The following is a 72089-nucleotide window of genomic DNA, read 5'->3' as shown; positions in this document are numbered from 1 at the left end:
CCAAACGCGCCCCAGCCCATTCTAATTCTTCTGATTATTTCAGTCTCATGATCCGGATCCGCAGTCACTACCTGTCCTAAGTAGATGTATTCCCTTACCACTTCCGGTGCCTCACTACCTATCGTAAACTGCTGTTCTCTTCCGAGACTGATAAACATTACTTTAGTTTTCTGCAAATTAATATTTAGACCCACCCTTCGGCTTTGCCTCTCCAGGTCAGTGAGCATGCATTGCAGCTGGTCCCCTGAGTTAGTAAGCAAGGCAATATCATCAGCGAATCGCAAGTTACTAAGGTATTCTCCATTAACTCTTATCCCCAATTGTTCCCAATCAAGGTCTCTGAATACCTCCTGTAAACATGCTGTGAATAAAATTGGAGAGATCGTATCTCCCTGCCTGACACCTTTCTTTATTGGGATTTTGTTGCTTTCTTTATGGAGGACTACGGTGGCTGTGGAGCCGCTATAGATATCTTTCAATATTTTTACATACGGCTAGTCTACACCCCGATTCCGCAATGCCACCATGACTGGTGAGGTTTCGACTGAATCAAACGCTTTCTCGTAATCAATGAACGCTATATATAAAGGTTGGTTATATTCCGCACATTTTCCTATCACCTGATTGATAGTGTGAATGTGGTCTATTGTTGAGCAGCCTGGTCCTTGGGTTGACGGAAGTCTAAGGTGTTCCTGATTCTATTTGCAATTACCTTCGTAAATACTTTGTAGGCAACGGACAGTAAGCTGATCGGTCTATAATTTTTGAAGTCTTTGGCGTCCCCTTTCTTATGGATTAGAATTATGTTAGCGTTTTTCCAAGGTTCCGGTACTCTTGAAGTCATGAGGCATTGCGTATACAGGGTGGCCAGTTTCTCTAGAACAATCTGCCCACCATCCTTCAACAAATCCGCTGTTACCTGATCCTCCCCAGTTGCCTTCCCCCTTTGCATAGCTCCCTAGGCTTTCTTTACTTCTTCCGGCGTTACCTGTGGGATTTCGAATTCCTCTAGGCTATTCTCTCTTCCATTATCGTCGTGGGTGCCACTGGTACTGTATAAATCTCTATAGAACTCCTCAGCCACTTGAACTATCTCATCCATATTAGTAATGATATTGCCGGCTTTGTCTCTTAACGCATACATCTGATTCTTGCCAATTCCTTGTTTTTTCTTCACTGCTTTTAGGCTTCCTCCTTTCCTGAGAGCATGTTCAATTCTATCCATATTATACTTCCTTATGTCAGCTGTCTTACGCTTGTAGATTATCTTCGAAAGTTCAGCCAGTTCTATTCTAGCTGTAGGGTTAGAGGCTTTCATACATTGGCGTTTCTTGATCAGATCTTTCGTCTCCTGCGATAGCTTACTGGTATCCTGTCTAACGCAGTTACCACCGACTTCTATTGCACACTCCTTAATGATGCCCACAAGATTGACGTTCATTGCTTCAACACCAAGGTCCTCTTCCTGAGTTAAAGCCGAATACCTGTTCTGTAGCTTGATCTCGAATTCCTCTATTTTCCCTCTTACCGCTAACTCATTGATCGGCTTCTTATGTACCAGTTTCTCCCGTTCCCTCCTCAGGTCTAGGCTAATTCGAGTTCTTACCATCGATGGTCACTGCAGCGCACCTTGCTGAGCACGTCCACATCTTGTATGATGTCAGGGTTAGCGCAGAGTATGAAGTCTATTTCATTTCTAGTCTCGCCGTTCGGGCTCCTCCACGTCCACTTTCGGCTATCCCGCTTGCGGAAGAATGTATTGATTGTCCGCATATTATTCTGTTCCGCAAACTCTACTAATAACTCTCCCCTGTTATTCCTAGTGCCTATGCTATATTCCCCCACTGCCTTGCCTCTAGCCTGCTTCTTGTCTACCTTGGCATTGAAGTCGCCCATCAGTATAGTGTATTTTGTTTTTACTTTACCCATCGCCCATTCCAAGTCTTCATAGAAGCTTTCGACTTCCTGGTCATGATGATTGGATGTAGGGGCGTAGATCTGTACAACCTTCATTTTGTACCTCTTATTAAGTTTCACAACAAGACCTGCCACCCTCTCGGTAATGCTATAAAATTCCTGTATGTTACCAGCTATATTCTTATTAATCAGGAATCCGACTCCTAGTTCTCGCCTCTCCGCTAAGCCCCGGTAGCAAAGGACGTGCCCGTCTTTTAACTCTGCATATGCTTCTTTTGGCCTCCTAACTTCACTGAGCCCTATTATATCCCATTTACTGCTCTCTAATTCCTCCAATAGCACTGCTAGACTCGCCTCACTAGATAACGTTCTAGCGTTAAACGTTGCCAGGTTCATGTACCAATGGCGGCCTGTCCGGAGCCAGGGATTCTTAGCACCCTCTGCTGTGTCGCAGGTCTGACCGCCGCCATGGTCAGTTGCTTCGCAGCTGCTGGGGACTGAGGGCCCGGGTTTGATTGTTGTGTTCATATAGGAGGTTCTCATATATATGCTTCTCGGCATGGCCAAGCACAACGTCGTCGAAAAGTTAATAGAAGCTCATCTACCTAATCAAAGAGTTCGACTCAGTCATACGTCAGCGGGACGTCGCGTTCATGCCAAGTTGGGCTGGCAAGAGGCAGAGAGAGTGGAAACGGGCCGTTACCCAGGTTGTGGGCGCCTAAAATCCACAATAAGCCACTGCCTTGAAACATGAGGCCGCGTCGTAACGACGGCCGCAGAGCGGCTCGTACAGCGGCCTTGACGGAGACTTTGGGTCAAATAGTAGAAGAGGAAGAGGGGGTCACTCTCTTCACAGACGCTTCGTTACCCAATTTTTCATTGAAAGCCACGCTGGCAGTTATGACGCGGGATGTGCTCGAAACCTGCGCCTCTATCAAGACGTCTTTTCCGTAGGTGGCAGAAGAGGCCGCGACAGCGATAGCACTCGCGCAGCCCAAGGTGGGAAGAATTGTCACTGACTCGCAAAAGGCGTATAACAATTACAGAAAGGGGTGGGTGTCTCTTGCGGCACTAGATATTCTGAAAAGTAAACGCGACGTACCTAAAAGGAAAGTTGAGTTGATATGGACACCGGCTCACTCTGGGCTGGAGGGCAACGAACTTGCCCACCAGTTCGCCCGAGAGATGGAACACCGGGTTGAGGAAGGTGAGCCACAGTCCATAATTAGTTACAGAGACATTACGAACCATTATAAGACGGAGAGGCGCCGTTACCTCGATCCTCACAAATCGCTTAGCAGAGAACAGCAATCGATCTACTGGCAGGTACAGGCAGGATCCTTCCCGCACCCTTACCTTCAAAACAAGATGTACCCGGAAAGGTACGAGAAGGATTGTAATTTCTGGAAAACTCAGTCAGGCACGCTCCAACACGTCATTGGAGTGTGCGATTTCATCAAGGCAATCCCCCCACCTCTTACCTGCCCCACTACCCCTACCCAAGCCGGTAATAAAAAAAACTCATGGCTGAGTGGTAGCGTCTCCGTCTCACACTCCGGAGACCCTGGTTCAATTCGCCCCCAGCCCATCTTGGAAGTTGTTTTTATTTATGAATTGCCTACCGAAATTTTTCGCTCACGGCCGACGCCGACGACTCCGGCTTTTTTTGTGACACGAGCTCCTGAACGCTATCGCGTTAAAAACACCCATTGATTAATTTTAGAAAGCGAAAGGAATGTATATAACTTATTTGTCCAGGAAATATTGTACGTGCGCTTGTAACGCGCTACCGGTTCATTTTATGCAGTGGAAAATAAAGCGCCGTCTTGGAGAACGCCATGTGATAGCCAGGGAGCTTGCTTTCTGCATCCAATCCAATCCTTTCTGACGCCAACGCGCTGCGCAGCACGCTCCGCTCAGGTAGCTTGTGAGCGGACTGTGTTTGTCGCTCCGGTAGTCCTCTTGCGGATAAGCGGACGGCGCATGCGCATTCGCGCTTCTGCCCGCTCAGCTGCTGAGTGGAGCGTAAAAACGCCGAACTAAAACACTCTAATATGTTTGTGCATAAAAAGAAGCGCCTTAGCCCAATGCACTTTTTAATAGATTTCACTGCTAGTAGTCTAAAACAAAAAGGAAATATAGCGCGTTTAGCATATGTGTTCTATCCCGCAGATCTTAGTTCTTGAAGCCATTAATCGAAAGAGAGTTCATTCTTTATAAGTCATTCTGCCTTCCTCTTGCGTAGATTGTTCCGTGACATAAACTGATCTCATGCGAGAAGTCGATACTTCTTTTTCATTTTGTTGCAAATTCGAAGGAAAAGAGACCAAATACAAGAGCAACTTATCGGCACTATGCCGTAAAACTATTCCAAACTTTTCCATTCCAATTATGTAATCAGCCCTCCGAGATTGGCCAAAATCTTTTTTTTGGACCCCCCCCCCCCACTTTATCTGTGTCGTGCGGTGTCATGAAAACTGCGATAGCTCCCCATCTATGACGTGTACACATTGATTATGCATGATTTGACCAAAGAAAGGGAAATAGTTATATCTGATTCAACGCCTTTACGCCATTAGCCACAGGCTACTGGTCGTAAGTTTACGGGCTGCACCCACTTCACCTGCCTGTCACGCGACATCACAAAACCGCAAAAACTCACTGCGTCAAAGTGACGCGTACGCATTAAAGATGCATTAATTATCCGAACAAAACTGAATTTTCTTCTGAATAACTGCAGGCCGCCCCGTTCCGAAAGGAATAAAAGATGGCTGCCGCCGATCGCTCAGGCGCTGGCTGCTCGCACCTGCCGGAGAGCATGGGTTTATTTGCGTATAATAAAACTTGCGTGGCCGTTTAACGCGTTCGAGCACTTTCGGCACGTTTACGACCTCGTTCTGCCAAATCTTCTTTGCTGAGGATCCGTTTCAGCGTCATTCTTAAGCTTGCGTTGCATGCCGCCGCGATTTTCGACCAGCCACCGCAAGCTAAGTAAGGGAAAGCGGACCAGTCGCAGACGCCAGCACCACCCTCTTCATCCGGTTATCGACTTTCAGTGCAGTGGCTCGGCCCTATCGAGCGTGCTCCTCGCCTCTTGTTAGACAATTAGATAAGACAAGCCGTTTAGTATAGGCAATGTTTTCCGCTTTGCAAGCAAGCGAAAGTGACCTCCTACGAACGAGGAAAGCCTTTGATTGGTGTGTTCAGACAACCCTGCGGGTGACTGCCGTTTGCTTGCTTCGGCGGTTACGCAAATTTTACATCAGGAGATGGGAATAAAAACATATTGGAATAGTTTTACGTTACAGGGCCCATGAGCAAAGAAAGATGCTCATTAATGTTCAGCAAACACGTACACCATGGGGCTTTTCTCACAGCTAGGTTTCACACCAGCCATTGCTGTCATTCTCAAATTTGCTGTTCTCGACGTGCTGACTAGAGAAACATACTTGTGATTGGCCTGCAGGCTTATGCCTCAGGAGCGAGGAGCTGACGCGAATCGACGCCAGAATAGAACCGCGAGCCGTGGCCTAGCGTGCGACGGCCAGGCGCCGTGTTTACTTTCTCCTATATATGCGGGCTCGTGCTATCCGGATTCTAGGCGCCGCCCAAGGCAGGACACTACAGGGCCCCCTGCCTATACTGGAGGTCTAAACCACACTGAGGGCCGACTATGGAACTGTAGCACGAGGTCAAGTGGCGATGCGAGGCTTTGCATCGCGGTCTCCTCGTAAGCCGGCTGAAGGCGGTCTAAGTTGACTGTCTCTTCAGGGTCGTTCTGTAGGAAGGTGGCGGTTTTCGGGGTGCGGTGTAGGACGCGGAATGGTCCGTCGTAGGCTGGGGTTGGCGGGGGTCGGACAGCGTCGCGGAGGAGGTAAACGAGTGTTGAAGTGGCTAAGTAGGGGGGTGCACGAAGATTGTATTGTGGCGGGAAGGACGGGGTGGAGTGGGCTGAGGTCTTTAACACAGTACAGGAGGCATTGTAGAATTTCCTGTGGCTGGGCAAGTAGCTGCGTTGACGTAAAGAAGTCGCCGGGGAAACGCAGAGAATTGCCATTCAGCGGCTTTGCTTCTGAGCACTGTAGGTTTGCCGGGAGCACTGCCCGTACACCCAGGAGCACAACGGGCAAGGCGTCAGCCCAGGTGACGCAGTTGAAACGGGTAGCAAGGGCGGCCTTCAGTGGTCGGCGAAGCTGTTCCACAGGCAGTGTCTGGCACCAAGAATGCGATTAAGGCAAGCAAACAGGGAGGATCCAAGCGGGCGTCCATGGTCTGTTGTCACTGTGCCAGCACAACCGAAGCGAGATACCCACGCAGAAATGAAAGTGCGGGAAGCGGTCTCAGCGGTGATGTCGTGAATGGGAACAGCTTCTCGGCAGCATGTGAAACGGTCCACCGTGGTGAGTATATAAGGATAACTTAGAGACGCGGGCAGAGGGCTCACGATATCGAGATGAACATAGTTGAAATGAGGGCCCGGTGGAAGGAATTCCTGATGAGGCGTCTTGGTATGACGGGATACCTTTGTCGTCTGGCAGGGAAGACACGTGCGCGTCCAAGCGCGCACATCACCGTTAATTCCGGGCCAGACATAGCGCTGGGTGAGAAGGCGCTGAGTAGCCCGAATACCTGGGTGACATATATCGTGTAGAGAGTGGGAAATGGCGCAATGTAATGAAGCCGGAACAAAACGGTGGGGAAGATCTGCTGAGACATCGCACCACAAGGGCTCAGACGAGCATGGATGGGGCGCAGGCCGTAGTCGGAGAAGACGCGGGTTCTCCCAAAAAGCGGCGATCTCTCTGCAATCTGCTGTGAGGAAGAGAATGCGGCCCAGTCGACGGTTGGAGATGGAGAGTCAACCTCGGCTATACGAGAAAGGGCATCAGCGGCGGTGTTGTCGGCACCTTTTCTGTGGTGAATGTCGGTTGTAAATACCGAAATATAAGCTAGATGGCGGAGTTCGCGTGACACGTACGTCGATGTGTTGGTGCGGAAAATATGCGCCAGTCGATTATGATCGATCAGCACGTAAAACAGGCGTGCTTCCAGAAAATGCCGAAAGTGCTGTACCGCAGTACAGATGGCTAGTAGTGGCTAGTAGCAAGAAGTAGCTTCCGTGCGTATAAAGACAAAGGTCTCCACTCGGAGTTAATGCAATGTTGCAAGACGGCTCCGACAGTCAGGCTGGAGGCATCTACCATCAAACGAGTAGGCGTGTTGCTGCGCTGATGAATAATAAACATGGCGTACGCGACTGCCTGTTTGGCAGCAGTATAGGTGGCCGGGGCTTCTGATGACCAAGAAATGGTAGAGGACGGGCCGGCGGTTAACCGATGGATGTCGGTGAGCGCCCGAAGCAGCTCTGCACAGTGCGGTATAGAGCGCCTGGAAATATTTCCAAGGCCCAGGAATTGTGTTGTAGGCGGGGGGTAATCCTGGGTGGTCTTAACATGGGACGGAAGAGGGCGTATACACTCAGCTGATATGTCATAGCCCAAAAACTTGAACTCAGATGCACCGAAAATACACTTGGAGGCGTTCACAACCATGCCCTACTGCTGTAGACGCTGGAACAAAGCACGTATATGGTGCTCATGATCTTGAGGCGTAGGGCAGGCGATGAGGACATCATCAAGGAGGTGTCAATTTGGCGAGGTGCGTGTCGAGGTCAGTGAGCCGCGCCCAACACAGATGGGGCCATCTTCAGAGAATGCCACCCATTGCTGGCGCGAACACAGTAGGGAGGCCCCGCATGACCACAGCGATGAACCGCTGGAAGGTCTCAGCCGAATTGCGCATTCCAAAAGGCATCCGCACGTACTCAAACAAAAGGGCGTCGAGATGGCGATCTTATGTATGTCGGCGGGTTTGACGGTAATTTGGTGGTACACCTCAACCAGGTCTACTTTGTTAAAGATTGCACAGCCATCGATGGGCGACGTAAAGTCTTGGATATGAGGCAGCGGATCGCTGTCGTGGATAGTCTTCGCATTCACGCTCGATAATCTCCACAGGCACGCCAGTCGCTGGTATCATGCTTGGGCACTAGACGCAGCGGAGCAGCCCACGCGCTAGATGACGGGCGTATAATGCCGAGCCGCAGCATGTGGTCGAACTCCCGTTTGGCGGTAGCTAGACGGTCCCCAATCAAGCGGCGTGGTCGAGCGGCTGCTGGTGGACCACGGGTGACGATGTGGTGCGTCGCCGTATGTTTAGGCGGATGAGTGCGGTTGCATGGCTTTGTTAACTCCAGAAAATCCGCGAAGATATTTTCGAACGGAGAGCAAGGTATCACCTTGCGGATGCCCATGGAAGCAAGGTCGGACAGGACTCCAGAGATGAGGAGACGAGTCAGACCGTCTGTGAGGCGACGCCGCCGCACGCTGACGCCCAAGTCGAAGTATGAGAGCAAGTACGAGCCTATGATAGGCTGAACCACGTCTGGATGACGAAGATCCATCGAAAAGTGCGGCGAAGGCCGAAGTCGAGAGTAAGAGATCGGAGTCCGTACGTCGCTATAGACGAGGCGTTGGCGGCAGGAAGCGACTGCCCTGACGACCTGCAACGAACTGACTTAGTTGGTAACCGCTCTGATTTCAATGCCCCTGTGCCGGAGAACTTGTCGGTTACCATAAAAGGGTGGGTGTTTTCCGGCCACGAACAGGGAGGTATGCACTTCGTGGCGCGGCGTCGGAAACGCCGGTGGTACCAGCAGATAGGCGGAGGGCAGGGACTTCGGGCTTGAGGTGTGCGCGAAAGAGCGTGAGGGCCGAGACGAGGCGAATCGGTCCCTTGGTGGGGGGGGGGGGGGGGAGGAGGGGCTTCGGAGTGCCGCGATTGAGGCGGTGATCTCATCGATGCGGGCCTCAAGGTGCGAAATCACCGGGTCTGTAGGCGGTATGACAGCACTGACGGACTGCGAGCACGCCTCAGGAACCTGATCGACGAGCTCCGCCAGACGGTCGAGGGTGACGTCACCACCGCCGCGAGGACGAAGTGGATGGGCTGGGAAAGACGTTGGAGGAAAAGCTCTCGAAGCAAAGCTGAGTGGGTGAGGACGTCTCGCTCCCCGAGAAGCCGTCGCATTCGGCGCCGCAGTTGGGAGGGTCGCCGGTCGCCAAGGTCCTCCTCGGTAAGGAGCTGCTGGAGGCGGGTAAATTCCGACAGCATGAATCTCTCCCATACCTTGAACTTGGGGTGCTGATATGGTGTAGCACTCGTGGGGCTGGATAGAATGTCCGACAGCTCGCTGGCAACATCAGGAGAAAGGACTGAGGCGAGCTGGTAGTAAAGCCCCGTTTCCGAGGAGATGCGGTAGAGGCAGAATTGTACCTCCATCTGGTGAAACCAAACTTGCTGGTTCTGGGGCCAGATAGGTGGGAAGCGAAGCTGCAGCGACGAGACATCCTGCGGACGTCAGTCTTGTTCCGTTGAGGGTTTGGGCGGATCAGCCATTGTGTTTATCCTAGCTAGGTCACCACTTGTAGGCTTATGCCTCAGGAGCGAAGGAAAGAGACAGCTGACCCGAATCGACGCCTGAATAGAACTGCGAGCTGTGGCTTCGCGTGCCACGGCCAGACGCCGTCTTTATTTTCTTCCTATGTGGGCGCGCGCTGTCCGGGTTCTAGGCGCCGCCCAAAGCAAGGCGCTACAGGCCGTTCACATTGTTGTCGTGCACGGGGAGTCAAAGTGCTTCTCTCACGCGTAGTCTTGTGTTCGTAACGCACTCGGCCTTTACGCTTTAGGACATCCTGATAGCTTACAGCTAACTTCTCTCTTTTGGAAGGCTGAACACAGTCTTTGCACAAGTCCTATCTACTGTTGCAATTTGGAGCGAAACAGTTTTAGCCGCCAATCCGTCTCAGTTCGCCAGGCAACGTGGCAGTTCGGGTGACCGCGCTCATTCGATCCCTTCGGATACAGCCCATTCATCGTTTTCAGTTATTTATACCAAATAGACAGGTTATTGATAATATTATTATATTTTGGCGCAAACGCCAAGTATGGCCAAAGAATGCCAGAAAAATGCTAGTAAATGCTTACCAATAGTGAGGATGACAGTTTCCGGAATTATCAAGCAAACATCACGAAATGAAGAGCTTGCCGTCTGCCCGCTCCACTTGTCGGTAAACGCTTTCAGCCATCGCCACATTCCGTCTGCTAGAGAAAACGACGCAACCGCTCAAGCGCCCCAGTGGCTTTAATGATTGAAGTACAGGACTGCTACAGTAAATAATCTAGTTCTTATTTTCTATCAGTAATACATGAAGCTATAGTTGCACGTTCAAATTTCCCGTTTTTTCAGCCTCCTTATGTGGGCTGCCGGGCAGCGGTGCTGACATGAAATACCATTACAGGTGAGACGCGTTTCGTCCCAGTGGCCTTCGAGTCGTCGGTGCACCCGTTCTTACACTGTGTCATACAGGGGTCTGTTTTGCTACTACCCGAAATCTGCCCGAGACTTTGCAAGCGCTTCACTCTATCCGGTGCAATTGTTTCGTTACATCGGAGCCTTTCGAAGAAACGCTTCAATATATATAGGTTTAGTGGTTCCGTAATTTCCGCCATACTGGACTACGGAGTGCAGTGGACACATGTTCCTACCTGTCCCGGCTTCTCTATCGACGCCTACTTCTGGATTCGCGTTCGTGCAGCCTGGTTGGGCTTCACTGCTGGCGTCCTTGGAAAACGCGCTCCGGTGACGTCCACCACTAGGAGTGCAACACCCCGAGCCGCTGGAGGGACAAAATTGGAGGACGCAAATGCTCTGCGCAGGTGCGCGCTGCAAGCGCCGCCTGGCGTAGCGCGTGTGCTTCGGACTTGCGCGCCCTTGGCCTCCTAAAGCAGCACCCAGACCAGCGTGTTGTAAACGGCTCGTTCACTCCCGTGTTCGTGGCTTGCCCCGTAGTGCCAAAGCACTGTAAGTCAAGTTAATAGCTGCCTCTGTGTTGGTGCGCGAACGTTTGTATCGTCAAGGACGTGTGGGCAGTCCGTCGTGTACGTCCTGTGGCTCCTGTGAGATACTTCTTTCCTATTTCTTTGTTACCTATCTTCTCTTTTCATTCCCTCCTCTCGAAAGAGTAAGCAGGCGTGTGCTCCTGTCGGTGGCAGGAAAGTGAGTGTCTCACCTATGTGAGGCACTCATTGCCTTTTGTCACGGCATCATCTTGATACTTTATTTAGTTGCATGAAATAAATGCAAATTCAAATAATTTTTTGGTTCTCAATGATTCACCCTGTGTGACTGATAAACAGGTGCATGTCTGCTGAATATAAATTTACCTGACAGAAGCATTTCCAGCCTCTTTAAATTATTATTGTGGTAGGGATTATATGTGCACTCCAGGCGCATTTTTGCCGTCGTCGTTGCCGTCGTCATGATGTTCCCTAAAAAAGTGCAAGGGCGATAACACCGTCGCCGCGTGCCGTGTGCTGTATGTGCGAGTGAAAGTGCGAGGATGAGCTGATAATCGCGGCCCAATCTCGTGTGCGCAAGGGAGGAAACCGGGGAGGAAGCGCGCCGTCTTCCTTCGCGCGCAAAGCTCCGTGGGGAGAGTAGGAAGGGGGTGACGATGAACTTCGGCAGCTGCGCGCCGCAGCGCAGGCTTCTTCTTGAAAGCCGCCTGCTTTCAGGTCCACCTGGACCGACGGCGCGCAGCTCTGCGTGAATGTGTGAAATACAACTTTACTAATGTTTCGGGCAGATGTCCACATGGTGTTTCTTTAGACGAAAACAAGAACCACCCGCCGAAGCATTTGTAGAGTTTCAATTCTGATGCTTGTCTTCTTCAACTGTGTTTGTGTGTGTGATCATTTCTTTAATAAAGATGGAAGTGGGCTCGGTGGTTATTTAAAAGAGCCATGGATAGGGCTTTTTTTGTGTTCGCTACCCTACTTGCTCCAAGCCGACGCAATGAATCGTTGTGTCCATTTAAATATGGGACCTGACGTGACAATAAACAGGTTAGTAATTTGCTCTTCTTCGCGCCAATTTCTGTCTTCATTCTCGTTCAGCGTCCATCTTGTCCGCATTGTTATGTATTGTACTAGGTGGATATTTATATTTTGTGAATAACGGCGATGATATCAAACAGGACGCCGCAAGATCCATGCATTATTCGGCGTTCGTCCTACGTGAATCTTGCCGTGTATTGTTTAATTTTGTCGTTGGAGGTCGTACGTAAATTGGGTGGAGCCGTTCAGTTCCACACCACAACACTTTTGGGATCAAATACACGAATAACTGCATTGCTATTGCCAAAGATGCTGCCAACGAATTCTTGAACGATACGCGCTGTCAAAACAAGTAAAATGTGTATTTTTTCATACAAGAATACACTAGAATATCCCAAAAATTGTGCCCGAAATAACTGATACCAATGGTTCCATTTTTTTACCTATTTAATGTGTAACGAAAATATCGCACGAATTTTAGAACTATATCAGCTTGAAACCAGCAAAGCAGTGCATGCTGCTGATATAAAAATTTAAAGACCATGAAATAAACACGTTGAGGACACATAATTTAATAAAACTTTCTCATTCAATAACCTTGTTTACATTTTTGTGCATATGCAATGGCCAGAAAAACATCTCAATGATGATGCCTTTTGTTCGAATGTATTGCGCAGAAGCAGCTGTCACGGGTCGTGTATTGTGAGTAATTGCACCGCAGTTATAGTCGCACCAGAGAGCACATATAAAAACCAGGAGTTAAGCAAAATATACGAGGGCGAGTCAAATTAAAGTGTGTCAACGCGAATATATGACAAACGGGGTACTTTATTTAAAAGTAGTCTCAATGAGCATTTAGACATTTGTACATAAGGTGCCTGGTGGTGGTCTCGTGCTGACGATGCCCTCTCGGTGAGCGCATATTTCCCCCCTCATCGTTTAAGAGATTCAATACATACAAGCATTTGTCTCGCAAACCGGATTTATTTCAAGGGAATTTTCCACGTCTCAATAATTTCTCTCGTCGTATTCGAGTGCTGATTGCCGTGTTGTAGTTTGTTAACGAAGCTTCCCCTCAAGCCTAAATATTGTAAGGCAGTTTGTCGTGTGCGTATCATGGACACGCATGCTTATATCGCCTTCCGTTTCTCTACCACGGTTGCCCTTTAAAACCACGGCGCTGCAAGTTTGCTTCACAGACTTTCCTTTCCTTCCCTCTTAAACTGGCTCTCTTAACTACTACACGCACAGACAAAGGAACAGCGCGCGCTTTAGATCCTATAGATGAGATGAATATTTACAATTATTATTAGGGTTATAATTATATTCGAGTGCTGATTGCCGTGTTATAGTTTGTTAACGAAGCTTCCCCTCAAGTCTAAATATTGTAAGGCAGTTTGTCGCGTGCGTATCATGGACACGCATGCTTATATCGCCTTCCGTTTCTCTACCACGGTTCCGCTTTAAAACCACGGCGCTGCAAGTTGGCTTCACAGACTTTCCTTTCCTTCCCTCTTAAACTGGCTCTCTTAACTACTACACGCACAGACAAAGGAACAGCGCGCGCTTTAGATCCTATAGATGAGATGAATATTTACAATTATTATTAGGGTTATAATTATATTCGAGTGCTGATTGCCGTGTTATAGTTTGTTAACGAAGCTTCCCCTCAAGCCTAAATATTGTAAGGCAGTTTGTCGTGTGCGTATCATGGACACGCATGCTTATATCGCCTTCCGTTTCTCTACCACGGTTGCCCTTTAAAACCACGGCGCTGCAAGTTTGCTTCACAGACTTTCCTTTCCTTCCCTCTTAAACTGGCTCTCTTAACTACTACACGCACAGACAAAGGAACAGCGCGCGCTTTAGATCCTATAGATGAGATGAATATTTACAATTATTATTAGGGTTATAATTATATTCGAGTGCTGATTGCCGTGTTATAGTTTGTTAACGAAGCTTCCCCTCAAGTCTAAATATTGTAAGGCAGTTTGTCGCGTGCGTATCATGGACACGCATGCTTATATCGCCTTCCGTTTCTCTACCACGGTTCCGCTTTAAAACCACGGCGCTGCAAGTTGGCTTCACAGACTTTCCTTTCCTTCCCTCTTAAACTGGCTCTCTTAACTACTACACGCACAGACAAAGGAACAGCGCGCGCTTTAGATCCTATAGATGAGATGAATATTTACAATTATTATTAGGGTTATAATTATATTCGAGTGCTGATTGCAGTGTTATAGTTTATTAACGAAGCTTCCCCTCAAGTCTAAATATTGTAAGGCAGTTTGTCGTGTGCGTATCATGGACACGCATGCTTTTATCGCCTTCCGTTTCCCTACCACGGCTGCGCTTTAAAACCACGGCGCTGCAATATTGCTTTCCTCTCCTTCCTTCTTCTCCGCCCTTAAACTGGCTCTCTTAACTACTACAGGCAAAGACAAAGCAACAGCGCGCGCATGCGATCCCATAGATGAGATGAATACATATATATAGAAAAGTATCAGTCATAGCTCTCGTAGTATAGCCTTCTGAGCCGTTTCCTTTTTTTTTTTCTTTCTTTTTTCTTTGAAAGAAGTCCTATTAGGGTTATTATAATTACACGAAGGTATTTCGCCCTCGCCAGCAGCAGTACTTGAGATAGCTATTCCGGCGGCTAGCTTCCCACGCTATGCCTGCCGCCCTCGCACCTGTTTAAGCTTTTTCCTAGACGCTAGAGCTATACAATGTCCGCTCAACCTTGAGCGATCGGAAAGCGCGTCTTCCACTCTTGGTCGGCGGAGAGGGGAGACTTCGTTCCGGCCGCGAAGCTCTCTACATCTCAGTAAGGTGCCTGGTGGTGGTCTCGTGCTGACGATGCCCTCTCGGTGAGCGCATATTTCCCCCCTCATCTTTTAAGAGATTCAATACATATAAGCATTTGTCTCGCAAACCGGATTTATTTCAAGGGAATTTTCCACGTCTCAATAATTTCTCTCGTCGTATTCGAGTGCTGATTGCCGTGTTATAGTTTGTTAACGAAGCTTCCCCTCAAGCCTAAATATTGTAAGGCAGTTTTCCTAGTCTCTAAAGCCGCTCGAGTTCACGCTGCTCCTCTGGCGGCGATTTTTCCAAGAAATTATGCCTTCCAACCAATCGACTGTCGCGGACATCATCAGTAACTTTCCACATAAGTATGAGGCTCGGAGCAGGAGCTATGGCGCTTGAAAGTAACCGTTGGCTTGACGAACCAACCGACTGAGCTACCTTTCCGGGCAACATTGAAGGATCACGAGTTCAAATCACATGTTATGTTCCTTTTTTTCCCGCTTTTTTTTCTTTCTTTTTAATGTATTTTCCTTCATTTTATCACTGTACCGAAACCCTCCTAAAAAAAATTATACATACTCAATTATGTGTGGCCACACATGTGCAGGTCATAAATACCAGGTTCTCTAGCCGAGTGCCATCCATGCGGTATAACCGAGCTCAGATTGGTCCAGCTTGACTGATCAAATAGGGCACTACTGTAGGTTAAATGAGGCGTACAACTCCTGCGGGACCCGCCGTGGTTGCTCAGTGGTTATGGTGTTAGACTGCTGAGCACGAGGTCGCGGGATCGGACCCCGGCCACGGCGGCCGCATTTCGATGGGGGCGAAATGCGAAAACACCCGTGTACTTAGAATTAGGTGCACGTTAAAGAACCCCAGGTGGTAGAAATTTTCGGAGTCCTCCACAATCAGAAAGTGGTTTTGTCACGCAAAACCCCATAATTCAATTCTTAATTTAACTCCTGCGGGGACGGTAGAGTATCCGTCTCCAGTCCAAGAGGACCGTGATTCAAATTCCGGTGCCGCGCAATTCTCCACCGGAAAACACAAAAAAAACCGTGTGTTGAGAAAATTGCACAATCAGGCCTGGAGTGCGGCCTGATCCCGGTGACCAGAACCGGTAACGCACTCTCTCACCAGAGCAGGATTGGCCACCCTGGTGCAGTACTTGGCCACAACCTCCTATATGAATACAACAATCAAACCCCGGCCCTCAGTCCCCAGCAGCCGCGAAGCAACTGACCACGGCGGCGGTCAGACCTGTGACGCTGCAGAGGGTGCTAAGAATACCTGGCTCCGGACAGGCCGCCATTGGAATCTGAATCTGGCAACGTTTAACGTTAGAACGCTATCTAGTGAGGCGAGTCTAGCAGTGTTATTGGAGGAATTAGAGGGTAGTAAATGGGATATAATAGGACTCAGTGAGGTTAGGAGGACAAAAGAAGCATATACAGTGCTAAAAAGCGGGCATGTACTGTGTTACCGGGGCTTAGCGGAGAGACGAGAACTAGGAGTCGGATTCCTGATTAATAAGGAAATAGCTGGTAACATACAGGAATTCTATAGCATTAACGAGAGGGTGGCAGGTCTTGTTGTGAAACTTAATAAGAGGTACAAAATGAAGGTTGTACAGATCTACGCCCCTACATCCAATCATGATGACCAGGAAGTCGAAAGCTTCTATGAAGACGTGGAATGGGCGATGGGTAAAGTAAAAACAAAATACACTATACTGATGGGCGACTTCAATGCCAAGGTAGACAAGAAGCAGGCTAGAGGCAAGGCAGTGGGGGAATATAGCATAGGCACTAGGAATAACAGGGGAGAGTTATTAGTAGAGTTTGCGGAACAGAATAATATGCGGACAATCAATACCTTCTTCCGCAAGCGGGATAGCCGAAAGTGGACGTGGAGGAGCCCGAATGGTGAGACTAGAAATGAAATCGACTTCATACTCTGCGCGAACCCTGGTATCATACAAGATGTAGACGTGCTCGGCAAGGTACGCTGCAGTGACCATAGGATGGTAAGAACTCGAATTAGCCTAGACTTGAGGAGGGAACGGAAGAAACTGGTACACAAGAAGCCAATCAATGAGTTAGCGGTAAGAGGGAAACTAGAGGAATTCCGGATCAAGGTACAGAACAGGTATTCGGCTTTAACTCAGGAAGAGGACCTTAGTGTTGAAGCAATGACCGACTATCTCATGGGCATCATTAAGGAGTGCGCAATAGAAGTCGGTGGTAATGACGTTAGACAGGAAACCAGTAAGCTATCGCAGGAGACGAAAGATCTGATCAAGAAACGCCATTGTATGAAAGCCTCTAACCCTACAGCTAGAATAGAACTGGCAGAACTTTCTAAGTTAATCAACAAGCGTAAGACAGCGGACATCAGGAACTATAATATGGATAGAATTGAACAGGCTCTCAGGAACGGAGGAAGCCTAAAAACAGTGAAGAAGAAACTAGGAATAGGCAAGAATCAGATGTGTGCATTAAGAGACAAAGCCGGCAATATCGTTACTAATATGGATGAGATAGTTCAAGTGGCTGCGGAGTTCTTCAGAGATTTATACTGTACCAGTGGCACCCACGACGATAGTGGAAGAGAGAATAGCCTAGAGGAATTCGAAATCCCACAGGTAACGCCAGAAGAAGTAAAGAAAGCCTTAGGAGCTATGCAAAGGGGGAAGGCAGCTGGGGAGGATCAGGTAACAGCAGATTTGTTGAAGGATGGTGGTCAGATTGTTCTAGAGAAACTGGCCACCCTGTATACGCAATGCCTCATAACCTCGAGCGTACCGGAATCTTGGAAGAACGCTAACATAATACTAATCCATAAGAAAGGGGACGCCAAAGACTTGAAAAATTATAGACCGATCAGCTTACTGTCCGTTGCCTACAAAGTATTTACTAAGGTAATCGCAAATAGAATCAGGAACACCTTAGACTTCTGTCAACCAAAGGACCAGGCTGGATTCCGTAAAGGCTACTCAACAATAGACCATATTCACACTATCAATCAAGTGATAGAGAAGTGTGCAGAATATAAACAACCCTTATATATAGCTTTCATTGATTACGAGAAAGCGTTTGATTCAGTCGAAACCTCAGCAGTCATGGAGGCATTACGGAATCAGGGTGTAGATGAGCCATATGTAAAGATACTGGAAGATATCTATAACGGCTCCACAGCCACCGTAGTCCTCCACAAAGAAAGCAACAATATCCCTATAAAGAAAGGCGTCAGACAGGGAGATACGATATCTCCAATGCTATTCACAGCATGTTTACAGGAGGTATTCAGAGGCCTGGAGTGGGAAGAATTAGGGATAAAAGTTGATGGAGAATACCTTAGCAACTTGCGATTCGCTGATGATATTGCCTTGCTTAGTAACTCAGGAGACCAATTGCAATGCATGCTCACTGACCTGGAGAGGCAAAGCAGAAGGGTGGGTCTGAAAATTAATCTGCAGAAAACTAAAGTATTGTTTAACAGTCTCAGAAGAGAACAGCAGTTTACGATAGGTAGCGAAGCACTGGAAGTGGTAAGGGAATACATCTACTTAGGGCAGGTAGTGACCACGGATCCGGATCACGAGACTGAAATAACCAGAAGAATAAGAATGGGCTGGGGTGCGTTTGGCAGGCATTCTCAAATCATGAACAGCAGGTTGCCACTATCCCTCAAAAGGAAAGTGTATAACAGCTGTGTGTTACCAGTACTCACATATGGGGCAGAAACCTGGAGGCTTACGAAAAGGGTTCTGCTGAAATTGAGGACGACGCAACGAGCTATGGAAAGAAGAATGATGGGTGTGACGTTAAGGGATAAGAAAAGAGCAGATTGGGTGAGGCAACAAACGCGGGTAAACGACATCTTAGTTGAAATCAAGAAAAAGAAATGGGCATCGGCCGGACATGTAATGAGGAGGGAAGATAACCGATGGTCACTAAGGGTTACGGACTGGATTCCAAGGGAAGGGATGCGTAGCAGGGGGCGGCAGAAAGTTAGGTGGGCGGATGACATTAAGACGTTGGCAGGGACAACATGGCCACAATTAGTACATGACCGGGGTAGTTGGAGAAGTATGGGAGAGGCCTTTGCCCTGCAGTGGGCGTAACTAGGCTGATGATGATGATGATGACGACTGACTCAGCAGTCGCGTGCTTTCCGTCTCATAAAGCTTCTGCGGTTGCTGCTTCAAAAAGTCGGTAACTAACTCTTTCACGTCATCGTCCGACACGAATCTGGTTCCGTTGAGCCGATTTCTTAATTGCCCAGAAATGTGGAAATCGCAAGGCGACAAGTCTGGGCTTTATGGCGGATATTGCAGCGTTTCCCTCTTGAAGTTTGCCAGTTTTGTATTAACCACATCAGCGACACGGGGACGGGCACTGTCGTGGAACAAGATGACCCCATTCGTCGATTTTCCACGTCGTTTGTTCTTGATTGTGACACGTAGCCGATCCGTCATTTCGCAATATCGGAAACGATTAATAGTCTATTCAGGTTTAGCAAATTCAATCAGTAATCCCCCGTGACAATCTAAAAAAAAAAAAAAAAGCCAACACCTTTCCGGCAGAAATGACGGCCTTTGCTTTCTTTGGGGGTGGTGAATTCGAATGTTGGCACTGTAAGCTTTGCCGTCGTGTTTCAGGCTCGTAGTAGTGGCACCGTGATTCGTTTCCGGTCGCATTTGCAGACAAGAAGTCGTCACCTTCATTGTAATACCGGATCAGATAAGTCAAGGCAGCGCCGAACCTCTCCGTCATCTGGCGGTGGTTCCTAATCTTGGACATCCATTGCGCACACAAGAGCCGATAACCGAGATGTTCATGACTTATAGTGTGAACTGAACCGTGAGTGATGTTCACACGCTCGGCCAGTTCATCGATGCTCATCCTCCGTTCTTGTATAATCGGCTCATCAACCTTTGCAGTTGTATTGGGGGTGATTGCACGGTAGCTTTGGACCGGTCTTCTATCGACTTTGCAACTTTCACGTCCTTCTTTTAACCGTTTGCTCCAACGCTTCACAGAGGCCAATGAAATGCAATGTTCAACGCACACGGCAGCCATACGACGACTAAATTATGTTTGGGAAGCATCTTTAGTTGTGAAAAACTTCACGGCACCACGCTGTTCAACTTTTGAAGTGTCCATTAGGTCACGCAACGGTGTTCAACCCAGTGTATCAGAGCATTAAAGAACCTTGATCCTCAAACCTGCGTGTCACCTTTGTAAGTAAGGGATGCCTTTGTGCCACATGAATACATGCCTCGCAAATAATGAACGGAACCATTATTGCGCAGGGTGGGTTGGCTCACTTTCATTTGACTCGTCTTCGTACATTAGAAATGCGAAGATACAATAGAATATGCAAATGCGAAGATACAGCTTGACAAAAGGCAGAAAAGTGTCTCTGGAAACAAAGTTCACTGCACGTATACAAAATAACCCACAACAAGATATTTAAATATACGTATAAGTAATAAATCTAAGTAAAAGGTCTCTATATATGACGCGTCAAACAAGGCAAATAAACGTGTTGTGCAACCACATATTCATAGATCACAGAACCCTAAGTCACCCCTCCCCTCCCTCCACTCCCCCAATGTATGGCGCGCAACGGAAGGCGGCGCGCTTGCTCCCCGCTTTTCTCTCTTGCGCACACAAGACTTAGCCACCAACGTCGGTTCACCCATGCTCCTCCCCCTCCCCCCCTTACGCTTTCACTCCCACATACAGCATGCGGCACGCCGTCACGATGCTACCGCCCCTGGACTTTGTACGGAACATGAGGGCGACGGCGACGGCAGGAATGCGCCTGGAGTGTTTATACAACTGCTATCGCAATAATATAATCAAAGTATCCGGCAACTGAGGCATCTCGCGGCCCATTACTTTCCGCAAAAGAAGTAATAAAATTGAACTTTCACCGTGTGACATTGCGCTGTGCCGCGACAGTCTTTCTTTTTTTGTGGGGCGGGGGGCGCCTGAATGAAATAACGCAAAGGAAAGCACGTTGGCTACAATTGAATGCCTACTTTGGGCACCTAGTGTGGCTACCGAAGGAATATCGAAGAAAACGTGAGACGCATAGCCTACAGAGAACCATAGGCATACTCGGTATCCTACACCGGCGAGACAAAATTTTCCGGAGAGGTTACGCTCAAGTGAGCACGTTGCAATCCGTCGAGTCCTTGCAGTGATGGGGGAGAGCGACCATGCATTGTTTATTTTTTCTTTTCTGCTATCCAGAAAGCGTCCAAAACTCTGCCAGACGAAAATTCACTCGGCCAGAGAAAAATGAACGCGCATTGAAGTTCACCGCGTGGTGGTCGGTGAAGCCCGAGAAAACGCATGCGCTCTGGGTGATTCGGCAGCTTGTGTGTAGCAAGAACAAAAAAGAAAAAGTGGAGGCTAAGTGTGTCTTCGCGAACAGAAGTCCAAGCAGAAAAATAAATGAGAATATACTTACCTTTGCTGGCTTTAGTGTCTTGACATGAAGGCTTTGGCGCAGGTGAAAACAAAAGTTGATATTCTTTTCTGTGACATGACGGCACAAATGAACCATCACAACGCTTCGTCTCATCGGACCTCGCTGCGTGCTTTGTCAACGTGTCTGATAAAGCGTAAATTTGGCTTCTCTCGTTGCCCTGCGTTACGGGATACGTCCCTCACCAGCGAACGGGACTGGGACGAAGCCATATCTAGTACGCAACTCAAGCTCCAGTCCATGGCCGTCCAGAGGGCCCGTGAAAGAGAGGCTTGGCCTCCCGATTCCGACATGGGAGCAGCCAGCGGCGAGCCGGGGGCCCCTACGGGTCTCCGCCGGCTAGTCCCTCAGGACCTGAATAAAAGTTCATTGTCTGTCTGTCTGTCTGTCTCGTTGTATGGTCCGATGTATGACTTTATAAAAGTCAATGCACTTTCGCGTCAAATGTTTATAACAGCATTAAACCCACGTAGTTTGGGCATCGAAAATCTAAAGCCCGACTTTGGAAATGTCAATGCACCTTTGACATCAAAAGTTTGAGAACTTTATACCCATGAAGTTTCAGAATTGACATCCAAGCGCTCCCTAGAAACCGCGGCCTCCGTGAGATGCCACGACGAGCCCGCTCACCATTCAAAAGCCTTTGAAACTTTGTGCTCGCATGGAAGTGCTTGTGGGCGTTACTATAGTGACTCCCGGTGCATATGCGTTGCCGCGAAATCCAGCCCCATTTCGCATTGTTCGCACTAAAATGTCTTTTCGAACGTGAAAAGGGCATTCTACACAAAATCAAGCAGGATTTCCGGCGCCGGGGGTGGTTTTGGTCGGTGGCGCATGACAGCACGAAAAAATTGCATGGGAGAGGCTGAAGCCCCATAAGCCCCCCTTCCACCCCCCCCCCCCCCCGCCTACGCCCCTGGCGCTCGTTGCCGAGTCACAGATAGTCGAAACTATTCCGCAACTACGGCGTCGCTCATAATTCTCTACGTAGTGTCGGAACCTTAAACCCTACAGTTACATTGCAGCAGGTCACAAATTGCGAAGGCTATCCACAGGTTTGTCCGGCGGTATGCGGGCGCCCGCGAGAGTGGCTACTACGAAGCCATAGTGCGCGGCGCTATGGCGCACACTCAGATGCGTTTCGGTCGATCAGGCGTACGTAAACGTCGTTAAGTTTTCAGTGTGTAGCCCTAGGTAAATGAACAAGACGCCAATTTCGGGCACCTCCCGTAAGGTCTACAGAACGATACGGTTGACAAAGAGCGCTGATAATCTGCAGAGAACTCGGAAACGCAGTGGTGCTTTGTGTGTGTGGGTGAACGATGAGCTGGAAGTTTAAATTGGCAACATCCTCTCGAATGTTATAGAAAATCTTCTTAAGCACTCTGTGCATTTTAACTCTAGGTTTCTGTATAATAAAGATGACACAACGAATTCAGAGATATACATCCAAAAGCATAGCCACTATACAAACGGCCAAGAAAGAAACCATTGATGAATAAATAAAACCTCCCTTTTTAATGTCTGATTATTAACATGGCAAATAAATAGGACACGAAAAACGAGAATTTCCGAATAAAAGAAGATGACACATTAGAATACGCGAGAAGCTAGTTGGAGCGCTATAACGGTGCAATACGCGCGACAATGGCACGAGACATACCAACACTTCACGCACCTTGGACAGCGCCGGTACTTTGTTTACAGAGAATGGTGCTTCCTTAAATGCGTTTTAGGTGTGTGCGTGCGTGCGCAAATGCAAGGAAATTTACTACTGGCCCTATTTATCACTTCTACTGTCCGAACGGGCACACACTGGCACGTCTTCGTTTTCGGGTGGTATACCCATTCTGCGTTAAAACCCAAATTCCCATTGGCTGCGTGATACCAAGTCCGCCTTAGACTCATCTGGAGGCTTTTTAATTCGCCAATGTAGGCGACGCAACAGTCTTTGCGCTGGGATCTGTTTATGACACACGTGTAGTTGAAGCACTTTCTCAGCATGAGCTCTTGAGATCCAGGATGTGTACAGTCCTATAAAGCGAGACTTGAACTTCTTCAAATCAACCTCTTCAAATCAAACTGTTCAACTTCTTATCTGTCTAATGTTCAAGTGCAGAAGCACTCATTCACTGCATATGAAATAGCCAAAGCAGAGCATTACGTTCACCAGAGCGTCTATATCGTTCTAACTGGGGACGGCACACTCAATCTCTAGAACACGTCCTTCACGACTTTGCAAGCGGAGCTCTTCGGCAACGAAAAACGGTATTTCGTCGTGAGTGGTGCAGAAGAGAACCGCCTTCCCACGAGAAATGTCCTTTTCCGATGTAGGGTGGTCTGGAGGAGGAATGCATCGTCTGGCAAATGTCTGAAGAGTAGCAATTCACTGTCGGTTATGGCTCGCGGTTTTTTTTTTCCTTCGGTGGGCTGGCGAGCTGCACTCTACACGGAGCCCATCGTTAGGCCAACTGGTTGTCGTAGACGAAGCACTGCTTGGTGCCCTCGCGTTGCGCTTCAGCCAGCAAGTCCTCGCATGACTCGCCCACGGGGCTCGCAGGGCTGTTTCCGGAATGGGCGCCCAGCAGGGCCTTGGCGCCGCTGCACAGCTGGGAGCTCCGCCTGCTGCTGCGACGCTCGGAGCCACCTGGATGAGCGAGACGCACCGGAGGACATCGCATCAGAGCTTTCGCGATTCCTTCGCACAGACCTGTACACGAGTGCGTTACAGATTTCGACACAATGCAGGAATGCTTGTGGCACACTGTGAAGGCTAAAGGCAGTTAGTGTACGTTTTCACGATTCGAGCGAATCATGGTGAATGACTTTTTTTTTGTGATACATTATGAATAACTAATATACAGGAACTTTCACATGCTAGTTTAAATATGCGAGACGGAAAGGAAACAAAGCAGTCACTGCGATCTTTATAAATTGAAGCACCTGCTCGGCAGATGATTTTTATAAACGGTCAAAGTAAAACATACTTCAATTACCTGGTGACGGTACCAGCCTGAGAACTACGTGCGAATGGCCAAGGACAGTTTTGCAAGCGTACGAAAACATTAACGAAGACGGGTGGCACACTGTGCACAGAGCGTGCATCCAGAAGCCCACAACTCCGTGTGGAAATATCTGTGAAGCGAGCCGAAGCGGCGCTCATATCGATGGTGCCATGGCTGTCTTCATACGAAACCTGCATTCGGCCTTCTTGCCTAATGTAGGTTGGAGACTCCACAAACCGTATACAACTTGTACATTTCTTTCTAGCAATATCCTGTGAAGGAGGGCGGCTGAACGAATTGTGACCGGCAGTTGGCCGATATCCGTTTCCTTGTTCTCTCTGAACTCGCCTTAGGACAAAGCGTCATTTTTTACAAGAAATTGTTTTAACTTAAGAGGAAGCTATGGCTCGCAAGCTCCTGTCTAAATACACGAGGAAGGGGACATTATTTTTCCGAGATAAAAATGGACCGATTTTCATGAGGGTCGCTGCATTAAAAGAGTCAAAATATAGTGATTGTAAGAAACAGGTTTCTTACTTTTTGCAGTTCGTTGTTTAGAGAAATCCTTAAATATTTAATTATTTAGAAAACGAGTACCATGTTTAGTGTTGTAACTAAACAATGAAAAGGGAGGTCACGACTCTTTAAACTGCGCCTAATAATAAAGCTAAAGGGGATACAATTGATGTATTATACACCACTCTCAAATGTACCCCTGATTTTTGAGTACGAGTTTTGCAATACTCTCGTAAACATTCTAGCAATTTTAGTTGGAGTGCAAAATGATATAAGGGATTTCTGCGCTTGAAATGCTCAAATATGGAAAGTTAACAGAGCTTCCGTATATCTTTTGAACGCAGAGTTCTGGATTTGTATACTACATGCTTTTATTACACATACTTACCAATTTTCGGGAATTTTCAAAAGAAATTCCAACTGTATGTCAATACCGTGCATGATAGATCCATTAGACTTTGACCTAAAGTTCTGTGGCCACCGGCAAGGTGGACAGAAATAATTAATAAAGGCAAAATGAGACATCCACCCAAACGTAACTAAGTGCTACTGAAAGAAACCCACAAGGATTCCTCGCAAGAAAAGCCTCGCAGTTGAAGAAAAATTCATCCTCGACCGGGACGAATTTTTCTTTCGTTTTTTTTTGTTTTGGCCGATGTCTAATTTCCCCTTTATTATTTCATTAGATTTGAAGGCTATCTCTCAAATGTAACAAATGTTATTAACATCAGTCCAGTGGTTCACTCAAAAAAGCATTTCTACATTTTAATAAGTAAAAATTTCTATTTAAATTTCTATTTAAACTCGCTCTGAAGTATTCAAATGCGCTGAGTAAAAAAATTGTCAAGTTACTAGGCAGAAAAAACAAAACTGATGAACTATGACACTCTTCATTTTTAGCGGGAACAGAATATAACGATGACCACATCGATTGAAATTTACTCTCACGTGCGCTTTACAGCGAAGCATTTTCTCATGACAGACCAGCCGGCAGAAAGAAAATGACTACCTGAAGACCCCTTACTGATGCCTAGAATACATGCGTTGGTCAAAAAAAGCAGGCTGCTCTTGCGCCACACCTGCCTTTTTGAAACGCTTCGAGGAAATAGCCTGCACCGCCCCGAGCTAAGCGTTGGTGGAGTCTGGGATGTTTGCTGTTTGGGCATAGGCGATCGCGAAATCCTTGGGGAAATGCGACATGTTTATTCGTTATTTCTTTTTGCTGTGTATTCTATTAAAGCATTCGATGCGTGAGTCATGATTCTGCGTGTTATCTTCAGTTTAAGAGGCTACAGTCATTCGAAAAGCTCGGAGTCTAAAAAATATTGAATAAATCCTTTATGGCGCTGATGGACTCACCTGCCTAAATATCTGATCGCCTACCTTGAAGAAGACTGTAACAAGAGAAACGCAGATATGACACACTGTCCCATTTTTGCGCGGATAACACGACATAGTTAACAAATATGTGCATTTCTGACTTACTCAGGTCAAGGTGTGAACCAATGTCGAACACCAATTCTGTCGGATAATATAGATAGTACAGAAGCACATCTTCGGTTACACGAAGCTTACTGAGGCTTCACCTTCGTTTCTGCTGCAAGTATGAAATGAACTATCAGTAAATGAACGCAGTATAAAATTGTCCGTACTTGGGGTGGTAAATCTAAATGGTGCAAAAGAAAGGGCTTTCCTTTTCACCTTCATACTCCTTACAGAAGTTCATAAGCCGGTAAACTTTTGTCTCTCAAAACTCTGAAAGCTTGACTATAATGTATTTGCGCAACATTGTGCCGTGGCTATACAAAGGAATCCTTTGAGGCATTTGTGAAATGCCTGGCACGAGTCAACCGCGTGTGTTGGCGCGTGTGTTGCGATACTTTCCGTAGAAGGCAGAGGAAAACGGCTACCTTTAGTGTTGTTTGAAGTGTGACAGAGCGGGCACAGACGACCACTCCGTGATGAAAAAAAAAAATGAAGTCATATGGAGATGCAGACTACTTTGCTGTTCAAGCAAGATTGCGCCTGAGCAACCTACTTGGAAAACTTGGCCCAAAGTTTCGCGCGCATCCGCCCTTCGCGTAATAAAATGCGATTGCTATTCGCCGTGTACCTTAAGTATAGTATAGGCCACATCGAGTTTGGTGAGGTCCGCACGCAAAGTAGTAATGTCTCAACTACATTAGCGGTATATATTTTTTTTCGTTTTGCCGACGCGACGTGGCGTCAGAGTGCTGAGACAAGGCGTGATAGTTAAGCGCAAAGCGGTCACCCGGGTCGTCAAAAAAAAAAAAACAAAAAAAGACACAGGCTTCGAAGCTGCCGGGAATGCGAACACACCGCAGGTTTTGGCGCCTCTGCCCGAGGTGGCCACTCACTTTTTTTAGTGGACGCGGACTTGGTGGCTGCGGGTTCCCCTCCGGGCCTGATGGACTTTCGCACAGCAACCAGTGCCAGCACTACGACGCAGACGAAAATGGCGCCCATGGAAAAGACGGCGCAGGCCGCCACCATCTCGATGCGCACGCAGCTTCCTGCTGAAAATGAAATGCAAACAATATAAAAAATGGGGAAACTTGACTCAATCGCGGCGCGCGACTTCAGAAGCCACGCGGCTGATAACCGTTTCCATGACGACGTGAAATATCCAAACAGGGTACGCGTACACAAATGATTTTGCCGACATCTTTGTTGACATTCAAACAATATTTTTTTTTCGCTACTTCAATCTTTGTCAATGCTATTTTGATTTGCAGAGAATTCCAGTGGAAGCTGTGGTAAGTGGACCAGCAGCTGCTTAGCTCCGGTGGAGGTGGTGAACAATAGGTGAGTAGGACATGTTGCCATAACCAGCTTCTAGCATAAAATAAAACCAGGAACGAAGAAGGAAATGAACGAATTAAATAATTAATCAACGAATCAATTATGTAAGGTCTAGACATGATTACGGAAGTGTGTAAGAGGTCTACGTATGAGAAAAGTAGAAGCACAGGCGGTGCACGATTTGGTGAGCTGAGCGAGGACAATCGCGCCGAAAGCGCGCATGTTGCTATTTGTGAGACTGCTATAATTCAGATCAACGAAAGAGCTGGCTGGCATTGGTTGAAGTGAAATTTCAAATGTGCAAAATATTAGGCTTGCGACGACAAATAACGTCGTTTTGCCTTTAGAAGAAGAAGCCTGAAGAAAAGGCGGAATATTTTAACAGTAGCATTGAGGACCATTCCTCTTGGGCTGTTTACGCGCACTGTTAAGATTATTACAGAACGCAGCTAATATTGCCATTTATACACGGGCATATTGTAGGACGTTTTCCATACCAAGCCTCCTCCTCGCAATTTGCGACTGTGCAACATTATAACCCTGATTTATTCACGCAGCTCATCGGGGGCACATTCATATATCGAGCACTGAAACATTTAAAATGCATGGTACTTTTGTAATAGTACCATGTCGGCGGGAAAGAGATTCGTTTAGGATCGGCACATAAGTACACGTTGCCACTTACTCTGTGTCTCAAGTAGGTCCGACGGTTTGTTTCGAACCCTGTTCCTCCCATAGCACAGAAGCCTAATACTGTCACCATTTGGCAAGACCTTGACCCAGTTTGGCAGGGAAACAGTTAGTTAGATAGATAGATAGATAGATAGATAGATAGATAGATAGATAGATAGATAGATAGATAGATAGATAGATAGATAGATAGATAGATAGATAGATAGATAGATAGATAGATAGATAGATAGATAGATAGATAGATAGATAGATAGATAGATAGATAGATAGATCCCGGAAAGTCCGAGAAGTACCGTAAGAATGCTAACGCACTATAATAGGCGAAGAAGCTTACTTGAGACGGATGCTTGTGTGCTCGGCTCGGGCTCGACGACGGGCGTGTCAAGGAATCGAGAGAGCGTTTCAGCGTCGGGCTCACCCGTGACGGGAGAGAGGCGCCGGACGAAGATCGAGTACGAGGTTCCGCCCCACAGCGGCAGCGTGGCTGACGGCCGCGACGTGTACAGGCGGCCCGTCACATCTACTGCCTTGTCGAGGACCCTCCACATGACCTGCCGGGGCCGCGTAACAGTTCACTGTTAAAATCACTTACGACTAGCACTGGGGAAACGGCGTAAAGCAGAATTCCGCGACAGTGTTTTGTAAAACATTGGTGCTACCACTGAAATGAGTCGGCAAGATATTCCTAGCAATCGATAAACGAAAGCTCGTTTTTAAGGCGGTCTTTTAAAGCGTATGTATGCATTTGCGCTTTCTTTATTTGTCATAAAGAAGTAACCAAAACTGGAGTTTAAAAGCAGCGCTTTCATCACGGCAACCAGTGACCTTTATGAGATCGGCGTCCCGTATTGCTCGGCGGCGCATAAATGCTTTTACGCGTGCAACTCCGCATTTCCAAAACGTTCACTAGCTTTCCGTTACTTAAAGGCTCTGTAAGTGGCACTACAGAATAAAGTGCAACAACATGCCTATCATTCGCAATCAAGTGACCCTTCCAGTCTCCCCTATTGTCCGTTACAGACGACTTGCGCGGCACTTAATCTTTCTATTCAGCCTTTCCCGTCACCCAGTGTAGGGTAACCAACGAGACGGATTTCAGGTTAACATCCGTGCCTTCTCCCTTTCTTTCATCCTGCTCCTCGGCACGAGATGGCATGACGCCCATCTCTCTCTGCCCCGCCATAGACCATACTTTTATGTGAGAAGGACCGCGAGCAAATTCTACATACTGAAATTGAATGTAGTGGGAGTCAGGTCGCACCTCATACTTGACCTCCTTGGCCTGCGGCGACAGATCGAAGTCCCAGACGATGTCTACTTCGACGCGGGGTCCGCTAGAATGCCTCAGCTCCTCCACTTTCGGAGCAGCGAAGGCCGGAAGCAAAGAGGAGGCGGAGGCGTCCGCCTGCATCGAGTCGAAGGCTGCCGACTCCAGGTCCAGGGATACTCGAGTGTGAGCAAAGACGCCGTGCGCCGAGAGTGCGATGATCTCGAGCTCCGAGGACTGCTTCAGTTGGCTGCGGCTCAGGGTAGCGTTGTGGTACTTTGTCTGCGTTTTCGGACGCGAAACATGGCACTGTAAATCGGCTGAATAACATTTAGTGGTCAGTCAAAGCAGCATTATGACCGATGCTTGCAGTCAAGCATCGCTGGCAACGTTGCAGCCATATAACTAAATGTCATATAACTTTACTTACTACAGGTGTAGCCGCTTTGGTGTAGCCTTATGTGATATAACCGTTCTTTTAAATACTAAAATACCGTTTTAGGCCCAGAAGAGCTCAGAGTGCTCTCGCTGTTCCTCAGACGAAAACTTACCAGTTGGCAACACAGCTTACCAATAAGAAAGTTTTGCTGCAACATATATAACTGCAAGCCGTCTTATAGAAAAGACAGTTGATTTGCAGTTGGCGCCCATGTGAGAATTTTATATTTGCTAATGTTCTCGCCTTGTTTTGGCGCTTCTCATAAGCAAACTAGATCAAACAAATGCTGCCGTATTTGTCAACATTCTGTCTTCCGTGGTTCCTTTCATATGAATTAATGCCACAGAGAGTAACAGGCACAACGCTTACGCACAGGCGCCGTATGTCGCTCGATTTTTTGCAGAAAGATGATCTTCTGATCCCCGCTCTAATAAAGCCGAAAAGTCCTGTAAATGCCAAACACTTTAATGAGATACCAAACAGGAACATTACGTTAGACTGACTGAGTTAATTACTTTTTTGAGTGCCTCTCCTACCACGAAAAAGGGTCTTCGTAAGCCAGAAAAGGTGGAAGAACAATTACGTAATTCATAGGGAAACTAATTACATAAAAAATTTAGAAACGTGCATCAGGAGGAAGGGCGAATCTGTAGTGCGTAGGTGCAGTACCTGTCCGGCGTCCTCCCAGCGTTGATCGTCGACGAGCCCTCTGAGAAAGAGCACGTAGACCAGTCCGCGCTCAATAAGGTTGTCCTGGGCATCGAGAGGCCGGGACCACGTGACACGCACATCGTGTGCGCCACGCGCCTCCAGCCGCGGAGGCTCGGGGAACACGGCCCGGTACTCAGAGTGGCTGGTCACTGCGCTGCCTGCAAAGGCGGCCCAACGTGCAACGAAGCAAGCCTTTACCCAAGTGGAGTTTGAGATCCAAACACATGCTCTCGCGAAAACGAAGCTGGTCTTTGTTCACTTAATCTAAAAAGCATAACTTTTTATCTCTGTCAGTATACAGACATTAATTTATATTATAAAGGTTTCTGTAGGTGCGATTCCTAACCAGCTCTTCAAGCGGCAGTGAATCGGCGTTGCAACAGATCGAACTGGACTGGGAAGCGTGTTCCTAGTAGACACCGCTACGCAGAAGCTGTGCGTCATTATACCGCTTTCGTTACCGAGCCAGGTCAAATTGGTTTTCACGTTTCTTCGCCAGGGCACAAATGCCCCTGTCGTTTTGACATACACCACATGACGTAAGTACATGCGAGCGTACACCTCTTACTCGAAGATGAAGTTACAATCGGTGTTTCCCTCTCTTATGCCCCACCAGTAGCTGTTAGAACCCAGTGATCGCCATGCCCTAAACTCCGGTAGGACAGCCCGAGTAAAAAGGATGTCGTCGCCGTCACACGATTGTCATCAGCGTCTTCAGATGCCGTCGCCACACACTCTTCTCACGCACCCAGATGCTCGCCTGACGCTACTACAGCTGGCAATATTCTGCCGAAGCCCGAACAATGCTGGATAGCCACCTACCTGCAAAATTCTTCCCGTAACATCGATTCCAACAGTTCTAGGCACTTTTTTTAGAGCATCATGCTAATGTAAGAACAACCGTGCCTGTGGCTCATTATTGGTTGCGACATTTTTTTTTCTTTTTGAACTATAGAATGACCCTCCGTTAATAGTATACATTAGGTGGTGAAGTTGTGCCTACTGTTGGATCCCGAGAAATTGTGTCGTACGAAAGACGGCGACGACGATTGCCTCAAATACTCGGAACACGGCAACTGTTTAATGAACTTTAATGTGTGTTCAAGGAGATACCTTCACGAAATTTCTCAGTAGCGAATATATTTTGACTAGATTATGCAGCTATGCTTGCAGAAATCATCCCATTCTCAAGTTCTGGAAGAAAGGTCATCGATTCTCGATCCAACTCGCCTTCGTCTTGGCCAATGAAATGTCTTTCAAATAGTACCATGTGTCGCATCCGTTACCTCCCGTTCGTAATTGTTCCACATAGATAGTTCGCAGAATTGTGGTTGAACAAAGTGGTTGAACATCGCTTTGTACGGTTACTTGTCATTGAACATGGGCGCTATAACGTAAGACTATCCCAAACTTTTCTATTCCAATTCTGCACAATCAGCCATCCGCGATTCGTCAAAAACTTCTTTGAACCACCCCCACTTCGCTGGCTGTCACGCGACGTCTGTCACGCGATGTCTCCCTGATATCGTACCACGCGTTTGAATGTTAAATTCAAGGTGTAACAGCATATCTTGAGGCTAGGACCAGAGCCCATAAGCAAAGAAAAACGCTTGCCTTGGCTCTTAGGTTTTTGCGTTAATCTTAAGATGCGCTGTTACCTTTTGGATCATGCAGTACCAACTAGCACACTCTTTGACGTAACCAAGTGTTAGTTTGCTGTCAACTTGAGACATGCCGGTGTGCTCATTGTTCCCGTTTTCATATAGCAATAACGGCTGTTCCAGTACTCCTTAGTTGAGAAAAGACAAAGGTGCAACATACCGGGCAGGTTCTGGGACGCCTTGTGCCAGAACGAGCAGGCCACTTGGCAGCCAGGAAACTGCGCAGAAGTGGTTATAATATTGCTGCACTGCTTCCAGAAGTCTCAAGTGAACACGCAAGCGAAAAACACTCTAAATTTGAAATAAAAGTAGTATAGTTCGTGCACTACCAATAAATCCTCTAGAGGGAAGAAGTTGCAGTAAAGAAATCTGCTAAAGAAATTGCGTTCTTTTCAATAAAGGAAAGCCAATGGGCCTTCATTCAAGAACCTGTTATTTGTCGTTAATTTGGTGAAAATAAGTAAGCAAGTTTACTCCTGCCTACAACTATTTGCCATATATGGTGTAGCGCGAAAAAATTGTTTACACGCTCAATAAATCAGCAGCAGCTACATAGACACTTTAGTTCGCCACTCGTATTTACGAAGGAACAAAATCAACGGTACAATTGTAAAGGATAACGCAGAAATACATTGCTAGAAAGGTAAAAATCAGGGCAGCCTTACGCCGTTCCTATTAGGAAGCACTTATTTATGGAAAGCCATGCACACCATGCTCAAAGCGTGCCTTTGGTAGCGTGATGCACAGTGGCCACTTTAGAATAAAACGGGAGCTGCGCCATCGACAAATTGGCGTAATACGGCATAGCAGCTCCATGACATGTACTAATAAAAAGAGGCAGCATAAATTATTGAGGACAATCTTCGATAAATAAATTATGCTTGTATTTTAGCGCTCGTGAGTAGCTTGGAGGCAAAAGCTGCCAAAGGCCGTTTTCTGCAACGTTCGTGATTTAAAGAGCTCTATTACAGAGATGGTTTACAAAAATTACATAAGTCAATGAAGCCAGATGCCAATGAAGCCTATCTTAATTGTCTGGTTTTCCGCATGCTTCTAAATAACGCTCAATTGAACCCATTGAGTCATTTTCCTCGCTCGCTAAGTGCAAGTTCTTGTGAACATGCGACATCTCAAGAAAGGTATGCATCATTTTAATGGCATTACTAACCGTACGGTTGACTTTTCTATAGTGAGAAATACTAAGGCTCGAAACACAGAGCACGGGTCATGCATGGGACGCATGCACGGTTCACAGGCACAGCCGATGAGGCTGCAACCCCACAACCCTTGGAGATGTGTTAAGTAGGCTTCGTAATTTCTTCTTCGCGGTCGTACTGACGCTGAAATTTCTGTACTCTTCCGCGATCCATGCATTCACCCTTTGTGATCAGCACATTAGTTTAGCGGAACAAACATTTTTGACTTCCAGATCAATTTTATTTCGCCATAAAACACTCAATAAACGATAATGCTGTAGCTTACTTGTGCGCAATAAATGTGCGTTGTATAATCAGAATAACATACCATGGCTAACTAAATTTTATTTGTTTGTTTTCTTTTGCAATTTTCAGCATGGTGTTTAGAAAGCGTACTCCATTGAAGCACAGAGGGGTGGGGGGAGGGCGGAGGGGGGAGCGTGTTACCACAGTCACTTTGTTTAACAAATTCGCGATATGAATTAACATCTTCGAAATTTTGATGAAGCAGTCACGCATACTCGCATCCACAAAAATTGGAATTTTGAAAAATCTGTATGCTTGACATCATTTCAGTGCTACCTGAACTAAAACCACGATGGACCCTGCAAAGAGTAGCGCCACATTTCCATCCTCTGGTCATTCTGTGAAAGGAACTGTTTTTCAAGAATTTCCTTAACTTATGGTGGCCTCCCAACCTCGAGACAAATGGTCACTCAAATACATAAGCAGAGAAAATGTGCACTGGAAAGTTAGCTATCCAGAAAAGAAATCAAATATGCGCAATTTTTTATGGTCTTTTATAAGACGTGAGAAACCCAAACGACGCCCATCACTGGTGTTAAATCGTCTCGTTTTCTACTCGCAAGTAACGTAGTCTGCACCGACATGCCCTTTGTTGTTTGGTTGAAAACCGGCAAATAGCTAGCGGTTGAGTACTTACACATAATTCCTCCACGGTGCACATGTGTTTCCAAACTTCGAAGTCTTTGTTGAAAAACTTGCACACGTCCCAACACTGCAAAAAATATTGCGCAAAATAAGGGCATTGCCTCTAGTACAAGCAAGAGTCACTCGTTGTGACGTCACATGCAGGTATAATTGGCGCGGGCGTGGATAGATGCTCAAAGCGAGAAGCGCATAGAACGTATTTTCAATGTGTTTTTGGTTGTGAAGTCGATTGAGAACTGTAGATTCATTGTGCATTTGTATGAAAGCGACACGTTATAATCTTCGACATGGTTACCATGGTGAACTCAATTTAATAAATAACCACAGACAACATCATGAGATCACGACTTGAGATGCTTTAGGTATAGAGGCTAACTGTGATTTACCTGTTCAAAATAAGCACAAACGAATAAATACTCTTTATTAGATGACCGCCGAACCGAATTATATAAAAATTGTTGCATGTAAGAAGGTTAGCTCCCACCAAATGTGAGATGCATAGTTGTACGTTATAGCGACAATATTTAACATTACGGACATTGAAAAAAAAACACTTGAAAAATGGTTGAAGCACAAAGTATACAGTTCGCCTTCGAAAAATCCACAACAAGAATATTTATCCCAGGTCTGTAAGCTGCCACTTTTGTATCAGACGCAAACAAATAGTATGTATTAGACTGCGCTTTATGTGAAATTGTTTGTGGAGTTTTCGCAAAACTCCTCACAAATTTATATGCGGTGCACAATTCATAGTTTATGTCTGCTGTAGATGACACAGTAGTTGTGGTGTAATGCACAATATTGCAACATGGTTCATTTCGCACGGATGTTGAATTATAAACTTGATGCTTATGTGAAAGGATTTTCCGATTCCAGTAATTTTATTTAAACATTGATGGCCTCTATGCGAAGTCTGCTTTCCGCTATCAGCAGATTATAAGATATTTTTTCTTTTAGTTGCAGCAAGCGCTGTTAAATTGAGTGCAGTGGAGGCTATGCTAAATGATTTGTATGTTCACATATTTAGAGAGCAGATCACGAGTCAAAGCTTCTATGACCAACTGCAACAAAACTTTGCACTGCGCAGGCGGCCTATAGCTTGAGATAGCCTTAATATTTAGAAGCTTCAGTGAAAATTTTTACGTCTGAAATAGGTGCATGTTCATTAAAGATAGCCCTCAAGTAAAGATGTTTTTCGTACTGAAACGAAGAAACGCCGCCATCAATACGCGCCGGAAATTACGCACAAGCTGTAGCTTGTTGAGTGCCACCGTAGTGTTTCGACATGGCTTCCGAGATTAGACGGCGCCAATGGCGGCTGGAAATATCGGGGGCGATTTTCTGGGATTTGCGTCACATTCACTAATGGCCAAGTTCAGGAGTCCTCTGCTAAGGTGCTGTTTAAGTGGTAGTAGCATGAAAATGAGAGAATTACGAGCCGTGTAGATTTGCCGAGACTGATCCAACGTTGTACAATACCCTTTCATAGGCAGCTTAGGCACCGTGAATGTTCATTGACGTTGGCCTTTAGGTACTGAGATCGTGCATCGCAAAATTTACGCTTCAACTAAGGGCATCGCCACATGTAGAATACTAAAGGTACGCGTTGCACGTGGTTTACTCTTCGGACCACAGCAAACGAATTTAACCGTTTTATTAATGGTTACGACATACACACGGCGCTGTGCGCTTGACTGTTTTACCTTTTCTACACATGCGCTACGTTTCAAGCGACACCTGTTTGCAAGCTTCTGCCTCGCCAAAAATAACATGCGGAATTGATCGTAGCCGATGTCGTCGTTATGACAGAAGAAGCGTACTTGTGGCACAGCGCCGCGGTGTGAGATTTCCTGCTACTTCCGTGGTCTGCCGACATTGGCGATATATTTTCGCTCACATAACCTTCAATTTGAAATGAGTCAGTAAAAACCACAGTGTTGCTATATCAGAGATACCGCATGTATCTGGGGTGTTGTTTCTGCAAGAGAATCCAGGTTGCGATTAACTAGGTTTCCGTTGCATTCATTGCACAGACACATGGAACGAGTTGAGTGAGTTCTACAGAAATGCACGCCTGTTCGAAAATGGAGCGCGAGATCAATGTCGAAAGGCCCCCTTACTGTGTTAGGCGTGCCCACTCAGCTATCCTATACGTCTATTTTCACTCGCCTGCAAGTTACTGCTAATCGGCTAGATGCAGGCGCATGCAAGCAGCAGCTAATTAAGGAGACGAGCACTCGCGAAGAAGGTAATCAACAAGCGAAGTAGGAGAAGACAACATAAGAATGTTATTTAGGCAATTCCGCTGACGTTGACATGTTCACGAAGTCACATGAGAACAAAGTAGCGTTGTGTTCGAACAGAGCAGCCAGAGTTCAAAAGAAGTTAGCCGGATGCTTGCCGCCTAAAGTACCCTTCAAACCAAGTTGCTGGCCACAACGTCTGCTCATCGTTAGCATACAGCAGTTTTATAAAGATGCGCTGGAAGAGATCAGGCACTTGCCTGAATCCTTGAATGACAATCTTCTACTATGTATCAAGGTTATGCGTGTCATCAGTGCTTGACGAAAGCAAAGTTTGCATGATAAAGAAGACGGCGCCCCTATCGTAAAGTTTTTGCCAACGGAATAACCACGTTTCCAGCTCAATAAATTTTGCAGGTTTATTTATGCGACGTTGGCTGTGTGTAGTGCACAATAATTCATGGCACCCGCAGCTCGTTGTGGAGAATACTAGCGGCATGCGCACATGGCGAAGTCGCGAGATACAGGGCCGAGATACATTGGACCAGAAGGATTTAAAGAGCGCGAACGCAGACGGTATATAGGTCTAAGGAGCCAATTGGGGCTTCGAACGACAGAAAGCTGAGCTAGCTGGCAAGGATTCATTATGCAAAAAAGAGGTGAGGCGTGCAGACAGGACACAAGAGTAGAGAAGTGGACGTAGAGAAGTGGAAGCCGGCATTCGTGTTGTCCACTTCTCTACTCTTGTGTCCTGTCTGCACGCCTCACCTCTTTTTTGCATAATGCGCCAATTGGGGCAGACCCTATCCAGATCCATTCTCCCATTACATCAAATGCACAGCGCATGTCGGCGCCCGCGGTCACTTTCAGCGGTATTCGCGGAAATTTCTTGCGGGGTTTCGCTGTGTGTTTATACTCCTGCGGCTTCTCTCAGTCCATATTCTTAATTTTGTCATCCAATTGCGGTTCATAGCAGGTTGGTGGCTTCTCTCTTATGAAAAGGTTAATTCTCTACAATGTACAGATAAAACTCGCGCTGTTTCCTTGTCATCTTGGCTCTCATTTCATTTCTTTAAGACAACGTAAAAATTGAGGAAACATGGCTAGAGGTATATGAGTGCCTGACGAGGCCATGCTGCTGTACAAAGGCAGAGTCGCAATAAAAATTGTTGGTGAAGTACAGTAGGGCTGCACAAAAGCACAACTTTGTGTATTTATTTTTATATTCACTACACCATTTCCAAATAATCATTTAAAAAATGCGCTTATAAAGAACATTTATGACACGCAATAAGATAGCAGAAAGCACAAAATGCATTCTAACTCTAGGAACCACTTTCTTCTCAAGCATGAATGTACAATCTCTTGGAGAGCGTAGAAGATTGATCACTTTGAGGTCTTCGAGGGCAATCAAAATATTTTTAATACTTCAGAATGACCAAACACTAATGGCTAAGAAAACGGGCTCACCATGTTGCACTCCTTGTCTCCGGTACATTCGATGTCGTCGTTATCGGTCTTCAGGCCAAGCTGGAAGTTAAGGTAGTTGTTAAAATAGCGAAGCAGCTATTGTGGCACTTGGAAGAGGAAAAAAGAAATTTGAACGGGATACGCTGTTGTGACTATATCCTGGCGAATATAGAGTCCGAGTTTCCCGCTGATGTTTGCAGTGCACCTTCAATGTAGGACACTAAGACCGTTTCTATGCAAGATGAAAAATTATTACCGGAAAAACGGCAATACAAGTTGTACACATATATAATACTGACACGTGTGCTTCTTTTTATCCGGTGGCTGCGATTTATCGGCCAATATTAAAGCTCAGCGCAGGACGGGCCTGCACCTATCGGAAGTTTCTGGAATGTTATCGATGGTTTCATCCGCTGTCTCTTGTCGATGCACCGTCTGTGATGTGACGTTATGCGCGACGAGAATTCCGCAGTACTTTCTGGAAGACACGCGGGCACCAGCGATTACTCTCGAACCTTTGATGACTCACGTATAAAAGCCGACACGCTTGACCCGCAGATCAGATTCCGATGATCGCCGCCTGTGTCCGCCGCTATGATTGTGCTTTGACTGTAACCTACTTTTCTGGGCACAAGTTCGCCCAGTAAAAGTTAGGTTCGTCATTCACAGGTTTTCTACTGTGTTTTTGACGGTCACTACCATGTCCACAATACTATAAAGCTTATCAATAATTATTTAATCATTCGGATCAGTCCGCGAATCACAATTCCTCCATGAACCCCTATCGAACAACGGATGCTTCGTTCATTAGCTGTGGTCGGGAAAAAAGCCACTGGCTCTCCCTTACTGTAAGAGTAAACACCACAACGTGTTCAAAATTTCACTTATGAATCCGCCAAATTATTGCAAGCTTTATTCTAATCCATTCATACTTGATATATATTTATGATAGGCTGCAGTCGGTGAGAGATAATGAAAGTATGTACAACGCCCTCCTCAAGGCGCTAATACGATAGGGTGACTCCAAAAGAACATGCAATGTGTCCAAGACGATAGAGCAACTTTCGCGGGCAACGATGGAACCCGGCCGGCACAAATCGAACACGGCGCTTTGCTAAATCACTACATCACGCTGGCCGTGCTCATTAAAGCACGACCGGCACGTTTGGGAAGCGATAATGGAACAGTCACATATCTTTCGTGGAGTTTATTGGAAAGTAAGGGAAGGCAACCAAGGCGGAGTCTTTTGCGAACATCTTGACACCACTAGGATTTATTTAAAGAACTTGAAGTCTGCTTCGACAGGATCAGCTGCTTGACGTCCTTCTCAAATGAGAGGTGCTTCCCCTCCGCTCATACTCCAGGTGCTGTGCATCTTGCCCTCCTCCCTTTTCTCTCCTCGACAAGTGGGCATTGCATGTTTGCGCACTTTGCGCAGACATGCAGAGTTGCGGTCAGGCATTTTACTGGGAAAACTTCTCGAGTTTCAGAAAGCAGTATCATCATCATTTTACGTATATACGTATGTAAGCATACGCTATGTTCATAAAGCTATTTGTATAAATATTTGAGTACCTTATGATTGGGCCCGATAGCTGAGCGTTGTCAGCTTGTTTAGTTAAGGCGGCTGTGCATAAAATCTAAAGCAAAAATATATCTGCATGTTGATTGTGGATGCCAATAACAGTCCCTCGAGTGAAACTAATTGAAAGCGCGTCCTACGTAATTTTTACGGCAAACTAGGCAACGTTGCTTTCGTAATTTACTACGTTCGAGGTATCACAAAAGTCATCAGAAATTAACGCGGGAACAGCGATGTCGCCTTTAGAGTTTGCCACTTTTGTGGCCATATCAGAGCTGCGCTTGTGTGAAGACTAGCGGCTGTGATATTTATTTTTATTTTATTTCATTATGTATTTACAGTACACCCTGCAACGCCGAAGCATTATAGCAGGGGAGTGGGTACAACATGAAGTGACTAGCACGAGAATATAATCACACAAAAGGGAGCGATGACAACGGAGCAATGCATCAAGATAAAGAAGAAGTACATGAAAAAAAGTCCATCAATAACAGTACAAGAAAAAAAGTTAATTCAGCCTGCAGTCAGTGGTTTGGAAGAAGATTGCAATTACAAATCATTGATTAGTCTTAAAAATGCATCCCGAGGAACACTCACAACTTCAACTGGCAACTTATTCCATTCAGAAATACTGCAGGGAAAAAAAGAAAACTTCATATAGTTAGTTTTGCAGGAAATTTCACGTATTTTGAAACTGTGGTCTCATCTTTTGAGATATAGTGGGGTGCTTTAAGGTATTTGGCATGTCGATGCCTGTCGCATCAGTGTATACTGCGTGCAGAAGTTTCAGTCGGTGCTTCTGGCGTCTTATCTGTAGCGGTTCTAGTCCGATGTGCTTCTTTATTGCTGTTGTGCTTGCGTGTCTGGAGTACTTCCTTGATATAAACCTGGCAGCACGGTTTTCTATGCCTTCTAACTTATAAATCAGGTACCGCTGGTGGGGATACCACAAGGCGGGGGCATATTCTAATTGCGGCCTTACCAGCGACTTATATGCTATGGTTTTAAGAATCTGAGGGGCAGTTCTAAGGGTTCGTACAACTAGGCTAAGCATTTTCCCGGCTTTCCTGACGGTCATATCAATATGGCTGGAAAAGAACAGATCAGCAGTTAGATGAACACCTAAATATTTAACTTCACTAACCTTCCTGAGTATAGAATCTCACAGTTTGTAAGTAGGTCTATTCGTGATTTTAGATTTAGTGAATGTTACCTGGTAAAATTTATCAGTATTCAGGCTAAGTTCCCAGTTTTGACACCAGGAGGCTCTGTTGAGGTCCTGTGGAGGTCCTGCTGGAAAGCGTCTATATCATGTTGATTGAGAACGGATCTGTAAACAACGCAGTCATCTGCGAAAAATCTACTTTGTGAGGAAATGTTTGAAGCCATGTCAATGATGTAAATTCAAAACAGCAACGGCCCCAGCACCGAGCCTTGCGGCACTCCAGAAGTTGCTTGGACAAAACTAGAATTCTTGCCTCCTACAACTGCGCATTGTATTCTGTCGTTCAGGTAATCTTCAATAACCTTCATTACTTTCGTATCCAAATTAAGAGTGCTCATTTTATGTATTAACAGGTCATGTGATACGGAATCAAAGGCTTTGCGATAATCGAGAAAGACTGTATCTGTACGCATTCTTTTTTCAGCAGTATCTGCAAGCTCATGAAATAGTTCTATCAGCTGAGTGGTGCAGCTGACGCCTTTGCGAAAACCGTGCTGATTTGGAAATAAAGAATTGCGTCCTTCTGAGTGCCTTATTATATTGCTATAAAGAATGTGGTCAAAACTTTACAACATATGGAACAAAGTGAAATTGGCCTATAGTTAGATACGGAGGACTTGGAACCGCTTTTAAACACTGGGACTATATGGGATTTTTTCCAGTCTTTAGGGAGCACGCCACTTTCGAGGGTTTTGTAGAATATTATTTTTAAGTATTGAGATATAATGAAAGAACAGGCTTTGAGTATCCTCGGAGTGATTCCGTCTGATCCAATTGCTTTGGCTTCATTATTGGAGTAGAGACAGTTTATGATACCGTCCAATGTGATAGTAATTGGAGGCATTACATTTGGCACACTTTATGTAGAGTTGGGAAAAGTATTCTTATGTCTCGTTTTCAGAAATACTGATTTAAAGTAGTTGTTAAAACAATCCGCTTTAGCGTTGCTTTCACATATCTGGATTCCATTGTGAAGAATACTTGGGATACTTGTACTCTACTTCCGCGTCTTTCTTAGCTCCAAAATGCTTTTGGATTTGTCTTGATATAATCAGCTAGTCCGGAGAATTACATGTCTTTGGCGGTTTTGATAGCCTCGATATATTCTATGTGTAACTCTTGTAGACGGCACTCATGTTCGTTTGATAGGTTCTTTTTAAATTTTTGATAAGCACGACTCCTTTGCTTTATCTTCCTTTTAACTTCATAAGTAATCCAGGGTTTGTCTACTTTTAATTTGTCTGAGACGTATTTGAATGGTGCATGCTTTTCAATCAATGATGACAGCACGCTTTTAAGAGAATTCCACAGAACGTTCACAACCTCGGATGAGTGTCGTGTAAAAGCCTGAAACGCTGCTTCCAAACCAAGACTGATTTCGTTAAAATTTGCCCTGGAGTAGTCATACACTTTGCGAGTTTCATTTACCACGCTATGCTAGTGTTATGCCTCGAGGACTATAAAGAGGAACACTGAATCAGTTCCCAGTAATAAACGATTCATTCAAAAGACTATTTTCGTTAATTTCGGCGTAAGACGTCGATTAATATGAAAAAAAAAATTGGTCGGAGTTCCATTTTGGAATTTCGCGGCAAGACTCCAGCGTCTTCACGACAGCGCAATGTCTAAATAAGCGTTTTTTTTTTTACGTATTTGCGCCCTCGCGGTTTTGTGTAAGTTCTGGAAACTTGCCCAGTCTAGGCTCACTGAAAATACCATGTAGTCCATCCTTATGGATAACAACCGATTAGCTCAGTCTCCCGTGACTTCTTAATGCGTTAAGGTTAACGGGTGCTGCAATATCGAGGCCGCGTCGCCCAACGTAACAATAGTTTCTTTTTCCGTGCTGCACGCACGTTTCTTACAAAAGAACAGCAACAACCCAAGCTACTTTTAGCTTTAGTACCTGTTGAACGCGACATCCTTGTGCGGTGTCCCTTTCAAAAGACCGAGTAAAAAAGACAGCGCAGCCGACCGGGTGCACTCACCTTGTCGAGACAGCTGGCACGACACCGCGCGAAACGGAACACTTCCGGCAGATGGTGGGCTTTGCCGGCGTGATGCGCCCACACCGGCCGGGACAGCGAGGCCCAGCCGATCGCGCAGAGAGCGAGGACTGCACCGACGGGGAAGACGTGGCGGTCCAACATGACGGGCGAAGGCAGGCAAAGCACGGCGAACGAGGGGCCCTCCGGAGACGCCCGCTCTCTTATACGCCAAGTCGTTTCCCCTCCGAGAGGGTGACTGCGTGTGGGATCTCGGCCGTTTCCGCTACTCGCTTGGTTCCCCAACTACTCGTGTTCATTTCCGCAAGTAATACAAAGCGCGAAAGCTCAATGTCAGGAAATGGCATGGTCTAGAATGAAAGCCTAGAAAAAGAATATCGAGAGCAGTAATTTCCTATCGACGTCACAAAAGCTAAGGAGCTTCTTCAACGTCAGTGTTCAAACCGATATCGCATTTGGGGATGGCAGATTAAGGCTTAAATTAAATTACGGGACCAAAACCCCGATCTGATTAAGAGGCACGCCGTAGGGGGAGGGAAGGGGGAGACTCTGGATTAATTTTGACCACCCGCGGTCCTTTAACGACCCCGCCCCCGGGACACAGGCGTTTTCGCCCCCTTCGAAATGCGGCCGGGATGTGACCCCGCGAGCTTGTGCTAGCGCAACACCGCAACCGCTGAGCCACGACGGCCGGAAACTACCACGCATACCGTGTTAGAAAAGTATTCCGCACGTGCACTGTGTCCTAAGAACAGGCGCTGGCCAGTTTCGATAGCGATTTGTTCCTTCCCCAAACGGGTTGCCTGATTGTAAAGACTTCCTAGAAACGCGAAATTTCCAATGACCTGGCTTCATGCCTTGAAGAGAGCAGCTCTAGACTACGAAAAAATGAAAACAAGAAATCACGGTATAGCTTTTCCTTTTATTCGAGGACGTTCGACAAGACATTTGTACCAAAATATAAGATACTCTTAAAATAAATGCATGCAGCCCTGTTCGGTGCAGACATTGCAGCAGTGAACTAGAGCGCTTATTGTCCGTTATCCAACGAGTAAACTCACCGGCTACATTCGGCTTTAGTTTCTGTCAAAACATTGCGCCATCTGCAAAAAAAAAAAAAAATGTCTGAGAAGATTGTGACCGCAGCCGGCAAAGCCCTACATGACTTTGTCATTCGCATTTACAATAATGCAAGCTGGAAATCCGAATACCAGACTGCCTGCCGAGGCTCAAAAAAACAGAAAAGAAAATGATTTGTTCGCAAGTCCTACGTTCTGTCAGCTTTTGGGGCCGACTCTGCATTGGGTTTGCCGATGGAAGTCGCGAAATTCATGACGCGAAGAAATTTTCATTCTCATTTAATTTTAATGTTTTTTATGCAACAAACCTAGTCCGATGTAGGTCACGCTTAGGTTCACTAGCTGACATTTTACTTCATACACTTAGGCACTAATTACTGTGAGAATAGCGCTAGTACCGAACACACAAAACGCATTGGGAAAAATACAACGCAAGCGCTCATTACCAATCGCGTTATTCCGGAGAAATGAAAATCGCGTAAACACGTATGCATCACGTGTGCACGAGCGTGAACCATAAACCACCATCGTCTGAATGCGCATGTAATGATCATAATAATTCGTCCCTGAAAAAAAATAACAATTCAGCATATAACCAACCACGAGGAGGTTCCCGCATTCTCGGGCATTTTCTGTCTTTAACATAAAGACAAGTTCTAACGCTAGGGGTGCTATTCCATTTCACTCAGCCTTAGAAACTTCATGTCCTAAAATGGCGGCTCACATCTGCAAGCGGCGACATGCGCAGCGAAACGTGCAAACTTGTCGTCTGTATTTTTAGCTTTATTGCATGCTACGCTTATTGGTCGTTAGCATGAAGCTTTAGCTCGGGCGCTCCTATGTATATACATGGGAACGGAGAAAACGTTTCTTTCCACAACCAGCGCGCAAGTTTTCAAGCGGTTTAAAGCATTTAAAAAAAGTTCTAATTTACTGATTACATGAAGCAGATGTTTTATTTATGCCGCTAAAGAAACGATGACACGATTTACCTTGTTCACCGAACACACGCTTGAGAGCAGCACGACACCACTGCGCAAGCGCTCCGTCACGTGTCGTTTTTCATATTTCGCGGCTTTCTTTGCAATCCGGAAAAAAGGACTACGTGAGACACATTATAAAGACAAAAATTGGAGGACGCTTAAGCTTCGCCTTCAAGAGTGGAACGCGACAGCGTTCCTGTCGACCCGCCAACGGGTGTACGACAATGCGCTACGGCGTAGCGATCACTTACGAGGCGCCCCGCATCAGACTTTGCACCCACCAATCACGCGGTGAGCGTCCAGCAACGCAGCGTTGGGCGCGGCAACGAAACGTGCGCCTGAGCAAGCGGAACGAACCAAAGAACTCGGTGTCTCGGAGGGGGAAATGATCTACGCCAGCCAAACGTCGTGATCGGCACGAGTAGAGAGAAATATAGATAGTGATCTAAAGAAAGAAAGGACGCTTGATTCTGCAACCCGTGAGGGAGCACGGCGAAGCGTCGTCAGGGGAGAGGGAGTCGGGGCCGCGACGCGCCTCGCACCGGTCCCCGCACAGCCCCAATGCGCGCGTGGCGCGCCACCTGTCGGGCAGCGCCGTACATTGAGAGGAGGGGGTCTTCTGTGTTTGCCGCAAGTTGGCTCTGCGTGTGCGGAAAGGGCAGAAAAAATGTAGCGGAAACGTACTTCGCTACGCGTTTAACTGCGACTTCTGTAACTTACATGCTCATAATTACCGATATACACAGCAGTATAGCTTTCTGCGGCACGTTTGTAAAGCAACACCGCATTCACTAGAGGAGTTTTTGTCCCACTTTGAATGATCGAACTCATGGCTGAGTGGTAGCGTCTCCGCCTCACACTCCAGAGACCCTAGTTCCACGCAGCCCATCTTGCAAGTTGTTATTTATGAATTGCCTGCCAGTATTTTTCGCTCACGGCCAACGCTGCCGACACCGGCTTTCCTGCGACACGAGCTCCTTAACGCTGTGGCATTAAAACTCTATCAGTTGTCTCTGACGGTGCTTTACAAACCTGCGTATGATACTTGGGGTTCTCAGCCAATAATTAAAACTTTGGGTAATTAAACTTAATTAGTCAGTTACGGGGAAAACAAAAAAATGTCTGAGTTACTATGCGCTATTACGAATATTATGCGTTTGGTTCAATTCGCTTCCGATGCGCCTTTCATTTTTAAATTCTTGGCTTAAGTTATGTGGGACACCCTGTATATATTTCAGTAGTGCTCTCTGTAGGATGTTCCCATAATAGCACGGCGTCCTCACAATCTCCAAGAGAGTAATCGATTATTTCCGGCCAAGGACACAGGTGACTATCTGTCGACGCTGGAACAAAACAGTTCTTTGCTTGCAACCATACCTTAGCTGGAAGCGTTCCTTATAATACTTTAAGAAGAACACTTTCGTCCCAGAGGATGCAAATCCGTCGGACTCCCTTAAGAACATGCTGATACCGACACTGGAAATAAGATTGCACTCTTTAGCTTGCATATCCTCAGATGAAGCAATATGTGCGATAGACATTATGAAATCCTGAGATTACAAGAGCCTTTTACCGGGAGTCTTGAGCCCATGTAACAAGTGTGTTTGCTGCTCAGGAGCAAGGCAAGATTTGATGCACATACTGAATGCACGCGTCAGTCCACCTGATCTTTAGTTATATGATGTAGGGTGTACAGATTTTGAATGTCTCTTTGCGCTGTTTCCATGTGGGGTTCCCCATTTATATTACAGAAAGAAAAGTTAGACTTTGGTGAAGTGGCACCGCCTCCCACGCAGACGGCGTAGATGCTGTTCCCAGTGCCGACGTACTTTTGCCCCTGTTTTTGCTCTTTCGTTTTCTTTTTTGTCCGGGAGTTGAGCAAACGTTATAAATATCCCGTTTCACCGAGTTTAGAGGTTCGCAATAGCTCTAGCCTAGATGGGGCAACGCTTAACATTTCCCGCTCACGGCTACAAAGATATCTTACGAGCGTACGTACTTTAAAGACAATTGTGAGACAACGTATTATTAGGTATTTATTGAGGTGATTATCAAAGGACAATAATACCGAAAATGCTTGCTTTGTGGTTTGTTCAGTGCACGATCGCTCGCATACATATGGCGACTCCCGTCACTTATAGTGACACGTGACTTCGAGAAATAATCAAGGTAACATCAGTTATTTGTGTGATTCGTTGCTTCAGTAGATGAATTAACGTGGAGAGAAATAATTAAAACACGCAAACCGAACGCCTGCGCATTTTTGTGTTGCTTCGCGCCGTAGAAAGATATGTCTACTTCCGTTTCGTCTCCTTGTTCCCACGTCGTGCAGTCGTGCGTACAGAGAACGCGTCATTTTCTACCGAGATCCAGTGCCGCGATCATGCCCTCTCATCCTCTCGTGCTTTCGTCGGTGCTCGTCATTGTGGCACTGACTTATAACCCTAATGGAGGGTTCTCTTTCCGAGCGCGCAAAATTGTCCGCCGCGCAAAATGAGACGAACGTAATGGCTCGAACGCGAGAGCATCATCGGAAGTGCGCTACTCGGCGAAAGTGCACGAGAAAAAAAATTCACCAGCGATTACGATGCTCCCTAATGCGAATTTCGAGGGCAGCCATTCACGTGTTTTGAACTCGCGAGATATTGGGGCAAATAATTTGATTCTGAACGATATGTCCTCTTGGCGGTGGTGCAGAGGCTCTCATCTCGTTTAGTAGCAGCAGCAGACGAAGCATTTCCACTGTTTGCGTCGCTCATTATTCAGAAAGAAAGCGTGAACACGAGAACGCATGGCTCGCGCGGAGCGCATTCTCCAGAGGCGGCGACGCAGGCGAAGTAGCGCATGCGCAGTGGGTCCGAAGCCAACGCCAGCGCCTTGTTCCCATTTATAGTGTATGTGCTCGCCGCTTGTCTGGTCGCCGCCGTTGAGCACGTATCGTGCGGCACTCCACTTTCCATCTCTTGCTTTCCCTCCATCCTCCTCCTCCGCCTTCCTTCGCGCGCTCTCTTCGCTTTCGCTGTCTTTCATCACCCGCTGAGCTCCTAGTTCGCACTTTCATCTATCGCTGCGCTCGTTCGCTCGGTTACGCCGAGGGACGCGGACGCTCGGCGCAGGAACGGTGCCTAAGAACTGCGCTCCAAAAAAAAAAAAGAAGAAAGAAAGAAGGCGGGGCCGTGACGTATTTGTCACGCGATCCTCCGGCTCTGGTGTGGTAGAACGCAGGCAAGTAATTTCTCTTGTAGAAGCTGGACGGGGCAAGTGCAGGGAGCCTGTATGTTGGCAGTGACGCTCGCCTCCTGAACTTACGGGTTCGCGGCGCTTCAAGTATTTCTATTTCCGCTGTTAATTGACTAATTTGAAAAATTCTTGCATCACTACACTTCTTAGAGGGCACGTAAAAATTCCAAGATTATAACCAACATTTGCTATGCACGGTCCGGTGAGGGGCCCCTTAACGGGGAAAACTGTGACGCGGGAACATGTTTCAAATAAACCGGAAGTAGACATCACGTGAGTCATCGCTAGAAGGAGGCGGGACACAGCGATGGCCGCACGGTGTAAAGGAGTAGCAAGATAGCTTGATAGGAGGACAACGTTTAACCACACGTACCTGTTTTATTATGACGCGCTGACAGAGAATTCTTGTGAGAATTAAAGCATTCCTAGAGAGATACTCTCTGTGTCTAGGCGCAAGACAAAAACCAATTTAGGGACCCCTTAGTTTAGGAGATGCATTCCGGAATATTGCACAATTTCAAAATATTCAACTGTCATTTTATTCCGCTGTCGCTCAGCAATTAAAAACATTATCACAGTTCGGTGACTTTGGCATGAGTATTAATCTGAACCGAACAAGACTGTTATGTTATACCGCGCTTTGAAAAAATCGCAGAATCCTTCTGTAGGACATTGCATGACCCTTAAAGATATTGTTATCTCTCGTAATGTGCATTATTGTATATCAAATTTCTTCGTTTTAATGCTCCGGCGGATACAGGTAAGACAAATGCGATATCTGTTTTTTTTTAAAAGTTTCGTATTTGCAAACTGCGCGCTTCAATTCGTTTTCAACTTACGAATTTTCGGCAGTCTTTTGAAAGAAATTAGACCCCTAAATTAATATGCCGCTTCCTGCAGCCGCTATATTTTTTTTACTCAAGTCCAACAAATCTCATTCAAATTCATCAAACGGTTGTCTCATCAAAGGATTTCTTCATTTTACATGCATTTGTATAGGGAAGTCGGAGTTGGCTCCCAAGCTCAAATTTAGGCTTTAATACCGCTCTCAATTTATTCAGAGTATATCTTCCGGTATCATATAGGAAGCCGGCAGACGTCGTCGGCGGGATATTTCACCAAAGTATTTTCTTGCTTCTGTTTTTTTTCGTTTGGCATTTCCGGCAGTGAAGCATATTGGCGTACCAGGTGTGTGTCATATGTCATAGAATCTAGCATGGCATCTTAGGCTAACGTTGCTTGTACACCTCTCAGCAAAAGTATACGGACCAGGGATTGCGCGATAAAACTCCTCTTCTCCTCTGTCGGTGAATGCAACTTGAAATTAAAGATTTCAGTCCAAACTTGGCATTACGCATTTTCTTGTGCACTCGTTGCTTTCCGTTTATGCGTGTCAATTGGAAAGAAATTCTATTTTTTTCGGCAACCTTGTGGTCCATATACCTTTGCTCACGGGTGTACAGTGCATTTGTGAGCTTTGTTACTAAAGACGCACTTTAGACTTGCAGAAAGAAACTAATTTTTTATTTATTTTACAGAGTAACTACATCGCCATAAAGGCATTACGTAGGGGGGAACAAAATATCACCAGTAATACAGAAAAGCTTTTGGACTGATATACTCACAAACAGAAGCACTACAATAGGTGTTGGAGAAAGGCATACAAGTAATGTGAAACAAACAGGTTTCGAGATATATAACACATACATTCGTTTTACAAGAGCGCCGTCACAGCACAGAATAGAATAGAATGTGTGAAAACGTTGAAATCGGTGGTGAGGGAGGGAAGGGTATCGTAGTTACTGCATTTTATTGTAATGATCTCCAGTACTAAGCACATGTGAAAATATTCAGCTGTAGAAAACGGACCAATTTCGGCATGTAGCCCTTCATGAGGCTCTGTTAACATTAAACTTGCAGCGATTTCCATTTCAAGTCGGAAATTACATTTCTGGCTACTGAGCGAAGCCAAATTTATAGGCGTGCCCAGCTCAAATGTCACTACGTGCTCAACTTATACCCATACGATTTGGCTTCAAAAGGCTGTGTGTAATTTTCTGGCCATTATCTCAAGCATACTACGTTGTCTTCGTGTAGTAAAAGAGTAAGAATGAGAGTTATGAGCCATTTCCACTATTCATCTTCGCTTTCTGTCGTCGTTGCCCTCCTAGGTGATTAGAGATTATTGTAAAAGCCAACTATGTAGGCACGATACCGCAGTCCTCTGACGACTGCAGTAAGCTTGAAATAATTCCATACCGAAAGAAAGTGCGCTCTTCTTACGCTAGATGCAACGCATTTCTAAAAAGAATTTGGGATAAATGTCGGTAAAATGTGTATATCACAAAATTATACGACGAAAACTACACCAATCATGGTATGTCGTTAACCGTTACTGAATTTTCACTAGCGATTCAGCTGACGAAAAAAAAATAAATGTCACTGGCCTGCGTGGCGCCCCCAGCCCAGTCACAGCGTAAGCTGGAGGAGCAACTCCATAGGAGCTCCATTTTTAGCAGCACGCATTAGAAGGTCTTTGCGGCACAGTCTTTTTGCGTTCTGAACAATCTGAACTGTCCACCCGGCGCCGACGGCGAGCTATGGATTGTCCTGCTCTCTGCACAACGGTCTGCTGAGCCTGGCGTTGCCTGGTTGCAACCGCGCGCGTAGCTCTACGATTCGCTGCTTCAGCAGCGCTCCGTACCTTGCGAGAAGGTGGCATAACATGTACCGAAGAGTAAACACAGGTACTGAGACTACGCGGTGCACATGTCATATCCCTTGATCCGTGGCGCGATACCGGGCGTGACAATTAGTCAACGAGCCTGCTTGCGCTAACGAGGTCCAGCGACATGCAGTCTGTAACTGCTACAAGCAACTGCTACATGCCCAGACACCTGGTGGAACACAACGCAACTACAATTCAGTTTGCACGCATTGACGCTACTCTGCGCGCCTGTCATATCACGTGACAAGTGCCACGATTCGGTGCTGATGATGTTGATGATGATCTATGCGCATCCCCTTTGAAATGTGGCGGAGACGGTGACCTATGCTGCTTGATGTAATCAGACGTGATATACATGTTTTTCCTTCTGGCATTTATATACATCTCCTTTACCTTCTTTTTCTTCTTCAAGACAATCCGTTCATATTATTACGATATGATTGAGCGATGCTCAAGAGACGAGCCGCCGTGAGAACGACGAAGAAGTTGGTCGGTGCCCTTGGCACGAGCGAGTGTCAGCCTGGCTGCCTGGCTCCAGAGCAAATAGCGTGTAAATAGCATCTCTCGTCTGTGTCTTCCCACATGTAGCAATATCTTGACAATTCGCCCAAAGTGGGCAGAAGCCACATACGGGATCGGAAACAGAAACAACCTCGTACCGCTTCCTATATGCAACTGCTACATGACGTGCGACCTGGTGTACTAATATGCAAATGCAGTGCAAAGTGCGCACGTATCGACGCTACGCGGCGCGCATCTGACATCGCGTGACAAGTGGCACGATACGATACTACTACTACTACTACTAATCCTAATAATAATAATAATAATAATAATAATAATAATAATAATAATAATAATAATAATAATAATAATAATAATAATAATAATAATAATAATAATAATCATTTCGTGGCATCAAATTTGAAATGACAAGCAGTCCCCTAGCCTGCTTGAGTGAATAGGTATGCCATACATGTATGGTGCCGGCCTGTGACTCTTCTTTTTCCTCAAGACAATCCAACCATTTCTTGGCCCACAGTGGATGGGCGCCTGGCGGCAGCTGCGACGGACACCGGAGGCGGCGGCGGACATCACCAACCAAAACGGCTGTTGTAATGAGCCCATAACAGCTTACATTGTAAAATATCCAAAAGGGTATGCCTGTTAGCTCAGCAAAGCCATGTTCTGCGATGGTGATTGTTCGTGTGTACCGTGTGCCCCAGCGAACGTCAGGCAATATATTCAAAGTAAGAACAGATAAAAAATCATGGTGCGAGATACACATAAAGATAAAATGGCAGTCTCGCCAGAAAATTACGGGTGCTGAGTTCGGCCGCACTGCTCCGCCCATAACTCCCAGAGCAACAGTGGGCCGTCCAGCGAGCCATGGAAGCCTTACGGGACAAGAACTCCCACTGGCCATCTAGGCGGCCCCAGGCCCGGGCCTCCAAATCGCCGGGTTCAAAATAAAGTTATCTCACTAAAGATACAATTATAAGACCTACCGTCTTCTTTCATCAGTGGTCGGTCTTAAAACTGCACCTCGCACCGTGTTTCAGAAATCTATTTTTTTTTAAGTCCCTCGGCTAACGTTAAATCGACACCATGTACAGTAGTCGAGGTTTCTGTAATTGCGTCAGATTATGGGCTACATCATGACGCCTTTTCACTACGTGAGGACAGCAGGTTGCAGAAATTTCATAACTTTGCTCATTTAAGAATGTATACTCGTTAATTGCTCGAAACTGCGACTCCAAAGTGCGCTAATTGGTAAAAATGAAGTCGTTGGGAAAAACATGTCGCATAGTAGCTCACTTCTAGTTGCGCAATAAATTCTCCTTTATTCAGTGTTCTTTTCTTTTGTGTGTGCGTGTATGCAGCAAGATTACTTGTAGACGTACGTTCACGGTATAATCGTAAGTAGGTAAGTACTTCTGGTATGGCAATATGACCTATTAAAGTGAAGTGGGGTATTCGCATTTCAAGAATTTATTTATTTTGCGGCGATGTGGCTTTTGGAATAAAAGTGGCCTAAACAGCCATGACCGTTGAATCGACGAGTGGCCCGCTTCGCGATAATTGCGTATCCTCAGGACCCTCGATAAAGTTTTTCCATCCGTGCGTCTATTGAGTCGGCGCTTATGGATTGAACGACCCCTCATGGCTGCTGATCATGACAATCTTGCTACGTCATATTTACGTTTACTAGCCCTCTATGTTTTGGATGGCGTTGAAGTACGCAACGACGGCCTATTACGGTTACTACGTTTTCTGCAGTTCATAGATATTACCCCAGCTACCATTGCAGTCTGTGGTTAACTATCTCGTGACACATGTGACAAGCAGTCAGCGTAGCAATTAATAAGAACGATGCAGTTCGTTCTATTTAGTAAAAATCGGATTGATTCAAAGTTTAAGTTCCTGCCCGTACATGGCGCGTTTTGTTGCATCCCTATGGATGTTCTTGCTTAAATTATTTTGAGCACCTCTGATGTAAAGCACCGCCCCGACGTGAAAACATGCAACATTGATAGCATAACGATCAAGGGCTGTGAAGTGCTTCGAATATAAAGGTTTTGCAAGTGTTTCATTGTCGCAGGACCTGCGCTACTGTTGTGCGCCCACGAAACTGCACTGTGTTCTTACCAAGTGAAAGAAAATGAGTCGTTTTAGGCGATATAAAGCAGATTTATGAGCGCAATCTGGTTGTGTTATCACAGCCTTAGAAAATACATCAATATAAGCGCCAGCCTTCCCTACCCTCGCTCCCTGTTCAGCCCATTTATTGCAGTTGATACCTTCAACCGTAAAGATGTATGCACGCGCTCTGAAGCGTGTGCATACTTTTGACTCATGCTTTTGATTCATAAAAGCACGCATCAACAGAAGTTATAACCGCGACAAGACTTGTAGGAAACTTTCTTCTGGTGTATATTAGAATATGACAATGCCTCAGAATGCACCTTGCCTTCCTCACACGGAGCTAGTGACGGCAACTTGGTTGCAATGTTACACTGAATATATAAATCACACCAAACAGAAAGATGCAGCTGCATTAGGAAACCCGCAATGGCGAGACGGCCACTCTTGTCGTGAGCGGCGTAAGCCAACAGAGACGAAAAATGTGCGTCGACGCCGCCATAAGTTCCCAACGTCGTGGCTTTTGACAGAGTCTGATAGAGTCTGCCTCATTCCTTATCAGTAAAGAAGGTTAATACCGATGCTAAAAAAGAGAAAAAAGTCAATCCAGCAATTCGCCCGATCATTGCGTTCTCCGTAACGGCTCAAGTAGGACAAAATACTTTAAAAGACGCAACGTTTTGCTTACGCATCGCCACTAAGGTAGCGGCGCTTAACTTGAGAGAGCGTAGTGCGGTTTTTATTTTTTTTTAATGCGTTAGCACTAGTACTGTTAAATAGGTAAAATGTGTATGTGTGTCAAGTGTGGAATTCCAGTCAAACGGTAGAGGTACAGAGGGGACGGGAGAGGTTATAAGAGCGTGTGTGTCTGTGTGTCTACATACGGTCGCGAGAGGAAAAGGCACGAACGACCGCTCGTGCCTTTTCGGCCGTTCGCTTGGAACGCCCGTTCCAAGCGAACGGCCGTTCACTGTTCCTTTCTGCAGCAGCTACCACGCACACTTCCTCCTCCTCTGCTTCTAGCGCAACTAGCGCGTGCCATTACCCCTCCCTCCGAAAAAAGAAGAAAAAAAAGAGAGAGTACTGCATGCGACTAGACGAAAGTTAGCATTCCCCCCCCCCCCCCAAAAAAAAAGAAAGAAAGTTGGGGAGATGTTAAATGCCACAAGGGGAAAAGAAAAGAAATGAGAAAGACAACGGACGTGACGACAGCGGCCGCACCACAACGTTTGTGGAAGGGAGTCCGCGCGAGGGGCAGGACTTCATCCTGGTAACGTGAACACTGTCAGAGGAGCGTGGTCTACGGGAGTCGTGCGAAGTTTCGGCTGGAATAACTTTGTAGTTGACAGGACTTAGAAGATGCAAAGTAATGTCGTGTTCAAAGTATCGGCGCAATAATTTTTCTGAGCGACCTCGTTGACGTGTAGGAGTCCAAACCCATACGAGATCTCCCGGGTTGTATGTGACGTCTCAATGGCGTATGTTGTATCGACGAGCATTTTGACCTTGTCGGGATAGAATTCGTTGCCGTGCAAGGTGCCGCGCTGCTTCGGCACTCCGAACAAAAGCGTCTGTATCTGGTGTGGCAGCTTGAGACGAAGTCGGTAGGAGCATCACGTCGAGCATAGTGGTGACGTCGCGTCCGCAGACCAGGTGAAAAGGAGGAAATCTGGTGGTTTCTTGAAGTGGGGGGGGGGGCAGTGTTATACGCGAATTTCACATACTGGAGCAGTTCGTCCCAATTTTTATGATCCATGGCGACATACACAGAAAAAGCATATCCGCAATCGTTTTGTTGAGACGCTCAGTTAAACCGTTAGTCTGCGGGTGATACGCAGTTGCCGTGCGGTGCGTTGTTCCGCTCAGCTGCAGAATATATCGGGCCAACTGGGCAGTGAAGGCCGTACCACTGTCTGTGATGACGACAGCGGGAGCACAGTGTCGAAGGACGACATTTTTGATAAAGAAGTTAGCAGCATCTGAAGCAGTAGCTCGCTGAACGGCTTGTGTTTCGCAGTATCGAGTGAGGTAATCGGTGGCGACAACGATCCAGCGGTTATCAGCCGAAGACTTGGGAAATGGGCCGAGTAAATCCATCCCGACTTGTTCAAAAGGTGAGCAAGCAGGTCGTACAGGCTGAAGCAGACCGGCTGGTTTCAGTGGTGGAACTTTGCGATGCCGGCAACCTCGACAACTTCTCACGTACTGCTTCACGATTTTTGTGAGTTTTCGCCAGTAGTACTTCTGCTTGATCCTTGCCAGAGTACGTGTGAAACCAAGATGACGGGACGCTGGTTCGTCGTGGCATGCACGTAGAACGTCGTCTCAGAGAGGAGCGGGAACAACGAGCCGGGAAACGGTTGCCGTAGGGTGAATGTTCCGCTTGTATAAGATCACGCCGCGTAGTCAGCAAGAGGACAAAGAATGCCTTCAAGGTATTCAATCAAGGCCTGGAGCTCGGAATCTTGGCGTTGCTTTTGAGCTAGGTTTAAAGATGGAAGAGTACCAAGAAAGCCAGAGTCGTCTTCAGTATCTAGTGGTGCGGGTTCGACGGGGGCGCGGGAGAGACAGTCGGCGTCCGTGTGTTTCTGGTCAGACTTATAGACGATTGTCACATCAAATTCCTGCAACCGAAGGCTCCATCTTGCGAGACGGCCGGAAGGATCCTTGAGATTCGCCAGGCAGCAGAGAGAGTGGTGGTAGCTGACGACGCGGAAGGGGTGTCCGTACAAGTATGGCCGGAACTTCTGGATAGCCAATACGACTGCCAGACATTCCTTTTCAGCTGGGGAGTAGTTTTTTTCAGCAGCAGACAACGTTCGGCTGGCGTACGCAATAACGCGTTCAACACCAGCTTGAAACTGTACGATTGTCGCTCCGAGACCAACGTTACTAGCATCAGCATGGACTTCTGTGTCGGCCTCGGTTTCAAGATGATCAAGGATCGGTGGTGTCTGTAGACGACGCTTATGGTCGTGGAAGGCATCGGATTGTGCCAGGCCCCAAATAAATGTGACGTCGTTCTTGATGAGTCGTCGCAAAGGTTCGGCAATCTCACAAATATTGTGCACAAAACGGTGGTCATGCGCACAGAGCCCTAAAAATCGGTGGACATCGTGCTGGGTCTTTGGTATCGGGAACAGAGCAACTGGCATGGCTTTGTCAGGGTCAGGGCGCACACCGGTGCTGCTGGCAGTATTACCCAGAAATTTAAGCTCCTCGTAGCCAAAATGACATTTTTCGGGCTTCAGAGACAAGCCGGCGGTGCGGATAGCTTGAAGAACCACCTCAAAGCGCTGGATGTGTTGCTCAAACATGGTGGAAAAAACAACTACATCGTCTAAGTAGACTATACACGCGTGCCGCTTGAGGTCAGATAAAACTGTTTCCATCATGCGTTGAAATGTGGCCGGAGCGGAACACAATCCAAAAGGGAGGACCTTAAATTGGTAGACACCGTCGGGCGTTATAAACGCCGTTTTTTCCTGGTCCTGTTCGTCATCTTCAATCTGCCAGTACCCACTACGCAGATCCATTAAAGAAAAGTAAGGGGCATGTCGCAGGCGATCAAAAGAGTTGTCAATCCGAAGAAGGGGGTAAACGTCTTTTTTCGTGATCTTGTTCAGTTTGGGATAATCGACACAGAATCGTAGTGAACTGTCTTTCTCCCTTACTAATACACCAGGTGATGCCGAAGGACTTGTCGATGGTTGAATGGCATCATCGTCTAGCATTTGTTTAAGTTGATGACGAATAGCGTCAGGCACGTACCCAGGATTTTTTTTCAGGGGGGAGGGAGGGGGGGCAACTTAAGGTAACTTTTCCATGCAAATGAGGGGGGGGGGGGTACCTTTACCATTACAAATATGAAAAACGTCCACCATTCACTCTAAAGACGCGTAAACCCACAAAAGAGAATTGAAATAAGGTGTATCTCACAGGTAGGCCTGCGAGATACACCTCTCCTTCACTTGGAAAACAAGGAACCACATTAAACAGACTCGCGCAGGAATGACGTGCAGGAAGAGCACTGCCAAGAACAACTAAACAAGCGAAAGTGTAAAATAAAGGTTTCTATAGTAGAATACAACTTAAAAAAAAAAGGTGGTGACTACAGTGACGGGGCCCGGTACGTTAACATTAGCACTACAGTGACGGGGCCCGTCACTTTAAGAACAACATTGTAGCGACGGGCCGTCACTATAACGATGCGAGCATAGAGTTTCATACAACTATGGGGGAGAGGAGTTACGGAGTCGCCATCTCTAGGAAGCGCCTCACTTGCGTAGTCTGAGGGTAACGCGGCGCGCTCCGCATAGGTTTGGCTATCGGCGCTAAATAAAGACACTACGCTGGAGCCCTCCTGGACATTCTGCAAGTACTCTCGAAATGACCGAAGTATGGTACCTTTAAAATATAATCTTGGACAAACAGAAAGCACAGAATAGTTTACAGACGCTATCTCTTTACCTACCACGTGCAGTAAGCTGGGACAATTTGCGCGGTCGCCGCCATCGATTCCCCCGAACCGGTTTCTTTCGTGCAAGGTAGGCAATCGCTGAGAGAAAACAGTGTGAAATATGTTCTTATAGTGAGCTGTCTCTGTAACCAAATGTAGCTAAGCAGAATGAAGCTTCAATGCAGCGATCGCACGGGTTGGCGGTGAGTGACTGCGCGTCTGCATGCATGTCCGCGCACAATGTTAGGCTTGCGCTACGAGCACGTTTTCGCACGGATCAGTGAGCTTTATGAAGCAGTAGATGAGCATTTGACAGAACGAAAGCAACCATTGTTGCGTGGACCCTATCAGAACTGTTCAAAAATAATTTCGTTATAGCTAGGCTTCGACGCCGACGGCGACTTGTGATGTGTCGTCGCGAGTGTTTTCTTTCTCTTTTCTTCAAAATTCTAGAAAACTTCAATATAATTATTTCTCAAGCTGCATCGCACTGTATGTTTATCGGTATCCTAAGCAAGCAATCACCGGCTATTTCGTTTTCTTAATCCAGTACAATATTAGTTGTCTGGTGCTACACAAGCATGAACATATGCCATACCTTTTTTTTAAATTGTTTTTACCGTTCCCTTTTCATTCTAGTGAACTTTCTTTCTCTCTTTCTTTATTATTAGCATCATAGGTGTTACAGCGCATACGCAAAAGACTGTTTGACCCAATAGCCGCAGGCTAGTGGATGGGTCCGGATATGCGAAATATAAGAGACATTCGGAACAAGCACAGGAGGAACAATGCAGGGGATGAATGCAATCAATCAATCAATCAATCAATCAATCAATCAATCAATCAATCAATCAATCAATCAATCAATCAATCAATCAATCAATCAATCAATTAATTGTCAAAGCCATTTGGTGGGTACAGACAAAAAGCCATTCATCAGGCTTGACGAGGTCTGCACCCCCGAATACTGGCAGACAAGGCTCATAACAAATACAGCGCGCCAACATAAATAAACCGAACAGTGTACTGCAGGCAGGTGTATATATATATTTTTTCTTACGGTCTTAAATCAGCTGCTATTGTGATAAATACTAGTAAAAGAAGCATAACAACAAATCATTTTGTAGAAACAAATAATAAAATAAGAAAGGAATGCGCTTGAACGCACGACAGGGTCCCATGAGTACATGAATACTGCATGAGATTACACATTCTATTGCGAAAGCAAAAACACCGATAAATAGAACATCACAGCAAAGCAAATAAGACAATTAGGTGTGTCACTGTGTTATATTTCGAACTCTTGATTATTAAGCAGCGCAGGTATCTGGTATTTTAACATCTGAGTGCCGTACTTTGTACGTGTTCTAGGCACCTTCCAAAGCTCACGCATTCTCAATGTACGGGCATGCTCAAGCCGGCGTAGTCCGGACAGTTCAGTAAGAAATGAATTGTTATTTTTCACTTCCAATTTATAGCGTTTATTTAACATTATGGGGTAAAGCTCATTTACAGGTAATAGATTTAGGGCCTTAAAGATTGATTCCGTGTGTGTGTCGTATGCAGCATTAACGATGTTGCGAAGGGCCTTCTTTTGAAGTTTATGTAGCTTCTGAGTGTTTGTTTGTGTTGTCGTGCCCCAGACTAAATAGCAGTACGATAATTTTGACAAAAACAGGGATTTGTGAATGAACAATTTTATATTCTGAGGAAAGATGTGGCGATATTTGCACAACACCCCCACAGTTTCTGAAAGTTTATTTCATGTTTCGTTTACTTGAACTGTCCACGTCATGTGTTCTTCAAAAACGACGCCAAGACATTTAGCTTCGCGCGGTATTGGTATATCTGATGGCCCAATTTTTAGACTGCTGGTTGTATTGAGTGCTTTGTGCTGAGGGCGAAATAAAACTGCTTTCGTCTTTACAGCATTTAAGTTTAATGAGCACATTAAATGAGCATATTAAAAACAGAAGAAAAAAGAATTTTTTATGGCATGCGTAAAAATTATCATCAGTTACATAAATTATCAAACCGCAAACAACAGAACGGCAAAAAAGAATGCAGGCACAAAATCAGTGGTTTATAGCTAATAAAACGTGCTTTGCCGAAATTTTGTGTTTATTATTTTGGAGGGTATGTTGTTCCATGTCATAACTCCAAGAAATTCATGTAGTAATTTGCCATATACATTATGTACAGGAGGCAGGTTAAAATTTCCAGCGGCAGTACATCTGTAGCACGTGATGATAAAAAAATATGGACACAGGGAAAGGATGATTACGTTTCACAACACTGTTTACGTAACTAGCTGTTTTATGCTCCCGCATAAGATCGAATGGCAGTATGTTGAGTTGATTGAATAGGGGCCTGCTGGGTGTACCGGTTCTCGAGTGCGTCATGATTCTTAACGCCCGCTTTTTTTGTATAACCAAATGGAGCATAACAGAGTGAAGCTTCAATGCAGCCGGGCCCCGTCACTGTAGTACAGATGTCAAAGTGCACGGCCCCGCCACTGTAGTCACTGCCTAAAAAAAAAAAAAAAAGAAAGAGCAGTTAGCAAACCAAGGCACACGGACCGCGCGGGGTTGTGTTACTCCGCCAGCCAATCAAAGAAGCAAACAAAATCATCTTCATGCGGCCTTTGTCAAAATGGCGTCGTACTTGATAGCTCCGGAGCGTCCGCTGTTCTGAATAGTCTTTCCATAGGCGGAAGCAATGAGGTGTGCTGTAGACATGGAGAAAGTGAATGAAGTCTGAGAATTTCACTCTTCAAAAGTCTGCGGTACTGTTCATTTAACTGCTGAGCCCATTTTACTAGGGAAACTTCCCTGCCAACTGAAGTGAAGAGAGCGAGAGCGAGAGAGAGAGAGAGAGAGAGAGAGAGAGAGAGAGAGAGAGAGAGAGAGAGAGAAAGCAAGGACCCAAAAACTGAAGTGAAAATTGACAATAAATAGTGCAGCGAAGCAACCATTTTATTTCAGTTCAATAAAGAATTAGACTTTAACCATTCCACTATAATAGGCGAAAGAAAACGCATAAAATTACGCACTAATAATTTTATTTTCTTGTGGTGACCGCATTATTTGGGTAACAAGAAAAGTTGGAAGTACGAATTATTTGCAGCTTCGCGGAGGAACAGTGACTGGCGGTTATGAGGGCGGGGGCAGGGCTTCACTGCACACTTAAGTTGTATCCGACTACAGTAGTGTTTTTTGAATTAGCTCTGGAAGAATTGCAGAGAAATATATATTTACGGAACAATCACAATTCTTTTGGATCCCTCGTTTACTGCTCTACCAAGTGCCACAACAGACTCGTATTGTTATTTGGGAAGTTGCTTAAGGATGCGTGGCCGCCAGTCCCGTACAACTGCATAGAGCGCAGGAGGCTGCGGTTCTAAACGTACTGCGCCCGCCGCGAAAGGTGAGAACACCCACATAAACACAACAGAGAAGTGGCTCCCTCAGGCGGTTCAACTGATAACTGTAGAAGCCTCATTCAAAACACACGGAATTTTTCTCCACTTCCAGCTGCGTTATCTCTACTTCCTTTTTAAGTAAAATGATGTTGATTCATAAATATTTTCGTAAATTATGGTTGAATTTATTAATTTTCGCTTTTCCTTCCTCTTTAGATGTAGCTTTCGCTCTCTCCCTTAGTAGATCACTTAATTTATCAACACCTTGCGATTCTTGTTTCTGGTTGCCAATTTTGCAAGGAAGGTTCTGTACAATTAGGGAAAAACCAGGCGAGGTCACAGGTCACACTCATATTGCTTTTGGGTATAAGGGTTATTGCAGGGTTTGGTGATGGACGCTGTTTCGCATAATCTTATTTTCTACCTTATCTAACCCATATCGCGGGTATATGGTTCCGGGGATCTGCCAGCATCGTGGCGAGCCATCACTCGAGGAAATAATGAAGCAAAAGGAAAAGTTAAACGCAAGTGACGTTTTCTCCGGCCGCAACTCTTTCCACGAGCATACACAGCAGCTGACTAAGAACCGAATCCCCTTCCTGGTCCCTGGATCGGTCTGAACAAAGAAGGTTCAACTAACGAAGCGATAGCGATGCGCGGCACGGTTGAATAGATGGTGACAACTGAACGCATCTCGAGTTAATCGCGCGGACACCGAACCTATGAGAAAACTGGCTTTCACTCCTCGAAAGATGCCGATAACTACCGCCGTCCAAAAGGAGTGTTGACCGCACAATAGCTGTCAACATTGATTTGGCAGCGCTTTAGCAATGTGTGAGGAGTGGTGGCGTGGGCAGGGAGGGGGGGGGGTTATGCCGCTTGATTCCTGGGACGTACGGGCCTACCCCCGCCCCTCTGGGTACGTGCCTGAATAACGTCCTGTTCTCTCTGCGACACGCGATAAGCGTGTTGGCGGACAGGTTGGACGGTCGGTTCAGTGATTATTCTGTGTTTGGTTAAAGGAGCCTGCTTGACTTTCAACGTCGTGGCGAAACAGTCGCTAAATGACGATAGCAGAGTGAGGAGCCTCTCCTTTTAGGGTTGGTCTAGCTGTGCGTTGACGCTGATGTGACTGGTCAAGTCCACATCGCTCGGTTCCGGAATCGAGATTGTTGTTACCGAAGCACAAGCGTTGGACTCGGCCACTGTTTCAAAGTAGGCCATGGTGGTATGCCTTGCAAAGTGCTTGTATTCGCCACTGAAGTTGGTAACTAGGATCGTGGTTTGCCTATCTTGGAGCTCTATGAGACCTCGTGCGACACCGACTTCTCGATCCAGCAAAAAGGTGAGGTTACCTTCGGCGATGCCTATTCCTAGCTGGTCTTGCGGGCGTTCAACGATGACGAAGATGCTACTTCGAGGCGGTAACGTCACGCAGTCATCGAGCTCGCGTAAAGCCACGCGGTGATATTCATCCTCCACACTCGAATCCGCAGAAACATAATTATAGAAAGTCACCAACAAGTCACGCAGTTTAGTGATTGCCCCATATTCCTGGAGAAAATCCATGCCCAGTATAACCAACCGAGAACACTTGGGCAGCACAAGGAAAGACGCTACGAAAGTCGAAGTACAAATTGAAAGTCTGGCAGTGCATCGTCCAATGGGTGACGCGAGGTGTCCTCCAGCCGTAGTCAGATGTGGGCCGTCCCACGCTGTCAGCACCTTGCGTAGCCGAGTGGCCAGTGAGGTACTCATAACCGATTAATCAGCTTCCGTATCTACAAGTGCAGTTACTGAATAACCATCCACGGAAACAGTAATAGCAGCGGAAGTTCTTTTGGCAATTTCGAATGAAGGCGTCAGTGGTACGTCGCGAGGGAGTAGCGTCGGCGGAGGATATTTGACGGTTCGCCTGACAGCGGCCTCACCCCCGGATGTCGCCGTTTTCAGTTTCCCCGGTGCGGGCTTCCACCGTTGACTCCAGCCGAATGAAAGGTGCGTCGAGCGCGCTTTGGTGACACGTACCGACGAGGTGATGGCGATCGTGACTGCCTTCGCTGCGGGGCTGTAGGTAGCAGGTTACTTTCCAATGATTCCTCGATTTCGTGCGGGCGTTGGCCATAGCGCGGGCAACAAGCGTCCGGGTGGTATCCCCGCAGACCAATCCATCGGTACTGGCAGTGGCGATACAAGTGACCAGCCTTCCCACCATGGTAGCACTACGAACTGTTTTCGGGAGCTCCATACTGTAGACTTGCGCCGACCAGGATAAAAGGTTGCTTGCAGATTCGTGCGGTAGACTGGACGTTTTTTGACATAAAAATTGTTACAGCGCAAACACATGCAACCACAAGTATCAAGGACGGGACACATGTGGTTACATGTGTTTCCGCTGTAACAATTTTTATGTCACGTATGCACCAACTCGCCCAGAAAGAAGTATTAATGGTCTGGACTTTGGAAATGTCGAGGAGTCCCAGCAGGCGGCTGCGAGAAACGGCCCGTCGACGGCGGGCAAACCCGAACAGCATCCGCGTACGAGAACCTGGGGGGTTCGGTACGTGTTGGTGGCGAGGGATGAACCGTTTTGCCGATTCCCTCCCGAACGACGTCCGCAAGAGCCGCGGCACTGGGAGGTGCCGGAGCCGATGCATAGGACTACTGCAGTTCTCGAACTATCTGTCGTATTACTTCGGTAACCCACTGTCATCATTTGCAGGTACAAGAAAGAGCAGTCATGGTGGTCTGGCGTTCATACTGCGAGAGCCGCTGCCGAAGCATACGTTCCCTTACTGTTGCAACACGAACGAACTGAGACACTGTTGTAGGAGGATTGCGCACGAGCCCCGCGAAAAGCTGTTCTTCTATGCCTCGCATTAACAGACGCACCTTCTTGTCTTCTGGCATTGGTGGGTCGGCCTGACGGAACAATCGCGTCATGCCTTCGAAGAACATGACGACGGCTTCGCTCGGCATTTGGAACCTCGAAGACAGTGCCTGTTCGGCTGTTTCTTTCCTTTCGGGGGTGCTGAAGGCGTCGCGAAGCAGTCGGTAAAGCTCCTGACAGCTGGTAAATGAGGCTTCGTGGTTCTCGTACCATACTCTTGACGCGTCTAAAAGGGAAAAGTAGACGTTCTTCAACATACGGCGATCGTCCCAATCGTTAAAGGTGGCGACCCGGTCGAAATGGTCCAACCAGTCTTCGACGTCCTCAAAGGCGACGCCGTAGAATGGCTTAGGTGTGCAAGGCGCGTTGACAATGCATCGTACAGCGGCATTTGGGATCCCCTCGGTTTGGCTTGCGGTAGTTATTGACATCTTCCTCACGGAGCTTTCCAGGGGACTGTATTACGGCGGAAGACCTTGGAGGCGACGGCTGCTTCGACGGATTTCTGCCGTCCCCGAGGTACTGGCGTCGGTAGCTTCTGGTTCCGGACGAATAGGCACAGAGTGGATGCGTACCCGGCGGCTCAACCAGTTTGTCGCAAGAGGAAACGGCAAGTAGTCAGTTCCAGGTGAACGGCCGTTTACTGTTGTCGTTGTTGTTGTTGTAGCCTGTGGCACGTGTGGCTCCTACCCACGATGGGGGATTGGCCAAGAAATGGGTGGATTATACCAAAATAATATAGAGCATAAATTTCCTAATATCTATGGGAATAGCATTGAATAGGGTTGAAATACCGGTTAAAATGTAATCAGGAAGGTGCTGTTGAATGAGTAATAATTGATTTAAAATTAATAAAAATAGAATTTAGCAGGGCATTCGTTTAGATTCTGTAAGGAATGTTTGGACAGCGAAACATGCATCCCTGTGGCTGAATCTTAAAGTGGACGCCCCGAACGAAAGAATTGCAGGTTCTGTCAAGTCCAGGCCAAGTCTTCGAAAAGGCATCTCCAACAATCTTTTTCTTAACGCAGCAAAGCGGCGACAAGATAGAAGAAAGTGCTGTATCGTCTGCTCCTCCTCACAAAAAGAACAAAGGGGAGAGGGAACCAAACCCGACCTGTGTAAGTAGAAGTTTAGGGAGGGAATGCGGCAGCGTAATTTGGTGAGGCAGACCTCAAGCATCTTTGTGTAACAAGATTCGCTATGCCAGGGAAATGCCAGGTTTTTATATTCTGGAGAAGCTGTCAAATGTGGGTTTGATAAGGCTGATCTAATTGATCGCATCCGAAATCTTGCCGCCGTGATCTGTGCTGTCACTGGTAGAATAGGAAGAACAGGGCCCGCTAGTGATGCATGTGCCAGTGAATCGGCAGTTTCATTAAAAAACAAACCTTTATGACCAGGCACCGAAATCAAATGAATACATTGCACATGGGCAGGAACTAGTAAGTGGAAGAGTTTTAGCATGGGTGACTCATTAGTAGCGGTAAGGCAAGAGCATACAGAAAGGGAGTCAGTAAGAATAGCAGCCGTTGTAATCATGCGGTCTAATTTACGTAAAGCTAGGATTACTGCTAACAACTCGGTCAGAAAAATAGGCACATAAGCAGGCAATCTTAAAGAAAAAGACCAGTCGAGCGCAGGACAAAAGATTCCAATGCCAGCTTCTCCACGCACACTTCTTCCTCCTCGGCTTCTAGCGTAACTAGCGTGTGCCAACACTTCTATATATTGTGCAGCTGACGGTGGCCTTCTCCGGACCTCCCTTCGTTGCACTTCGCCTCTCGAACAGGCAGGAAGTGTACCGAGTGAGTTCCTGAACAACACTTTGCAATTTGGTAAACGTGATTTATACCATGGATCCAGGACCTCAAATAGGTGGGACGTAATGCTAACACATTTTTTTCGCATTTACAGCTATCTCGCTACTGGCTTTCTTTCGTTTTTCAATTTTGAATTATTTAATGTAATTTTTCAAGAACATTTTAGGGCTCTCAATGCGCGGTTCTTTAGTGTGTCTCAACACGATACGAGTATGCGATGCGCATGCACACGGAACTCGAGGAGCTGCCGGGGTGGCTCAGTTGATGTTACGTCCTTCTTGTGCTGCTGAGAACGCGCTCGCACATTCGAGTGCCGGCGAAATTCTAACGCAGGACAAGTGCAAAAAAAAAATATCGTGTGCGCAAAGCCGGCGGGGTCGAATTCAGAGCGGAGAGCACCACTGCGGCGCCTCTGATTGCAGTGTGTTATTTGGAAATGTTAAACCGTAATTTAGTTTAATATAAAGGCTTGTGAGAAAGGCCTGAAAAGAAATCAACCGCACTGCTTCCCTTGAATACGATTGTGTTGCAACGGTGTTTGCCGTCTAGTGGAACACGGCGAGCTTTAATGCGTGGGCGCTGCGAAACCCAGCTGTCGGTTTAGGCACCTCTGGCCTCCTTGAAGCCCTTGTGTTCCGGGACATGAAAGGGAAAGCAAACGTGTCCGCAAGAGAGATTAGCAATATGTGATTAAAGATTTGATGGCAGGAAGGCACGATAAACAACGGAGGCGTACAAGAACAAAGTTCCCAGTAGTGGTTCAGAAAGCTTGACGCTGTAAAATCTTTGTGTGTTTTTTCTTTTTTAAAGAGGGATGGGACATTAGGCAATACAATAATGAGAGCTTGATGACACAATCAACCACACCGTTTCAAAGGCGAAGCTCATAGCGTCCATCCATGCACGAAATTCCTGTGAAGTAGAGAATTACGTGTGGTCAATCGTAATCTACGATAATTAAAGTCCCACATAATCCTATTTATTAACTATGAAGTCGCAATTGCCTAAATGGACGTGTGTATAACGTCGGAATGATCTCCACTTCACCGGGTGACGTCTAACAGGAGCTCGAATAGCACCTGTTTGGAGATATGTGCAACAAACCTTACATTAGCGTTATAGTTCTTATTCGCCAAGAGACCTTCCTGGCACACTGCTGAACGCAAGATAAGTACAGCTGCTCATTCTGACATAGCGGGAGCTGCAAAGCGGTCTGAAAAGTTTCAACAAATTCAACGCATACCACTTCAATCAATTTTGTTTTGCCGGTTAGTTCATAATTTCGCCACAAGAAAAAAAAATATATCGTCAAAATACGGTGCCGTTATAGCTGGTGGCTAAGCTATGTTCTATTGCGTGACGAGATTAAGAATCCGGCCTTCGCTATAGTTTATTGTCTTGAAGTTCAAACTTATTTCTTTATAGAGGTATGAGCCCGCCTTTTTTTGACGCAAAACGAACAAAATACACATCAAAGAAAGGCAGATAGCCCACCGTCGCAGAGAAATTTGAGGAACTTGGTGACGCTTGGACAGTGACCGGAAACAATTTTGTGTTCTCCGTCGATATAAGTGGTAGCACGAAGGGGAAATGTAGTGCGTTAGCGGTGATTTCCGCTGTGGCTGTTCATTTCCGGGCCGATCTATCTGCTCATTCCTCGCAAGCTTACTGGATCGCAGGGCAAACAGGACGACTATCACCACGAAGGTCGAGCGGACTGCGTTTCTAATTGTTCAGCTGTGCCCTCTTGCCCCATTTAAAATAAATGTTCGGCAGCATGTTACACTCCCGCGGTACGTGAAGGCGAAATCGTGCTGCACACTTGGCAACGCATTAAGTTATACGAGCGGAGGTGTCAGACTTCGTGCAAGACACAACGAGTCGCAGTGTGAAGTACACGTGTGGAAAGCCGTTGTGTAGGAGCCTCCTCTCTACGTGGCCATCTCGCATCGTCGCGTTGCTGCTTTCGCAGCTCGGCTTCTTCGGCTCGTTCGGGGCCAGACTCGAGCCAACGTTGTTTCTCTTCGAATTTTACGCTGCACCCCCTCAGCAGGGGAAAGCAGCACTCGCGGTCCAACGTCCCGACGCTTCGCACGTCGCACCTCGTTCCTCACTTGGCAAACATCCTAGGCCGTAGCGTATATCCGAGGGGGTATGCAGTGCTTAATTCATGGTTCGGATGACTGTTTTGAGTTTGTTCTTTATTGAAACATATGCTGTCTTGTATGTTGTATAGACGATTTCAGTGAATGCATGTACTGTTCGTTTCACTTTGCCGATGATATTTTTTGTGCCACTCAACTAGACGGCGCGTTTTCTATAGGTATGGACCATTGCAAGAAGCCACTTGAGGCTTTTGCCTTAATAAATTATTTCGCGTGCCAAACCCGCGATCTGATTATTATGGACGCTGTAGTTTGGGACACCGTGCCAATTTGGCTACCCGGGGTTCATAAACGCGCACACAATGTACGGTACACGTGCGTTCTTTACATTACTGCCCTCAGCGGAACGCAACCGCTAAGGTAGGGATCGAACCAGCGACTTGGAGCTCAGCAGCGCAACACTGTGCTGCCGCGGCTGCTGTCACAGACAGAACTAGCGCAACCGACACTCATGTTCAAATGGCGCACTCTCGTCGGTGGACAGTATTATCGCGCCGCTGTTGTCTCCGCGTGTGCGAGTAGAACCGACGTCACTTCCGGATGTCGTCGACTGTTCGCAAGTCTGCCTATGTGCTGAGCCTCAACGAGCGTACGAATCTAGTTCTTGTTCCCTAGCGAAATGACACCACTCACAGTGTAGAATTGGCCATGAACCACGCGGTGAAAAGAACTTGTCTTTCTTTTAGGAAAGTAATGTGAAATGAAATAAGTACCTTGAAATGGGATTTAAGGTGTCTAGTGTTACAGGTATGAATGATCAGATATCTAAGTATTGCAGAAAAATGTTATGCGAACATAACTATTCAGAATAACTTTAGCATGCAATTCTTTTCGTCTCATGCAGATATATGCAGATGGCTTCACCAACGTTCCTGTGGCAGTAACTCAGCCCCAAAGGAAAGAACTACAGGAAGGGTCATATTTAGGCAATGGCTTAGGAAGGTTTCTTCTGAAAATTTTTTCCATTGAATAATAAACCGGCGGCATGTCGAAAAGAAGTGTTTCAGAGATTCACTCTCACTGCATAAAGGACACAAAGGTGATATAGCCAGACCAGACCTGCGGAGATAAAAGATCAGTGGGGCGACTCAGCACCATAGTCTCGTAATCGTTGCTTCAATTTTCTTACTGGAGCACCATTTGTTGTTCCGAGGATAATTGAGATGGGCGAAATTATACCGGGTGTTTTAGCGAGCACTTTCAAAAATTTTCGGAGGTTGCCTGTGGCAGATGGCACATTTCTTGTTCGTGAGCTGGTCTACTCGAAGAGGCGGACATTACTTGCACAAGAGATTCAAATGAATAATCGACCAATCTACAAGGATTCACTAATTAGGATTTTAAATAATTGACTTACGCACCATCTTGCAATTTACAAATTCTAGCCGTGGAGTTCACAAGGTGGATCCACTCGGAACGAATTATCAGGATGGTATCAGTTTCAAAATATTAATTCCCAAACTTTGAGGAGAAATGTATTGGCGTTCCAGTTACTTTTGTGCTTCAATGCCTAAAACGACGTTTTGTTAAGAAAGTAACTGGAACGCATATGCATCTCTCCGCAAAGTTCGGGAATTAATATCTTGGAAATGGTATCATCCTGAGAATTCGCTGAGTTCGCAAACTTAAGAGATCCTTCTATAATATCCTTAAGAGATCCTTCTATAATAGGTTATACAATAGATAGCAAGGGGTTATACAATAGATAGCAATAAATTATACAATAGATAGCTGAACTATTGGGGTTCCCAGTATGACAGACCAAGTAGCCCGAATCAATGCTTAGATCAAGTCTTGAAGACAACTGCACACTTGTAGAGGAGGGGAAGTTTACCATCTGGAACCTAGTAGACCCTGTGCGCTATACACATATATACAGGTGATGAGTTTCCTGAAGAACCAATGTGACTTAGACTCCGCGTGCAGGTGGTGGAGAGGTCATAGCCTCAATATCAAGGCTTCTAGCTGCTTTCTGTGGACTCGAGCAATCAATTGGTTGGGACTCGAGGCGTCGTATTCCTGGCTTCAAAAGGGGACAAGTGGCCCCTTTGTCCCCCGGTAGATACGCCTATGGTCAAAGATTCAGACGCTACGCCTCTGGTCGTTTATGCTGGACGGGGTTTCAAACTCTTCCTTGAGGAAGTGGCGCTCGAAGCTTACCGATTGGCGCCCGCGTACGGGTAAGACATGGGGGTAACGGGAGCTCCACCTATAACACATTTTCAGACGCAGTGCTACAAATAATCACCTACCAAGGCTTGCTAAACACATTGTTCTATAGCAACCATGGTTCATCTTGCACAGTATTTTTGAAGATTTCTTGGCGAGTTACCACTATTTCTTTTTTCTAGCATGTCAATTTTTAGGTTTTTTCTTGGACCAGATAGCACCGCATAAAGATGGTGCCTATTCCAGATGGTCGGGCGGTCTAAAAATGTGGCACAATCCTAAAGGTAGCACAGTAAAAGAAATGTGGCCCGATGTGCTTATATAATCTAGGACGATTCCAAAGATAGTTCGGTGAAAATATTTCAGCAGCTCTGCTATTGCTATGCCGCGAGGGGTAACGCCAAGGAGGGCGGTGCGTGGTGACTTTGCCGCATTCTCACCCGCAACGTGCTCAGGGAGGCACTTTTTTTTTCATCCACTTGAACAACACGTTGAATCGCCTTACAATTGCTTTTCTTTCCAACCTACACTCATGTTATGTTGACACAAGCACTAATCGACACGACTTCTTGAAACCACTATCTAGCTGCGCTAGAAACCGAACTCGTACCTACGCGCATAGTAAACTGCTTATCGAAGTAATTTGCACATCCATTAAAGGCCGACTGCGACAAAATTCTACATAGCCTATTTGATTTATATATATGACTGGTATGCAACACTGACTCATGAGAGTGCAGGTAGTTTTCAAATTTTGTTATCAGCACCCTTTAAATAGCGCTTAAGCAGACGGCGTGTGCACATATAGTGGTTGGCTGATATGAGGCAAGTTGAAGCTCGTTGCCACCGGTCTTTTATAGTGATGCAAATTATATGGGCATTCCAGGAACTTTCGCTGTAGAAGGGATGTTCCGTGTAATGTCCAGGTGCGACAAGAATCAGCGGCCCACGCAACGTATGTTGCTATTGCGAGATAGAGCCCCCCCCCCCCCTATGCGAGGGTGAGCGCAGAATAATGGTGGCTTGATGCGCGCCGTCTTCACGCGCGCCCAATGTTTGACGTCGCGTGATCACGCGCGTGCTAGGTTAGGAAAACGTGCGCCCCCTCATCTGGCCCGGTCTGTCTGGCCGTGGCTGCTCGTGGCTGTCAGCGCGACTGAGCGCATACGTGGCCCGCACTTCGTATCTAATCTGCAAAGGGTGCAAGGACAAACCGATCTGGCTGGTGGCTTCGTGCGCACTGTCTTCCCGAACTCGTGGTGCTCGAGGTCGCTTAATCTTTTTTTTTCTTCGCAGGCGCGGTGAAGCGAGCGGAAGCATCGAGCGTTCGCTCCCCTTTGCAGTTGCTCGTCATGCCAGCGCGGTGAGACGGAGTGCTCGCAATCATCGAATAAGATCGTTCTTGTTTGTCGGCGCGAGCGAGACACCGTGCTTTTAAGTTATTGAGCGAATGCTTACTGCAGTGCATGTAAGACAACTGATAAAATGAGGAACATTACTTCATGTGGCTGT

At 46.5% G+C, this 72089-nt stretch overlaps 1 protein-coding gene across 1 annotated transcript; it reads right to left on the bottom strand.

Moving 5' to 3' along the window:
* Nucleotides 1-22697: 22697 nt before the first annotated feature.
* Nucleotides 22698-43234, bottom strand: LOC142573169 (uncharacterized). Its single transcript, XM_075682738.1, has 9 exons — nucleotides 42960-43234; nucleotides 38165-38224; nucleotides 34444-34518; nucleotides 32465-32522; nucleotides 30602-30801; nucleotides 29488-29775; nucleotides 28561-28777; nucleotides 27089-27247; nucleotides 22698-23836 (listed from the first exon to the last, which is right to left on the bottom strand). Exons 1-9 carry the CDS (start codon nucleotides 43119-43121, stop codon nucleotides 23652-23654), a joined length of 1404 nt encoding a protein of 467 aa, XP_075538853.1. The 5' UTR covers nucleotides 43122-43234; the 3' UTR covers nucleotides 22698-23651.
* Nucleotides 43235-72089: the final 28855 nt, after the last annotated feature.

The sequence above is a fragment of the Dermacentor variabilis genome, chromosome 2, assembly GCF_050947875.1.
Source record: "Dermacentor variabilis isolate Ectoservices chromosome 2, ASM5094787v1, whole genome shotgun sequence".
Lineage (NCBI taxonomy): Eukaryota > Metazoa > Arthropoda > Arachnida > Ixodida > Ixodidae > Dermacentor > Dermacentor variabilis.
Note: the sequence above shows the minus strand (reverse complement) of the source record. Positions and strands in the feature narration are given on the sequence as shown.

Excerpts from the sequence above, each read along its gene's own strand:
- LOC142573169 (XM_075682738.1), bottom strand. The coding sequence starts at position 43,121 with ATGTTGGACCGCCACGTCTTCCCCGTCGGTGCAGTCCTCGCTCTCTGC. Across the intron at positions 34,519-38,164 it reads GAGACAAGGAGTGCAACATG|TGTTGGGACGTGTGCAAGTT; the intron begins GTGAGCCCGTTT and ends TATTTTTTGCAG. Across the intron at positions 28,778-29,487 it reads CCAAGGAGGTCAAGTATGAG|GTCATGTGGAGGGTCCTCGA; the intron begins GTGCGACCTGAC and ends CGGCCCCGGCAG.